This window comes from Mobula birostris, chromosome 3 (genome assembly GCF_030028105.1).
Source record: "Mobula birostris isolate sMobBir1 chromosome 3, sMobBir1.hap1, whole genome shotgun sequence".
Classification (NCBI taxonomy): Eukaryota; Metazoa; Chordata; class Chondrichthyes; order Myliobatiformes; family Myliobatidae; genus Mobula; species Mobula birostris.
The window spans coordinates 192,635,851-192,707,939 of record NC_092372.1 but is presented as its reverse complement, the minus strand read 5'-3'; the positions used below and the strand labels follow the sequence as shown (position 1 = coordinate 192,707,939).

The following is a 72,089-nucleotide window of genomic DNA, read 5'->3' as shown; positions in this document are numbered from 1 at the left end:
AGAGAGACATTGATAGGATGCAGAAGTGGGCTGAGAAGTGTTAGATGGAATTCAACCCAGAGAAGTGTGAGGTGGTACACTTTGGAAGGACAAACTCCAAGGCAGAGTACAAAGTAAATGGCAGGATACTTGGTAGTGTGGAGGAGCAGAGGGATCTCGGGGTACATGTCCACAGATCCCTGAAAGTTGCCTCACAGGTGGATAGGGTAGTTAAGAAAGCTTATGGGGTGTTAGCTTTCATAAGTCGAGGGATAGAGTTTAAGAGTCGCGATGTAATGATGCAGCTCTATAAAACTCTGGTTAGGCCACACTTGGAGTACTGTGTCCAGTTCTGGTCGCCTCACTATAGGAAGGATGTGGAAGCATTGGAAAGGGTACAGAGGAGATTTACCAGGATGCTGCCTGGTTAAGAGAGTATGCATTATGATCAGAGGTGAAGGGAGCTAGGGCTTTACTCTTTGGAGAGAAGGAGGATGAGGGGAGACATGATAGAGGTGTACAAGATAATAAGAGGAATAGGTAGAGTGGATAGCCAGCACCTCTTCCCCAGGGCACCACTGCTCAATACAAGAGGACATGGCTTTAAGGTAAGGGGTGGGAAGTTCAAGGGGGATATTAGAGGAATGTTTTTTACTCAGAGAGTGGTTGGTGCGTGGAATGCACTGCCTGAGTCAGTGGTGGAGGCATATACACTAGTGAAGTTTAAGAGACTACTAGACAGGTATATGGAGGAATCTAAGGTGGGGGCTTATATGGGAGGCAGGGTTTGAGGGTCAGCACATTGTGGGACAAAGGGCCTGTACTGTGCTGTACTATTCTATGCTCTGTGTTCTATATGTAAAGAAGCAATACCTCTTCATTACTGGCATGGCCAGTAGTTGCCCATGTACCATCCTGCACTCTAAGGGCCATACTAACCCATATATTCCTCGGTCATTTCACTTTAACTAACACATCAATATCCTTGAGTGTATCTCGTGAAATTAGGTCATTTCCTCGAGTTTACACCAACATTCTGAATTCTCACAAGCACCTTTACATGAGGCAGCTCAGACAAAATGCTCTGCTTCTCCCTAGGGGTGAAGGGCCTGTGAAAGGTAGTAATCAGTATGGGCTGGCTCAGGTAGTCAAGATTCTTGACCTGAAATTATTTGACCTCACTAGGTACCATCCCAAATGATTCTGTATGTCTGGGTGTAACCTCTCCCTCAAACATCTCCACACTAAATCCCATATTAAGCAAAATATAAGGGATGGATAAAAATTAAACAATACAGACTTAAAACCACAGAGTATGTACTCTGCAATCTTCCACTTCTGTGCAGCTGATCTCATGATGCCTGTTGTTTTCTCTTCCATATGAAAGTCAATCATGCCAAAATTTCAAACCTTTTACTTACAAACACACAGACATATTCACAAACAAGTATACTACTGTACAGTTCCCCTGAATTAGTATATACACACCCTCTGACATCTCGAATGATCAGTAACCACCTTTCACAGCTGTTGGTCCTGTTCTCATCAAAGTACCCAAGAATGTCTGGTCCCTTACACAAACACACCCAGCGTACTTAGATGTCTACCAGTTCAGCACTCTGCCATGTTCTTTGATACTTTGTGATCCTGTGGTCATTGACCTGAACAGACCTAAGCGTGGGTGCTACTCTTAAAGATACTCAACCCTTTAAGCTGCTGAGATTGCTGGCCACACTGTGGGTCAGGAACGTATTCCGGACAAGCCCCCAAATGTGGTCACCATGAACAAAGTCACCGGAGAGTCACTGAAGCTGGTGATATAGAAGTCTTTGTTTAGAAAAACAGGCAGGGGTTCTCATGGAGACACCCTCGGTAGAGACCCACAAACCCAAAAAAACCATCACTTTTTTATATCCATAAGGTCAAAGGTAACAGCAGGTGATTCAACACAATTTCAATAGTTACAATGACATTGTTTATTTTGATACTTTGCATTCATTGATAAGACGCCTCTGAATGTGCAAACACCTTTGGGAAAAACTAATTATCACAAATATTACACCACCTTTTGACGACAGAGAGCCAGACATCCATCCCTGAGTACACAAATATGATAAGTATATAAAAACTATTGATTGTCTATACCTGTGTTCATGTTTGATATACTAAGTGACAACATCCGTCTGGACAGCCAGCTTGAACTCAAGTCACAATAAAGCAAGTAACTTAGCCATTTTGCCTGGTTTGATGCAAGCCAATTAACACAAACCCATTGTCTTAACATTCGGTTCTTGCATTTGAAATCTCTTAGACTGCGGAGCAGCCTGAAATTTTAATTTAAATTTACTGCTTGCAATTTACCAAAAAGGAACTGAAGGCTACTTGCAAGCTTCCTGACCTTCTAAACATTTACAGAAATGAAGCCTGGTTCTTGTTCACATAACTCCAGAATATTCCATAATAGTAATCAACTAAGAGGCACTGAGGGTCAAATACTTGTAATAAGTAATTAATTTCTTAAGTTAATCCTGCAATTCCTCACCAAACCCCTTGCTACCGATTGCCCCCACAGAAAGTCCCACCACCTCCAGGAAGGTGATATCGCCCACTTTGGGAACCACTGCTGTAAACTATTCCTATCCATGTACTCGTCCTTTAAGTGTTGTAATTATCAGAATCAGAATCAGGTTTATTATCACCGGCACATGACGTGAAATTCGTTAACTTAGCAGCAGCAGTTCAATGCAATATATAATCTAGCAGAGAGAGAAAAAAAAATAAAATAAAACATAATAAATAAACAAGTAAATCAATTACATGTATTGAATAGATTATTTTAAAAAGTGCAAAAACAGAAATACTGTTTTATTAAAAAAAAGTGAATTAGTGTCTAAGGCTTCAATTTCCATTTAGGAATCAGATGGCAGAGGGGAAGAAGCTGTTCCTGAATCACTGAGTGTCTGCCTTCAGGTTTCTGTACCTCCTACCTGACGGTAACAGTGAAAAAAGTGCATGCCTTGGGTGCTGGAGATCCCTGATAATGGACGCTACCTTTCTGAGACACTGCTTCCTAAAGATGTCCTGGGTACTTTGTAGGCTAGTACCCAAGATGGAGCTGACTAGATTTACAACCTTCTGCAGCTTCTTTCAGTCCTGTGCAGTAGCACCTCCATACCAGACAGTGATGCAGCCTGTCAGGATGCTCTCTATGGTGTAACTATAGAAATTTTTGAGTGTATTTGTTGACATGCTTCAAACTCCTAATAAAGTATAGCCGCTGTCTTGCCTTCTTTATGACTACATCAATATGCTGGGACCAGGTTAGAGACTCAGAGATCTTGACACCCAGGAACTTGAAACTGCTCACTCTCTCCCACTTCTGATCCCTCTATGAGGATTGGTATGTGTTCCCTCATCTTGCCCTTCCTGAAGTCCACAATCAGCTCTTTTGTCTTACTGATGTTGAGTACCAGGTTGTTGCTGCAGTACCACTCCACTAGTTGTCATATCTCACTCCTGTACGCCCTCTCATCATCACCTGAGATTCTACCAACAGTGGTTGTATCATCAGCAAATTTGTAGATGGTGTTTGAGCTATGCCTAGCCACACAGTCATATATACAGAGAGTAGAGCAGTGGGCTAAGCACACACCCCTGAGGTGCGCCAGTGTTGATTGTCAGCGAGGAGGATATGTTATCACCAGTCCGCACAGACTGTGGTCTTCCCCTTGGAAGTCGAGGATCCAATTACAGAGGTTGGTACAGAGGCCCAGGTTCTGCAACTTCTCAATCGGGGTTGTGGGAATGATGGTATTCAATGCTGAGCTATATTCGATGAACAGCATCCTGACATAGTTGTTTGTGTTGTCTAGGTGGTCTAAAGCCGTGTGAAGAGCCATGGAGATTGAGTCTGTCATTGACCTATTGTGACGACAGGCAAATTGCAATGGGTCCAGGTCCTCGGTGAGGCAGGAGTTCAGTCTAGTCATGACCAACCTCTCAAAGCATTTCATCACTGTCGATGTGAGTGTTACCAGGTGATAGTCATTAAGGCAGCTCACATTATTCTTCTTGGGTATTATCCCCACCTCTACAGCTTTCTCTGGCAACTCATTCCAGATGCCAACCACCTTCTCTGTGAAAAAATTGTCCCTTAGCTTCCTTTGACATTTTTCCCTCTCAGCTTAAACCTACATTCTGTAATTTTAGACCCCCTTATTCTGGGTCGAAGTCTGTAGTCACCTTCCTTTTCCTTGCCCATCATGATTTTATACATTTCTGTAAGGACATCCACCAGCCTTCATTCTTGGGAATGAAGTTCCAGCCTACCCAGCCTCTTGTTATTTCTCAAGCCCTCCAAATAGACTTCCAAATAAAAGAGCAAAGGTGTAATCTTAACTGTTCTTATCCTGGCTTCAGAAGGTTATTTGCAACAGTGATCATACCTTTTCCCATTGAGCAGGATTACCGAATTGAGTAAGATTATGCTCAGGCTTTTTCCAGCTGTACAGGATCTGTGAATAATATTACAATTGTTCAGAAACGCTCTTCCTTATCATCCAATTTAATCTATCTCCATGTTTCTCATGAATGATACTGAAATTTCCTACCAGTGGTTAACCAGATGTTGTTGTTTTGGATGTCAGACAGGCAATACAATGTCCAGTGATGAAAGAGCCAATATTCCCTCACTATAAAGTCAGTTGGTCACACAGTGTCAACAGATGTTTTGGATCCATGATACGATGCCTATTAAAATGGGGAGAAAATGTTTGGAGACATGAAAACCGAGCTAAGAATTTGTGAAAATTTCTGTCAATAAACACTTTGGGAGGATTTGTTCTGGGCAAGAACCCACTTCAAACCAGGAGTTATAAAATGGTAGCTCCAAAAGAATAGTTTGAATGAGTTAGAGAATCAGAACTGCAATAATCTTGAATTTCCTGGGAAGTTATCTCATAAAGAGAGAATTGAAAGACCTTCGTTAAACCTATGACATTTGCTTAACCAGCCCCAGCCCTCCACCAATAAACCATAGTGCGCCAAGTTTCATCAAAGCAGATATTTCAATAATAACATAAGAAACAGGAGCAGGAGCAGGACAATTAATCCTTCTCTACTATTCAGTAAACTCATGGCTGAGCCTATCTTGGTCTTTTCACCACCTCCCTGATCTCTCTACGTATCCCTTCATTGCCTTGTACCTTAAATATTTATCAATATATTCAAAGAATCTGGCTCTATAACTCTCTGGGGTGGAGAATTTCAAGGATTCATAAACCTCAAGAGAAGAAATTCCTTCCCGTCTCCACCTTAAAAGGGCAATGCCTAAGTTCTGAAACCATGTCCTGTAGTTCCAGATATTCCCAGATGGGGGAAGCAGCCAACCTGTCAATTCCCCTCAGAACCTTGCGTTCTGTACTCCAGTGAGTGTCAGCCCAACCTACTCAACCTTCCACCCTTCATCTGATGAATCAATCCACTGAACTTTCTCTGCACTACCTCCAATGCAAACACATCCTTCCTTAAACACAGAGGGAAAAATGTTATGAAAATCAGAATCAGGTATATTATAACTGACATATATCATGAAATTTCCTGTTTTATTGTAGCAGTACAGTGCATATCTATATACAGGGCTGGATCATATTGGATCCAACTAGATGCCTAACTTTCCATGCAAACCATCCAGCGACAAGATGGGAGGTCAAATGCACCAACATCCAACTGAATGCAAACATTTACAGGGCTGAGGGTGGATGAGTGGGACTAGTTGGATTGCTCCTATAAAGAGAAGTATATACTCAAAAGAAAGAGATTATGTCCATCCATAACACAGTTATTGTATGATTCTGAAATTATATTAAGGCAGGTGGCAATAGGAGCAATACAGATGGAAGCATTAATTTAAAAAGAAGTATTAACAGGTTGAGTGAATATACAAAGCTGTGGCAAATAGATTTGAATGCAGGTTAACACGATATTGCACACTCTTGAGTTTATGAAAGTTAGCGGAATAGTTTTAAAATAAAATTACTTGAAGCAATAAAAGTGAATAACAGTGGAAGTCCAAAGAGACTTAGGAGTCCATGATTACCAGTTATTGAAATATCATGAAGATATACAAAAAATAATCAGAAAACTTAATGTTGGTACAGAAGATTTTCATCAAGACATTGCCCGGATTAGGGAGGATTAAATATAAGGAGAGATTGAACAAACCTTGCTTGCTTACACTGGAGCTTCAGGGGCTAGAGGGACACCTGAGAAATACATATAAGTCTGAAAGGCATAGATAGTATAGATGGACAGAGTCTTCTTTCCCAGAGTGGGAATGTCAGAAAATAGTGGACATTGCAATTGGTTTATTATCGTCACATGTACCAAGATACAGTGAAACAGTAAAATGGGCGGGAGGAGAAGATGGCAGCGTGACGCAGCGCGCTCAGCTCTCCGGTGAAATGATATTGCATTTGTACGTAGGATGCCGTGTACAATTCTGATTTGATGGAGACAGACGTGAGAAGGCACAGAGGAACATCTGGAGAAATTTCTGAAATGCCTGGTTTGCTGCCGCTGCTACTGTGCGATCGAGAATCTCCGGAGGGAAAGCTCCAAAATCCCTGGCTTTGCCTGTTGCTGGCGACTGAGGCTGAGGTCGAAGCGTTCGGCAGGGATGGTGCTCGATACTCGGCGTCGGAGGGCTAATTGGAGCTCGAAGTTTTTGGACGACTCAGAGTTGGACTGTGGTCGGACACGGCAGGGAGAGTTTTCTTCCTTCTCCCATCTGTGTGAGATATGGGACTTTCGAGATACCTTGAACTTTTTTACTGTGCCATGGCCTGTTCTTCATCAAGTTATGGTATTGTTGCACTGGTAACTATATGTTATAATTATGTGGTTTTTGTTAGTTTTTCAGTCTTGGTCTGTCCTGTGTTTCTGTGATATCACACCGGAGGAATATTGTATCATTTCTTAATGCATGCGTTACTAAATGACAATAAAAGAGTACTGTGTGTCCTCATAATCTAAAAAAAACTCTTGTCTTGCATACTATCCATGCAGATCAAATCATTACACCGTTTACGGTGCACAGAGCAAGGAAAAACAATAACAGAATGGAAACTAAAGTGTAACAGCTACAAAGAAAGTGCAGTGCAGGTAAACAATAAGGTACAAAATCGTAACAAGGTAGATTGTGAGGTCAAGAGTCCAATCTATACGAGTGAACCTTTCAATAGTCTTAACAGCAGGGAGGTGAGAAGAGGGAAGTTTAAAGGATTTACATCACAAGTTCTTTTACTCAGCAAGTGGTAGGTGCATGGTCAAAAGAGATGCTGTCATTTAGACGGAAACATAAACAGGCAGGGACTGGAGGTACATAGACCAAATTCAGGCAGATGAGGTTATTTTAATTTGGCATCATGGTCAGCCCGTCACGGTTGGTGAAAGAGCCTGTTCCTGTAGTGTACCATTCTATTTCTTGAGATCATGTGGAGCTAAGGTTCACATTGAGGAACTGAGTATTCTTGGAGCCTCCTACTCCAATTAGCTGCTCAACTATCCACCAACATATACAGGCAGACCTTTGGTCAGATCAATTGGTTGCGTGATTGCTTAACTCAGTCTGCTACGTGCTGTTTTTGCTGATTAGCACGTTTGTAATCCTGCATTGAAGCTTTTTTACAAGGCTGCTACTCATCACGTGAGTTACGCCTGGTGCACTGAGCTAGGATTGGTCCCCTGGATCCTCGATCATAATGGTAGAGTGAGGGATGAGTAAGTTTGCGCTGGCGTATATCAGAATCAGAATCAAGCTTGATTTCACTGGTATATGTCGTGAAATTTGTTGTTGTGTGGCAGCAGTATATTGTAATACATAATAATAAAAGTATAAATTACAAATATATATATAAAAGAAAATTTAATTAAATAAGTAGTGTAAAAAGAGAGAGAAAATGACTGAAGTAGTGTTCATTGGTTCATTGTCCATTCAGAAATCTGATGGCAAAGGGGAAAAAGCTGTTCCTGAAACATCGAGTGGTTGCCTTTTGGCTCCTGTACTTCCCCCATGATGGCATGTTCTGGTTGATTGGGGTCCTTAATGATGGATGCTGCCTTTTTGAGGCATCGCATTTTGAAAGTGTCCTGGATACTGGGAAGGCTAGTGCCCATGATAGAGCTGGCAGAGTTTACAACTTGTTGCTGTGTTTTCACTCCTGTGCAGTGGCCCCTCCATGCCTGACAGTGGTGCAGCCAGTTAGAATGCTCTCCATGACACATCTGTGGAAATTTGCGAGTGTCTTTGGTGACATACCAATTCTCCTCAAACTTCAAATGGAATATAGCTGCTGTCATGCCTTCTTTGTAATTGCATCAATATATTGGGCCCAGGATAGATCTTCAGAGATGTTGACACCCAGGAACTTGTAGCTGCTCATCCTTTCCACTTCTGATCCCTTGATGAGAACTGACGTGCTTTCCCTCGATTTCCTCTTCTGGAAGTCCACAATCAATTCCTTGGTCTTACTGAAATTGAATACAAGGTTGTTACTGTGACACCACTCAACCAGTGGATCTATCTCATTATCCTACGTCTCCTCATCACCAAAACAAAAGAACTGGTCATTAACGTAGGGTGTGGTGGTGCACATGTTTCTGTGTACATCAATGGTGTCCAGGTTGAAAGGGGCAAGAGCTTCAAGTTCCTAGGAGTGAACATCAGAAATAGCCTGTCCTTCTCCAATCATGTAGATATTATGGCCAAGAAAGCTACTGATGCTTCTACTTCCTCAGGAGGTCAAAGAAATTTGGCATGTCCCCTTTGACCCTTAACAATGTTTATTGATGCACCATAGAAAGCATTCTGTCTGGAAGCATAACAACAACTGTTCTGCACGTTACCTCAAGAAGCTGCAGAGAGTCAGCACATCACGGAAACAGGCCTACTTTCTACAGACTCTGTCTATACTCCTCACAGCCTCAGTAAAGCAGCCAGCATAATCTAAGCCTCCATCCACCCCAGATATTCTCCCTTCTTAAACACAAGAGATCTTACAGATGCTGGAAATCCAGAGCAACAAACGTAAAATGATGGAGAAACTCAGCAGGTCAGGCAGCATCTATGGAAAGGAATAAACAGTCAACGTTTCAGACTGAGACCCTTCTTCATGACTTCTCCCTTCCCTTTTTCTTATCAGGCAGAAGATACAAAGGCCTGAAAGCACCGCCAGGCTCAACTACAGTTTCTATTTCATTGTATAAGACTTTTAAATAGTTCCCTAGTACGATAATTGGACTCTTGACCTCACAGTAGACCTCGTTATGATCTTGCATCTCCCCCATTTCATGCAAATCTGCTCTCACTCCATCCTCCCACCCCCCCCCACTAGGAATAGGGTTCCCCTCGTCCTCACCTACCACCCCACCAGCCTCCAGGTCCAACATATAATTCTCCGTAACTTCCGGCACCTTCAACGGGATCCCATCATTAAGCACATCTTTCCCTCCCCCCTCTCTCTGCTTTCCACAGGGATCGCTCCCTACGCGACTCCCTTGTCCATTCATCCCCCCCATCCCTCCCTACCGATCTCCCTCCTGGCACTTATCCCTGTAGGCAGAACAAGTGCTACACATGCCCTTATACTTCCTCCCTCACCATCATTCAGGGCCCCAGACAGTCCTTCCAGGTGAGGCCACACTTCACCTGTGAGTTGGCTGGGATGATATACTGTGTCCGGTGCTCCCGATGTGGCCTTCTATATATTGGCGAGACTCGACGCAGACTGGAAGATCATTTCGCTGAACACCTACACTCTGTCCGCCAGAGAAAGCAGGATCTCCCAGTGGCCACACATTTTAATTCCACGTCCCATTCCCATTCTGATATGTCTATCCACGGCCTCCTCTACTGTAAAGATGAAGCCACACTCAGGTTGGAGGAACAACACCTTATATTCTGTTTGGGTAGCCTTCAACCTGATGGCATAAATATTGACTTCTCTAACTTCCGCTAATGCCCCACCTCCCCCTTGTACCCCATCCGTTATTTATTTATATACACACATTCTTTTTCTCTCTCCCCTTTTTCTCCCTCTGTCCCTCTTACTATACACCTTGCCCATCCTCTGGGTTTCCCCCCCACCCTTTTCTTTCTCCCTGGGCCTCCTGTCCCATGATCCTCTCATATCCCTTTTGCCAATCACCTGTCCAGCTCTTGGCTCCATCCCTCCCCCTCCTGTCTTCTCCTATCATTTTGGATCTCCCCCTCCCACTTTCAAATCTCTTACTAGCTCTTCCTTGAGTTAGTCCTGACGAAGGGCCTCGGCCTGAAACGTCAACTGTACCTCTTCCTAGAGATGCTGCCTGGCCTGCTGCGTTCACCAGCAACTCTGATGTGTGTGGCTTGCACTTTATCATTTACCTGACCTGCACTTTCTCCATAGATATTACACTCTATTCCCCATTGTTATTGTTTTACTTTGTTGTATCTCAATGCACTGTGTAATGAGCTGATCTGTATGAGCAGTATGCAAGACAAGCTTTGCACTGGTGCCTGTAACAAATCAATTCCTGTTCCATTAGTAATTCCACACATACACGATGGAACATATTCTCACACGAAGAAGGGATTTAGTCTCCACAAGGAAAGCACAGATATTGAAGGAAATGCAGTGTAGATTTCCAAGAACGCTAACTTCACAAGGGCAAAATTACAGAGAATAAAAAACAAAGCTGTATTACCTTGAATATAACAAGTTAATTCTGAACGCAAACACGAGGAAATCTGCAGATGCTGGAAATTCAAGCAACACACACAAAATGCTGGTGGAACGCAGCAGGCCAGACAGCGTCCATAGGAAAAAGCACAGTCGACATTTTGGGCCGAGACCCTTCGTCAGGACTAACTGAAAGAAGAGATAGTAAGAGATTGAAAGTGGGAGGGGGAGATCCAAAATGATAGGAGAAGACAGGAGGGGGAGGAATAAAGCTAAGATCTGGAAAGTTGATTGGAAAAAGGAATACAAGGCTGGAGAAGGGAGAGGATCATGGAACGGGAGGCCTAGGGAGAAGGAAAGGTGGAGGGGAGCACCAGAGGAAGATGGAGAGCAGGCAAGGAGTTATTGTGAGAGGGATAGAGAGAGGGAAAAAAAAGGGGGAAATAAATAAATAAATAAATAAAGGATGGGTTAAGAAGGGGAGGAGGGACATTAACGGAAGTTAGAGAGGTCAATGTTCATGCTACCCAAACGGAATATAAGGTGTTGTTCCTCCAGCCTGAGTGTGGCCTCATCTTGACGATAGAGGAGGCCGTGGATTGACATATCAGAATGGGAATAGGATGTGGAATTAAAATGTGTGGCCACTGGGAGATCCCGCTTTCTCTGGCAGACAGAGTGTAAGTGTTCAGTGAATTCTGAAGAATGAGGGGAGATCTCATTGAAACCTATTGGATACAGAAAGGCCTGGATAGAGGAAACATGGAGAGAATGTTTTTATTAGTAGGAGAGTCTAAGATTCAAGAGGACAGACTCTGAACAAAGGATGTCCCATTAAAACTGAGATGAGGAGGAATTTCTTCAGCCAGAATATGGTGAATCTATGGAATTATTTGCCACAGAGTGCTGCAGAGACCAAATCATTTGGTCTTTTTAAGGCAGAGATTCATAGATTCTTGATTGGTAAGGAGGTCAATGTCACCAGGTTCGGATATGGCCCAAGTGTGGAGTGAGAGACACTGAAGCACAGGGCCAGATTTAGTGGAGCGGGGGCCCCTGGGCTGGAGGCCTGATGGGCCCCTGCCGGCACCGTAAAATGTTGCTGTACCAAGCAAAAAAAGGCAAGAACAAGGTCGTACTGGTCTAAATATCAAAGCTGTGGACCAAGACATTGGTTTAGTACAATACGTAGGCTATAAGCTTACAGGCCTTAAAAGCGAGGACAGAAAGTAATGCAGATTCTTAGTTTGAAGGACAGCATCAAAAGCACTCAAAAATTGACCTAGGCTTAGTTGGCTTAGTAAATTTATGAGGGAGACGGAGTATGACGTACCCAATCTTAAATCTTTATTTAGCTATTGCTGCGCATACCATAGGCCTTATTCCTCAAACAATGCCAAAGCATTTTTATCTAGGTATTTTTCTCAACCGTGTGTTCTGAGAAAGTAAAATGGAAATGAGCTCAATAAACTCCTCCATGTTTTAGGTGAAAGATATGAAGGTGTGCCTGATCCTGCATTTCCAAATTTCTGTATGTGCGCCTTCAAAAACTGTTCAAGCTCACTTATTACTTCCAGAATGCCCATGCAGTTGCCGTTATCAGGCCCGCCAAATATGTCAGTGGAGCCTCGGATAACCAGTCCCCTCTTGACCAAAAACTTCACAACCGCTACCACTCTTCTCAATACGTTGGTCCAGTAGACACACTCTGATTCGAATTGTTTTTGCAGTTCTGTATCTATTCTTCCACTGTCAGACACTAGTGTAACGTAGGTCACTATTGTTTTCCTGTGGTTTTCACTATTTTCATGCTGTCCTATGCACTCAGCGGCATGTTCCCAGTCGCTAAAGCCAGTTTCGAAGACGGACTAACATTCAAAACACACAGCCGGTGGAAGGGGAATATAAGAGCCATTGCCTTGATATGTACTTACCATTTACGAGCTTGCGTTTGAAGTGAAATTTGGAGCAAAAATGTCTCTGCTGTTTGTATTCTCATTCCGAAGCTTTGATATCCACATCCTTATTCTGGCAGGACTCTGGCCCTTTCTTAGCCCAGTACGCTCTGACTGGATCATCCAACGTTTCTTTTCCCCAGCGAGCAGGATCAGTGCTGTAAGGGTCCTCAGTAGCGGTAACGTTAACATTAATGGCGGCCTGACTTGGTTGTTCGGAGGTCTCTGTGGTCGGGAATCCCAAAGTCATGCTCTCTGCTTCTTCAACGTTAGCTGCTGACTGTGGCGAGGACGGTGGTCCTGTGCTAACGCTGGTGCTAGCGCGAGCTGTTGAACAAGTCTCCGTTTGTCCACCGGTCTCAGACTGTGACAAGAGCGAAGGTACTGCTGCATCATCGAGAACAGGTTTAAAAAATTCTGTCGATTTCAATGTCTTTTTAATGTTTCTTTCTCATGGTCCTCTTTTCCTTGTTTTTTTTCTTTTCTGTGCTCCACTCTCGTATTTTTTTTGTCCGCCTTGATGATAGCTATCTGTTTTGGGCCCCTCTGCAGCTCTGGCCCCTGGGCTGCAGCCCGGCCTAGCCCTGCTGAAGCAGGTCGATATTTCACAGACTTTAGTGCAAACAATGGTGAAGGGAAAAAGAAAATAATTAGCGCTAAGCCAAAGCAGGGTCATTGACTAAAACACTCAAATGGAAAATGAAGCTTACACTGCAGCTGAAAAAAAACAACTAAGAATAAAACGAATAGCGCTAGTCTTCAAAGTCAGTTGACTCGATAGTCCAATTTCTCAGGCAAGGTGGAATGCAGATAACGAAGTGTAACTAAGTCCAAGTCTTGACAAATACTAACGACGGAATGAATGGAGTAAATACGATCACAATGAAGTAATAATCAGCTGATACTTGCATATTCACGAGCGCAATTGCCGAATCTGCTGCGCTGTTGAATCTATGGTTGTGACAGGGCCCCCCTCTCTAGGCGCAGCCCCTGAGGCACCACAGACCTGTGTCCACTGGAAGTCCTGAATGAGGGACTTGTCCAAGATGTCCTTCAGTGATGCTGGTAGATAAGTGCCATGGTGTGCACTGCCAATATCGGAGCCAAAGACTTCCACGTAGAGACAGAAACAAGAGCTTAGACAGAGGTAGCCCGATCAGGTGACACCGTGAGACAAATCATTCTCGAACCCTCTGATTGGAACTAATCTGGCATCTGCTTCAAGAATATAGCTAACAGAATCTGAATTTATCAAAATAAACTTAAACAGAAAGCACCAGGAAACTGCATTACAAAGCAAGTCGCTCAGGAGAAACACAAGGAGCTCTTAAACCATTAATAACTGTTAAAGCAACAATTAACCAATTCAGGTGATCTAAAAACCTCAGAGCCCAATGCTCTGATGCTCTGCACAGGCCTGAAGTCACTACAGGACCCCCTTCCTTATAGTTGGCACCTGATGGCCCAAGAAGACCTAAAAACTCAAAATCCAGGGATGACTCGAGAGATCTGGGGAACTTGAGAGGGAGGCATGGGGAACTCGAGAAGTAGGGGGACTTGGGGATCCAGACAGACTGAGACCTGGGAACCCTAACGGACTGAGACTGGAGAATCCTGAGAGACCTGGGAACCCAACAGACTGAGAGACCAGGGAACCTCGAGTGAGATCAAAAAAACCTCAGGTGGGGCCGAGGGGGAGGCTTGGGAGCCCTCAGGATGGGGAGGACATTGAATAAGCCCTGGAAATGATTGGAAAAAGAAAAATCTGGGAACACAGAGAGAAATCCTTGGAGGAAGCTTGAAACCATTAAACTTGAAACCTAGAGAAGGAACCTTTTCAATTCTTGCACACTGTATTATCTTTCACAATTTTACTAGAGGCCATTAGGATATACTCTCGATTTTACAGATCAAGACAGCATAGACAGGTTTCTCTCATTGCTAAGCTAGCTGGTTCTCTGTAGATCTGTTTAATTTGCTACTGAAAGTTCGATTTTCCCAGTCTGTATCATGACTTTCATCAAGAGGCTAAAAATCCTCTTGATAGAGTTACTTTACTTGTGTATTTGTACACTCCAGCCAGGGATCAGCATGTGGAGTAGGGCTCTTCCAGAATTTACACTATTGACTTGAATGATGACACCAAAAGTGGTGCTAGAGTGGACAATGAAGAAAGTTTTCTAAGGTTAAAACAGGATATTGGTCAATGGGGAAAGTGGGCAAAGGGAGGGAAGATAGAATTTAACTCAGACAAGTAAAGCACTTTAGGAAGATTTTATCTTATTTTTATTTCGAGATACAGTACAGAACAGGGTCTTCCAGCCCAATGAGCTGCACAGCCCAGAAATCCACTTATTTAAGCCTAGCCTAATCACAGGACAATTTACAATGACCAGTTGACCTACTAACTAGCTTTAGACTGTGGGAGGAAATTGGAGCACCTGGAAGAAACACACACAGTCATTGGGAGAATGTACAAACTTGTTACAGACGGTGCAGGAATTGAACTCCAGACTCCGATTCCGGGTGTCGTGCTAACCACTATGCTACTGTGGTGCCCCCAGGTTAAATAAGGGCCGTATGAACACAGTGAATTACAGGCCTGCTGGAGGAAGTGGTAGATGCAGGTACAATTTCAACGTTTAAAAAAACCTTTGGACATGCATAAAGTTAGGAAATGCTTAGAGAGTTAGGCATCAACCACAAGCTAATGAGACCGGCCGAGCACTTGATTAGCATGGATGGGTTAGGCTGAAGGACTTGATTTCATACTGTATAACTCACTGAAACCATGAACCTAAACCTCTCAGGAGTGAGATTAGGAAACTCTTTTAGACACAGAGTACAGTGGAAATTTAGATTTCTCAACCACGAATGGCCTACTGTTAACCTTAAATCCAAAGTTGATATTTTGTTTTGAAAACTGAAGAGGTTTAGAGATCTCAGGTCCAGTCAGGTTTTAGGCAGGACATCCCCGATCTCCTTGAATAGCAGAACGAGCTCAAATGAGTAAATGGCTTTGTCCTGTTCTTCCATTCCCCACAGGAAGTGTGGGATTACTCAGCTAAAATGGTCCCTGTGTTTTGGTACAAACCCAAAGTCTTTCTTCATCTAGTAATTATTTATTCTTCCTCCTGCCAAAAGGCCCCCGCACATATAATTCCTACAAGAAAAAAACAACTGAAACCAAGCTCTATGGCTTCAGAGTTAACTAAAGTCCTGCCTAAAATCTAGCTCTCTGATGCTGTCTAGGTCTTGAACATATAACCACTCCATGAGGCTGCAGGAGGCTCCTGTGTAACAACACTCCATTGATTGTAAAACCACTTCAGTGAATCCCAGAACAGGATCCAAAGGCAGACCAAGAAAGGAAAATACATGCTTGAAATTCGGTAGGCTTGGGATTTTTCTGTAAAGCATCTGTTTGGCTCCTGTATTGTAATGTTCCTGTAACTTAAGGCTACATCCTTTCACCAAAACTGAAACCCAATAGGAGCCTGGATCAGTGCATAACAGGGTCAGATCCCATCTGCTTTTTTTTCTCAGTGCTGCTGATGAAAATTGATTGAAAACATTAGTACTTTTGATGGCCAATGCCTCCATATCATTATGAGACACAGATGTGGGAAAGAAGAACAGACTTCTGTTCTGAGCACTAGATTGTTGGAATCCAGGCTTAGGCTCTGAGATGTCTGGACAGCAAGCTTTTACATGCACATGCAACTACCAGCTATAGTGGGGAGCACTTGTGTAAGAGAGTAGTGTGGGAGAAGTGTGTATGAATTTGTAGGAAATTGGCGACAGTATTAGGGAAGGAGGGAATTGTGTCAAAGGGGTGGGCTCCACTTGGATCATGCTGGGACCAGATTCCTGGAAAACCACATCATTAGCATAACCAGGGCTTTAAACTAAATAGCTGGTTGTGGTGAATGGTGGTTGGGTTCAACACCATACCAAGCCACTGAACCTGCTTGACCAGCCTCCCATGTGGGACCTTGTCAAATGCCTTGCTACAGTCCACGTAGACAACATCCACCGCCTTGCTTTCATGAACTTTCCTGGTAACTTCCTTGAAAACCTCTATAATAATGGTTAGACCCCATGACTTACCACATACAAAGACATGTTGACTATCCCTAATCAATTACTGTCTATCCAGATATTTTATATCTGGTCCCTTAGAATATTTCCAGTAACTACAGATATCAGGTTTCACTGGCCTATAATTTCCTGGTTTATTCTTAGAGACTTTCTTAAACAATGAAACAACATTAACTAGCCTCCAATCCTCCAGCACCTCACCAGTGGTTAAGGATGATTTAAATATCTCTGCTAGGGCTCCTGCAATTTCTGCACTTGCCAAGGGATCATCTTGTCAGGCTCTGTGGATTTGTCCACCTTAATTTGCCTCAAGGCAGCAAACACCTCATCCTCTGTAATCTGTATACCTACAGTCCAAGACCTTGCTGCTGAATTGCTTCACATCTATGTATACACATCTGTGTATGTCTCCCAAATAAATCTAGACGCTTTTGAGATCTCTCCCATCTTTTTCAGCTCCACACAGACTACCACTCTGATCTTCTAGATGACCAATGTTATCCTTCTGTTCTTAATGTATCTGTAGAAGCCTTTAAGATTCTCCTTCATCCTGTCTGCTAGAGCAACCTCATGCTTTATTTTAGCTTACCTGGTTTCTTTCTTATACTCCTTCGCATTTCTTATACTCCTCAAATGCCTCATTTGTTCCCCCCGCCTATATCTGCTATGCACCTTCTTTTTTCTTAACCAGGGCCTCAATATATCTCAAAAATCAAGGTTTCCTGAACTAGTTGTCCATGCATCTCATTTTGGCAGGAGTATACAAACACTGTACTCTCAGAATTCCACGTTTGAAGGCCTCCCACTTACCAAGTACACCCTTGCCAGAAAACAACCTGTCCCAATCCATGCTTGCCAGATCCTTTCCGATACCTTCAAAAGTGGCCTTTCTCCAATTTAGAATCTTAACTTGGTGTCTCTTCAGTGGCTACAGAATCTCCCGTCTGTCTCCCTCATTATTAAGTCTCCTGCCCTCTGGGTATCTGCAGATCTGGCTCCAGTTCCTCGACCTGGTCTGCCAGAAGCTACGCCAGCAAGCACTTCTCATAGATGTAGTCATTAGGGAAGGTGTGAGGTTCTCTGACTTTCCACATCTTGTAACCCATCTTACCTGATAAATTCCATAATGCAACATCACCTTGGGCAGAGGAGAGTCAATGTCCCAAACCATCCAGCTTATCTTCATAAAACAAAGACCATCGTCTCTTCTATTCATACTCAAGGTCAGCATACTGACCCTGAGATGTTCCAGGTCACTATCACCACTTGGTCCATGTCAGCCTCAGATGTCAGCTGTTTGGATATGTACATGCAAGTCTGAGATTGACTGAGCTAATATTTGACCCAACATCAATAAAGGTTTGTCAATTATCATGAATGACTCCATCCTTGACCGGGAGAATTCCTACCTTCAGGGTGTTGACCCAAAATGCCAACTGTCCATTTCCTTCCACAGATGCTACCTGACCTGTTGAGTTCTTCCAGTGCATTTGGGCGTTGCTCCAGATTCCTAGCATCAGCAGTCTCTTGTGTCTCCATTATTCCATCCCACCCTGTTCTATGTTGACTTCACTCAGCTGACATCTTTGAATGAGAAGGCCAAGTCCCTGCTCTAGATATCATATCTAAGTCCCTCTAATCCACCACAGTTAATAATGTCTTGTTAAACATGGACTGGAATGATGTTAAACAGAACATTCTTAGGGACAAGACTTATGTACTTTTGGGAAGACAAGGACTAGTTAGGGATAATCAGAATAGCTTTGCCTGGGAAAAATTCTGTCTCACAAATTTGATTGAGTTTCTGAAGTGGGCAACAAAGGAGATTGATGAGCGTAGAGCAACACTCACAACACGCTGGAGGAACTCAGCAGGTTGGGCAGCATCCGTGGAAATGATCAGTCAACGTTTCAGGCCGGAACCCTTCGTCAGGACTGGGTCACTGCTATTGTCTGTATAGGCTTTATATGATAATTTCTTGCATGGTTAAACTTGACCAGGAGGTTAAGGCATATAAGATTCAAAGCAAGCCGTCTAATTGGAATAACATTGGTTTGGTGACGGGAGGCAGAGTGTGGTGGTGGAGAGATATTTTCTGATTGGACAAAAGATATAGATATATTGGAATTACCTGGTTCATGAGATTTTCCTTTACTGAAGAATTAGATCACCTTCCTTTCTCAGCTGTTAGTTGTAGGAACTTACAACAACCATTTACCTCATAATTTCATGAGCTAGTTTGAGTCTGTTCATTCTCCTTTCTACACTTGAGAACATACTAATACTGAGCAGATATAATCTATGAAAATTGGTTAAAGGATAATGTGGCTCATAAAATTATGGTGAGAAAAATTCTCAGCTTCTCAGTGCAGAAAAATGTCTTTGTACCTCGATGTTCTCTAATTTGCTTACCGTTGCAGTAGGTTCATTGGGGATACCATTTCATTGGCTCCTCACTCAGCTCTGACACATCCAGACAGTGAAGATGTATATATCAAGATGCTCTTCATTGACTACAGCTCAGCATTCAACACTATCACCCCCTCAAAACTAATAACTAAACTCCCAGATCTAGGTCTTGACACCTCTTTGGGCAAATGAATCCCCAATATCTTCACTTGCAGACCCTTGTCGGATTAGCAACAACATCTCCTCCACAATCACTATCCGCAGATTCTATCCATAATAGAATTAATAAAAGACCACACCAACTTGGGTGTTCAACCAGTGTTAATTTGCTTTCAATTGACTCTATTGCAGGGCATGTGGCATGCAAATGGTGGATGGATCTCCAATCATGAACAGTTGTCTCAGCCAGTCACGGACCCACAATGCTGGCCCTCCTGTTTTATCACATACAAGCCTAATGTCGTTTGTTGTTTGCTATATTTCACTGTTACAACTGTCATTCCCACAGGAGTTATCTTTTCTCCAGTATAAGTTCTTAATTGGATATCTGCTGCTTCAGTATCTTTGAAATGCCATTCAAACTCATTTTGTAGAACGACTGAAACAGCCAAGCCAGTGTCCAATTCTATTTAAATTAATTTGCTGATCACTTCTGGTGTAAACCATATTGCTTGTCGCTTGTTAGTTTTCACATTGTAAATCCGAAGGCTACTCAGTCCTGTATCACTCTCATCATTATCAGATTTCTCATCAACAGCATGCAGATTAATGTTCTTTTTAAATCTGCAACTTAATTGTTTTATCTTTTTTTTCCCTGTGTAGTCCATTTTTTTTTGTTTGCTTGACATGCTCTTTGTATGTGTCCTACTTTGTTGCATTTCTGCAAGTTTTGCTTTTAAATCTGCATTGGTCTGGTGTACACGAGTCCCATCACAATGGTAACACAATTTGTTTGGCTAGGCAGTTTTCTGTTTAGAAGTTGTAATTTTGTTCGTGCTCATTTCTGACTGCAACTCACTTGTGTCTCTAACTGCTGTTTCCATTGATTCAGCGATTTCACAGGCTCTTTTAAACAGGAGTTGTGCTTCAGTTAGGAGCTGTTTCTGAATACTTTCTTGTAAGTTTCAACAAACTAAATGATGTCTCAGTGTATCATTAAGCCCATAGCTGTACAGACAACGCTCAGACAATTTCTTTAATTCAGCCGCATAAGCTGAAATGGACTCTCTTTGTGTTTGATTCCGCTGAAGAAACCTAAAGTGTTCTGCAATCAAATTTGGTTTTAGTTTTAAATATTCTTGCATTACATTCACGGTGTAATTCTCCAGCAATGGAAAAGAGACTAGAAGCAGCTGAATTATGGTTCTACAGGAGAATGTTAAAAATATCATGGACCACACACACATCAAATGAAGAAGTTCTCAGAAGAGCCCAAGCAGTTCGATCACTTGTACCAACAACTCAGATTCCTAGAAAGATGAACTAGAAAAACTCATACTTTCTGGAAAGTTTGAGGGGAGCAAACCTAGAGGAAGACCTCGACTTATGTACATCAAAAGCATAGACAGGTGGCTACACATCGAGGAAATGGAAGTCATCCAAAAAACGCAGGATAGATCTATATGGAAAACCATGGTCACCAAATTCCGCATCGGATATAGTACCTAGACAGACAGACAGACATTCACAATACCAGCAAAGCTCATTTTGGCTGGGACTGGTTGGACATCTAAGTTAAACCTCTTAGCAAATTGCATGTTTTTCCACCCACTGCACTCAGTAACACAGGCACTCACTTTTCATTGACTATTTCACTTGCTTCAAAATACTGCTCCGTTTGTTCAGCATATATCATTGAGTTATCTGTTGTGCAATCAATGCATCTATCTTTCCAATGTAGTCAGTCATTTCTGCCCTTTCAAATTTATTATTATTATTACCACTTGGTACTCACTGTTTATGAACCTATGAATTTCATCTGATTTCTCCCTTTTTTTAAACTCATCCATCTCTCTCCCCTTACAAAGAAACACATACAACACTTTTATTTAAAACTCTAATGTCTCTCTCCCCTTATGAAGAAAAACTGTGTTACGCTTCAATAGGTAAGTAGTTGTCTTGGGTTCATTTTAAAACTTAGTTATTGCCACTATTCCGTCTCCAACCTGATGGCATGAACATTGACTTCTCTAACTTCCGCTAATGCCCCACCTCCCCCTTGTACCCCATCCGTTATTTATTTAAATACATACATTCTTTCTCTATCTCTCTCCTTTTTCTCCATCTGTCCCTCTGACTATACCCCTTGCCCATCCTCTGGGTTTTTCCCCCCCTCCCCCTTTTCCTTCTCCCTGGACCTCCTGTCCCATGATCCTCTCATTTCCCTTTTGCCAATCACCTGTCCAGCTCTTGGCTCCATCCCTCCCGCTCCTGTCTTCTCCTATCATTTTGGATCTCCCCCTCCCCCTCCAACTTTCAAATCTCTTACTCACTCTTCCTTCAGTTAGTCCTGATGAAGGGTCTCGGCCCGAAACGTCGACTGCACCTCTTCCTAGAGATGCTGCCTGACCTGCTGCGTTCACCAGCAACTTTGATATGTGTTGCTTGAATTTCCAGCATCTGCAGAATTCCTGTTGTTTGCGTTCATTGCCACTGTTATGTTTTGTAACTTCAGAAACTAATAATAAAAAAACACAGGAGCCAGGGATACTCGTGTACATAGTTTCTTTAGTGAGATGTGCATATATGACATGGTGACGTAATGACGCATGCCATTCATGTATTTTTTACATAGAACCCACAATGTGAACAAAGATAGAACTCTTAATCAAACAATATATTTAGAATATTTTCAAATTTTATTGAAATTATTAATAAATCTCACAGGACCCGTAGGTCCCACACCATCAGGTTTAGGAACTGTTTTGTGCACTTTATGTAGTCCTGTGCAGGTCTGTAGTCTAGTGCAGTTTTTATGTTGTTTTACGTAGTCTAGTGTAGCCTTGTGCTGTCTCACGTAGTCTAATGTAGTTTTGTGTTGATTCATGTAGCACCATGGTCCTGGAGGAACGTTATTTTGTTTTTACTGTGTACTGTACCAGCAGCTTATGGTCAAAATGACAATAAACTTGACTTGACTTGACTTGACAACCTTTAGACTCACTTTCAAGGACTCTGCAACTCATATTCTTGTTATTATTTGTTTTGTAGTTATTATTGTCCTTTTGTGTTTGCATAGATTATTTTCTTTTGCAAATTGGTTGGATACCATTCTTTGTGTGTAGATTTTCATTGACTCTGTTGTATGCCTGAAAGAAACTGAATCTCAGGGACATATATGATAATAAACTTATTTTGAACTTTGAACTTGATGTTTCCTTATAGAACTTAGAACATAGAGCAGTGCAGCACAGGTTAGGCCCTTTGGCCCTGGTTTTGGGCCGAATTAATTCAACCAATAACTCCTAATTAATCAAAGTTCTGTTTGCTATGCATTGACCATTCCCACTGCCTCTCTGCATATTCATGTACTATCTAAGAGTCTTTTAAATGCTTCTGTGTATCTGCCTCCACCACCAACCCTGGCAGTGAATTCCAGGTCCCCACTATGCTATGTGTAAAATATTCTCTTGCATGTCCCCTTTGTACTTTCCCCCTCTTATGTTAAGTATGTGCCCTCTCCTAGATACTTCAATCCTGGGAAAAAATTAAGTATCTTTCATAAACTTTTATCAAATCTCCTCTGGCCTTCGCTGCTCTGGAGAAAACAGCTCCAGTCCTGCTGAAGGGTTTTGGCCCAGAACGTCAACTGTACTTTTTTCCATGGATGCTGCCTGGCCTGCTGAGTTCCTCCAGCATTTTGTGTCTGTTGCCTTGCTTGTTCAACGTCTCCTCATAACAAATGCTCCAAACCAGGCAACATTCTGGTAAACCGCCTCTACACATTCTCTAAAGCTTCCACATCTTTCCTTTGAGGTGACAACAATTGAATGCAATTACATAAATGTGGCCTAATCAGAGATGTATAAATCTGTAACATCTTTCCTGGCTCTTGAACATGTGGAAAAGCCCAAGCAGTACTCAGAGAAGCCACAAGGGGGCAAATGTTCTCCATGCCAAAGGGAGAACAGCTATGTGAGATAACAAAGCAATCAGTATTCAGAACAGTTATAATAAGGTTTATTGTTGAATCATATTCACTTTAGGGCTTCTTTATTAATTATTGCCTGTTACAGATATTTACAAAGGATATTACAGTTAAGTTTGGAAGTTTTGTTTACAGTGGATTTCTGCCCAATGTCAAGATCTAGACACAACAATGTACATAGGTACTGCAGAAATCAAGACCACTCATCCAGTCCTTATTTCCTATTATAGTGGAACATTGTTAAGTGTACAAACTACACATGATAACATCTGTATCACTGAACTCTAAAATCAACAGCAAAGATTGCTGACACGAATTCTCTGGACATAAAGTCTATTTTTGAGCTGCTGAGGGTTTTCTTTAATCAACTTAATTACTTCGGACTGCAGAATAAATATTCAGACATTGTTTTGAATAGGTTGGTGCTTTTTTTCATCCCAACAAACAGCAAGTACATGCCCTCGGGCGTAGGAAAGGTCCCATGGATCTCAGTAGGGAAATAATGTTCCAAGTACTTTTATCTATTTATTTATTTTATTGAGATACAGCACAGAATAGGCCCCTCTGGCCCTTTGAGCTAAACTGCCGGGCAATCCCCCGGTTTAATCCGAGCCTAATCATGGGACAATTTACAATGACCAATTAACCTACTACCCAGAACGTCTTTGAACTGTGGGAGCAAGCTGAGCACCTGAAGGAAAGCCATGTGGTTAGGGGGACAACATACAACTTCCTTACAGGCATCGGCAGGAATACACAAGTGAAATGCAAGTGTCCATAATGGCTTTCCTGACAAGAAAGTTGATGCGTGCATTTTAACCCTAATGCCAAAGACCTCATTTAGCTGTCAGCTGAGCTGCATAGGGTCATATAGCAAGGGGATAGACCCTTCAGCCCAACTGTTTCATGCCAACCAGAATTCAGAATCAGAATCAGGTTTATTAACCCTGCCTTCTAATTTGTTGTTTTGTGGCAACAGTAAAACCCAAGGCCATAAAAATTCTTATAAATTACAAAATAAAGCAGTGCAAAACAAAAGGAATAATGAAGTAGCGTTAATGGCACCATGGCCCATTCAGAGATCTGATGGTGGATGGGAAGAAGCTGTTCCTAAAACATTGAGTGGGGGTCTTCAGGCTCCTGTACCTCCTCAATAATGAGGATCCTTTATGATGGATGCCGCCTTCCTGAGACACCGCGTCTCGAAGATGTCCTCAGTGGTGGGGAGGGTTTGCCCAGGATGGAGCTGGCTGCGTCTACAACTGTCTACAGCCTCTTGTGATACTGTGCATACCAGGCTGTGATGCAGTACGTCCTTGGTGACATATCAGGCGTCTGCTGGTTTGCCTTCTTCGTGATTTTTTCAATGTGTTGTGCTCAAGTTAGATCCTCGAAGGTGTTAACACCCAGGAACTTGAAACTGTTCATCCTGAGAATCGCTGACCCATCAATAAAGACTCCTGTATGTTCTCCTGACTTCTCCTTCCTGAAGTCCACTATCAATTCCTTGGTCTCGCTGACATTGAATACAAAGGTGTTGTTGCAACTCCACACAAGCGGGTGATCTATCTTGTTCTATTAAATCTCTCTCCTCTCATCTTAAACCTTATGCCCTTTAGTTCTTGATTACCAAACTCTGGGAAAATTAGTTTCCAAATTTAGCCTCTCTATGCTCCTCATAATTTTATACATCTATATGAAATCACTTCTCATTTTCCTGTGCTCCAGTCATTCTTAACTTCTCTCCATAACACAGTCTCTCAAGACCCAATAACATTATTATGCACCTATTTCAGTTGAATAATTCTGAATGTAGTACATGGTAACATATATGTACTTTGAGAATAAAAGTACTTTGAACAAACATACAATATACAGTACAGTCCCTTGATGATGTCTGTGCCAAGCATAATGCCAATTTAAATTGATCCCATTTGCCTGCACATGGTAAAATATCCCTCCATTTCCTGCTTTTTCATGTGTAAATGCCTCTTAATTGTGGCTATCCTGGCAGCATGTTCCAATTACTTACCACTCACAGTATAAAAAAGAACTCAGAAGTCTTTTAATCTTCCTCTCTCATCTTAACACCGCACCATTTAAGATCATAAGACTATAAGACATAGGAGCAGAATTAGGTCATTTGGCCCATCGAGTCTGCTCCACCATTTAGTCATTGCTGATCCTTTCTCCCCCCTCCTCATCCCCACTCCCCGGCCTTCTCCCCATAACGTTTGATGCTGCGGCCAATCAAGAACCTATCAATTTCTGCCTTAAATACACCCAATAACCTGGCCTCCACAGTTGCTTGTGGTAATAAATTCCAAAAATTCACCACCCTCTGGCTAAAGAAATTTCTCCGCATCTTTGTTTTAAATAGACGCCCCTCTATCCTGAGGCTGTGCTCTCTTGTCCGAGACTCCCACACTATCGAAAACATCCTTATCACATCTACTTTGTCTAGGCCTTTCAACATTCAAAGGGTTTCAATGACATTGCCCCCTCATCTTTCTAAATTCCAGCAAGACAGACCCAGAGCTATCAAACGTTCCTTGTATGATAACCTTTTCATTCCCGGAATCATCCTTGTGAACCTCTTCTGGACCCTCTCCAATGCCAGCACATCTCTCCTTAGATAAGGAGCCCAAAACCGTTCACAATAGTCAAGGTGAGGCCTCAGCATCACATCCCTGCTCTTATATTCAAGGCCTCTTGAAATGAATGCTGACATGGCATTTGCCTTCCTCACCACTGACTCAACCTGCAAGTTAACCTTTACAGTGTTCTGCACAAGGACTCCCAACTTCCTTTGCATCTCAGATTTTTGGATTTTCTCCACTTAGAAAATAGTCTGCACATTTATTTCTACCACCAATGTGCATGACCATGCATTTTCCAACATGGTATTGCATTTGCCACTTTCTTGCCCATTCTCTAAATCTGTCTCAGACCTTCTGCAGCCTACCTGTTTCTCCAACACTACCTGCCCCTCCACCAGTCTTCATATCAGCTGCAAACTTGGCAACAAAGCTATCTTTATTCCACCATCTAAATCATTGATATACAGCATAAAAGGAAATAGTCCCAACACAGACCCCTGTGGAACACCACTAGTTACTGGTAGTCAACCAGAAAAGAATCCTTTCATACCCACTCGCTGCCTCCTACCATTCAGCCAATGCTCTAACCATTCTAGTAACTGTCCTGTAATACCATGGGCTCTTAACTTGGTAAGCAGCCTCCTGTGTGGCACTTTGTCAAAGGCCTTCTGAAAATCCAAATATACAACATCCACTGCATCCCTTTTATCTATCCTGCTTGTCATATCCTTAAAGAATTCCACCAGGTTCGTCAGGCAAGATTTGCCCTTAAGGAAGCAACGCTGACTTTGTCCTGCCTTATCCTGTGTAACCAGGTACTCCATAACCTCATACTTAACAATTGACTCCAACATCTTCCCAACTACTGAGGTCAGGCTAACTCGTCTATAATTTCCTTTCTGCTGCCTCCCTCCTTTCTTAAAGAGTGGAGTGACATTCACAATTTTCCAGTCCTCCAAAACCATGCCAGAGTACAATGATTCTTGAAAGATCATTACTAATGCTTCCATAATCTCTACCGCTACCTCTTTCAGAACCTTAGGCTGCAGTTCATCTGGTCCGTGTGACTTATGTAACCTTAGGCCTTTCAGTTTCTTGAGCACCTTCTCCCCTGTAATAGTAACTGCACTCACTTCTCTTCCCTCATACCCTTCAACATCTGGCACACTGCTAGTGTCTTCCACAGTGTAGACTGAGGCATTTTGTTCATCTGGTATCTCCTTATGCCCTGTTACTACTTCTCTGGCTTCATTTTCCAATGGTCCTATATCCTCTTTCATTTCTCCTTTATATTTACATACTTGAAAAAGCTTTTACTATCCACTTTGATATTGTTTGTTAGCTTGCTTTAATATTTCATGTTGATTGTTTTAGTTGCTTTCTATAGATTTTTAAAAGCTTCTCAATCCTCTATATTCCCGCTAAGTTTTGCTTTGTTGTATGTCCTCTCTTTTGCTTTTCCATTAGCTTTGACTTCCCTTGTCAGCCACAGTTGTACTATTTTGCCACTTGAGTGTTTCTTCATTTTTGGAATACATCTATCCTGCACCTTCCTCATTTTTCCCAGAAATTCAAGCCATTGCTGCTCTGCTGTCAACCTTGCCTGTATCTCCTTCTAATTTACTTTGGCCATGCCTCTCTCATACCACTGTAATTTCCCTTACTCCACTGCGACTCCAAACTTTACTTTCTCCCTACCAAATTTCAAGTTGAACTCTATCATATTGCAATAACTGCCTCCTAAGAATTCCTTTATATTAAGCTCACTAATCACCTCTGGTTCATTACATAGAACCCAATCCAGTATAGCTGATACCCTGGTAGGCTCAATGACAAACTGTTCAAAAAAGCCATCTTGTAGGCAATCAACAAACTCACTCTCTTGAGATCCATTATCAGCCTGATTTTCCCAATCTACCTGCAATTTAAAATCTCCCATGACTATCAAAACATTGCCCTTTTGATATGCCTTTTCTATTTCCCATTGTAATCTGTAGTCCACATGTCAGTTACTGTTTGGAGGCCTGTGTATAACTGCCACCAGGGTCCTTTTACCCTTGCAGTTTCTTAACTCAATCCACAAGGGTCCGATCCTATGTCACATCTTTCTAATGATTTGATGCCACCCCCTCTGCCTACCTTCCTATCCCTCCGATACAATGTGTACCTTGGGACATTCAGGTCCCAACTACAACCATCCTTCAGCCATGATTCAGTGATGGCCACAACATCATACCCGACAATCTGTAATAGGGCAACAAGATCTCCACTTTATTTCTTATACTCCAGGCATTGAGATATAAAAATTTGAGTCCTGCATTTGCTACCATTTTTAATTCTCCATCCTTAATGCACTAATTCTCAGCCTGCTGGCTGCAACTTTTTCCTATTATCTGCCTGCCCTTCCTGACACTCTGGCTGCACGCTATCTTTGCTTTTTTACCATCCGTCTATCCTGAGTTCCTTCACTCCGGTTCCTATTCCTCTGCCAAATTAGCTTAAACCCTCCCCAATAGCTCTAACAAACCTGCCCGTAAGAATATTGGTCCCCCTGAGGTTCAAGTCCAGCCCACCCCTTTTGTACAGGTCATACCTCCCCCAGAAGAGATACCAATGATCCAAGAACCTGAATCCCTGTCCCCTGCACCAATTTCTCAGCCACGCAATAATCTGCCAAATCATCCTGTTTCTACCCTCACTGGCGCATGGCACAGGCTGCAGTCCAGAAATTACTACCCTGGAGGTTCTGCTTCTCAGCTTTCTACCTAGCTCTCTAAATTCTCTCTTCAGGACCTCTTTGCTTTTCCTTCCTGTGTAATTTGTATCAATATGTACCAAGACATCTGGCTGCTCTCCTTCCCTCTCCAAAATGTTGTGGACATGATCTGAGATGTCTCTGACCCTGGTACCTCGGAGGCAACACACCATTTAGGTGTCAAGTTCACGTCCACAGAATCTCCTGTCTGTTCCTCTGACTATGAATCCCCTATCACCACCGCTCCCCTCTTCTCCCCCTTTCCCTTCTGTACCATGGATCCATGCTCAGTGCCAGTAACCCAGTCTCCGTGGCATTCCCCTGGGAGGCCATCCCCCACAACAGTATCCAAAGCGGTACACTTTTTATTGAGGGGAATGGATGGCCATGGGGGGGTGGTGTGGGTGCTCTGTGCTAACTGCCTATTCACCTTCCCATTCCTTCTCCTGTCAGTCACCCAGCTACCTGCCTCCTGCAACTCAGGGGTGACTATTTCCCTGTAACTCTGATTGATGACCTCCTCAGTCTCCTGTACAAGCTGAAGGTTATCCAACTGCTGCTCCAAATCCCTAACGTGGTCTTCAAGGAGCTGCAGCTGGATGCACTTCACTCAGATCCAACATCCAGAACACACAATGACCACTGAAGCTACACTGAGAACCCCTGACGCAGTAAGAAGAAAAGGGAAACGTAACAGAAACTTACCTGGACAACTTACCCAGAGCCAACGCCTCTTCTGAGCTGAAGCCTCCTTTGAGCCAAAGCCTGACACCCCCTCTCTCAACCCTGGCCCACTCCCAACAATGGCCGCTCTGCTTGTTCCTTCTGTACTTTTATTTACTCCTCTCCGTGCTGTTCCCACCACTGACTGGGCTGCGAATAGCATTTGACATATCCAGCCTGGGAATTAAAAGAGGTCTACCTATGCTGTTCACAATTTTATATCCATTTATCAATTTGTCCTTCAGTCTCTGACACTCCAGAGGAAACAACACAAGTTCGTCCAATTTCTTCTTATAACTAATACTCTCTGATCCAGGTGATATCCTGGTGAACCTCTTTTACATCCTCTCCAAAGCCTCCCCATCCTTCCTCTAATAAGGGGACCAGAAATGCACATTATATTCCAAACGTGGCCTAACCAAAGTTTTATACAGCTGCAATGTGACTTCCCAATTCCGATATTCAATGCCCTGACTGATAAGAGCAAGCATGAATTTTGCCTTCTTTACCAACCCACCGCCACTCTCAGGGAGCTAAGCACCTCAAGATTCTTCTGTATGTTGTTATGAATCTGAAACAAAAGTACACCCAATTACATAATTGCCCTAACAGCTCAGTTATTCACTATTTGGCACCAGTGTGAAAATGAGTCTTGTGGAAATAAGATGCCCTGGAACTACTCTTACGATTGTTTTCAAATTCAGGTTTATTCTCATGAGAATGCATGGTTGGTATAAATGCCATGAAAATTAGATTTTTGCAGCAATAGCACAGTACATTACAAATATGACAACATAAATTACATAAATTTAAATTAACATAAATTGTACAAAATTAACTATTATAAACATAGTGGCATTAGCACTGTTGAGGGATGTGTAGTCCAAAGTAGAATTAGGATTTTCAGGTTGGTTTAAGAATCAGACGGCAGTGGGAGAAATCGTTGTTAAACCTTAAGGCGATGCAGAGTTAGATGCTGTAACAATCAGATAACACATTGCTGGCCTCAGTGTTCCTACGCTAGGAAGGGGAAAATTGGCCAGATCCCTGATTTTCATAATTAGTCACAGACAACTCCTTTAAGATATTGAATCAAGCATCTCGGTTGTGAATGCCCAAAAGATGGTCACAGATATAAGGAATGATTCCAACTCTGACATACTTTTGCTGGGATTGGTATTTTTGCTGTAACTGAGGGGAATGTGCCCGTTCTCTGTTCTTCCCTGGGTCTCCCTTGATGGACACCGACTGACCTACTGATTGTCCTCACCAATTGCTGTTTTTTTTAAAGTCTAATTTAGAAAAAGAAAATAAGAAGAAAGCCCTTAACTCCCAGTGGAGTCATCGGGACGCCGTCATGACAGCGTTTTTTTTTAGCAGGCTTACTTACTTTTATGAGGCTGAGTTGCTAGCTCGACGCTCAACCCAGCACGGATGGAAAGCGTGCAATTGAGCTGGCTGGATTCGAACTAATTTAGATTTATTGCAAATGTTTCTGATTGGGATTCAGGCCAGTTTTTCATAATTAAACCGTGTTATCCTGAACTATTTCATATTTCCCTATGATATCAAGGAAGATATTTCGTGCATAGAATATACAGTATGTTAGTTCTCAGCAATCCTATCATTCTCACTCCCCTACATCTTTCTTTAATAGATGCTAAAATATATTTAACAACAAAGATATACTGTATTTAGCACTTCAGAACCTCTTCCCTCAATTTGAAAGAGCAAAATATGAAATCAGTGCAAACTTCTAATTCAATAGGTAATTTGGTTCATATTGTCACATGTACTGATGTACAGTGAAAAACTTTGTTTATCATGCCATCCATCAAGGTCATTGCATCACATTGAGTTAGTACTAGTGAAAAGCGAGAACAAAGTGCAGAACAAGAACAAGATGTTATGGTTAGAGGAAGTACAACAGAGACAGTCAATAAGGTTCAAGGCCATGATGGCATAGATTGTGAGGCCAACAGTCCGTCTTATACGAGGGGGCCCTTCAATAATGTTGTAACAGTGGGCTCGAAGCTGTTCCTGAGCCTGGTAGTGTGTGCTTGCAGGCTTTTGCATCCTCTGCCCGACGGGAGGAGGGAGAAGAGAGTGTGTCCTGGGTGGGAGGGGTACCTGATTATGTTGTCTCCTTTACAGAGGCAGTTTGAAATACAGAAAGAGTCCATGGAGGGGGAGGGTGGTTTTCGTGACGTTTTGAACTTTTACCACGACTCTTTGCAGTTCCCTGTGGTCTCAGGCAGAGCAGCTGTCATACAAGATGTGACGCGTCTGTCCTAAACTGAGGCTAAGTGAACGATTCTACAGATCTATTTAGAAGAGGGACATACAACTCAGGGCTATTCAGTTTTGAAATGGACAGTTTGGCTTTGTGTGGGCCGTCTACAAACTCTCAAATAAAAGCCAGGTATTGAAAAGCCTGTATACAAAATAAAACCCAATTGGACCTTCTGTTCTTTCCTACAATGGACAAACAACGGTTATTAAAATTTTCAGGGAACTTGTATCTTCATTTAAAAAGAAACTCAAACCATTTATTCCACCTCAGTCCTCCATCCATTTAAGTAGTGGCCAACACCCTAGGTCCTGAGTGATGCAACTTACCATTTTCAGATGATCAGAGAACATGCAGATATTTCTACAGCATCTTATTATCCAGATACATGAAAAGTCTTAATTTAATATACTTTCACCTTGTTGCACAGATAATGGTTATAGGTGTGCTCTCATCAATCAGTCCATCCTACATTCTGACACTTCAGTAATTTTCAGTGCATTGGCATATTTCAACTCATTGGTATAGCTTCCCAGCCTGGGCTTCCTCTTCCACTCAATCGATAAATTCACTCAGCAAGAATTAAACAGAAAAAAATTTACACGCTGGAAATCTGAAATATGAGCAGTGCTAGAAATACAGATATATCAATCCACATCTGTAAAGAGAAAAGATTAGTTCACCTTTGGATTCAAAAGTAAATCTTTTTACAGGCACTGATCAGCTACTGTATATTTCCGATATGTAGAGCACTAAAGAGTATAGCACAGGAACAGGACCTTCGGCCCAAATATTCTGCTAAACAAATGAACCCAGTAATTAAACGGATGACTAAATCAATCACATCTGCCTCTACTGTTCATATCCCTGCATCCTCTGCATATTCATGTGCTTATCTAAGAGTTTCTTAAACCCCTCTACCATATTTACTTCCAGGAACCTATCACTCTTTGAAAGAATCACACATCTGCCTTGCACTTACCCCCTCTCAGCTTAAATGCATGGCCTTTACTGTTAGACATTGCGACCATGGAGAAAAGACCAACTCTCTATCTGTGGTATCTACAGTGCCTTGAAAAAGTATTCGGCCCCCAACCCTTTGTTCACATAAAGGAATATTACAATCAAGGATTTTGATCAATTTAACTGAGAATTTTTAGTAATAAAGTAATTATTAGATTTATGCCCACATGCACCACTAAGATAACTTACCCTTGTCTCAAAAGACTTTGCAAAGTGTCACCTTGAAGATACTGTAAACATGTGGAAGAAGGTCCTATGGTCAGATGAGACGAAGATGGAACACATTTGGCCTCAACACTAAGCAGTACATGTGGTGTAAATCTAATACTGCACATCAGCCAGGTAACACTATCCATCCCTACTGTAAAGTATGGTGGAGGTAGCATCATGCTATGCGGATGCTTTTCAGCAGCAAGGACAGGAAATCTGGTCAGGATTGATGGGAAGGTGAATGCTGCTAATCAGACTGATCCTGGATACAAACATGCTAACCTCTGCCAAAAGACTTAAACTGTGGTGTGGGGCTGGGGAGTTCACCTTGCAGCAGGACAATGACCCAAAACACACAGCCAGAACAATGATGGAGTGGCTTCAAATGAAGAAAATCGATATCCTTGAACGGCCCAGTCAGAGTCCTTAACTTAACCTGATCAAACATCTCTGGCAAGATCTCAAGGGTGCTGTCCACTACCGCTCCCTAACTAACTTAACACAGCTTGAGCAATTTTGCAAGAAGGAATGGACAAATCCTGCTCTGTCATGTTGTGCAAAGCTAATCGAGACTTATCCAAAAAGAATACTGGCTGTAATATCTGCAAGAGGTGGTCAAATAAATACTGAGCAAACAGAGATGAATACCCTTGAACTGCTGATGTTACAGCTTTCAAATGTTTCATTTTTCATGCTTTAAAATGTTCCCTGTTTTTTGGCTCTACAGTGAAAAGAGGAGCATATAAATCACAAATAAAAATTCTCCGTTTAATTGATCAAAATCCCTGGTTGCAGTACTCATTTATGTGAACAAAGGGTTGGGACCGAATACATTTTCAAGGCACTGTCTGGCTCTCATAATCTCATAAACATTATTTTGTTTTATCTCTAGCTTATTTTGCATAAAAGCTTCGTATTAACTACCCACAGCCTTAACTGCACATTTTTTGAGAGCACTCATATAAATATTACCACTTTAATTCCCAACAAAGTCAGTTGTCATTCCAACAGGACTTCAGTCACCGGGGATCCATACTAGATTTCCAGGAGATTTTCCATGAAGTGTTTTATTATAGGTTAATACACAAGATAAGAACATACAGGGTTGGGGGTAGTATGCTCATATAAGGAATTGGCTAACTAACATAAAACAGTGAGGCACGGTGAATGGTTCATCTTTTGGATTGCCAAACAGGAATTTCGGGGATGCCATGGGGATTATTGCTGGGGATTTGGCTACTGAATAATGAATGAAAAGATCAAGTTTGCCCTGGCCAGATCTGCTGATTAGACAGAGACAGATGAATTTGCAAGTGGAATTTGTGAAAGGCACAAGGGACTTACTAAGAGCTATTGATAGGTGAGTGCATGGGCAAAAAAACAGTTGAAGTACAACACAGGGATATGTGAAGTTATCAACTTTGAAAGGCTGAATGAGAAAGCAAATTATTCTTCATACTTGTGAGGGGATTGACAGTGTGTATGCCAAGAGGATGCTTCCCCTAAAGGATGCATGAAGAGACAGAGGAGATAGTTTCAGAATAAGGGATTGCACAATTTAATAGAAATGAAGAGGGATTTCTTCCTTCAGGAGATTATGCACCTTTGGAATTTTCAACTCCACGGAGCTGTGGAGGCAAAACTATTGAATATATCCAAGACCGAGAGTGATAGAGAGTAATGGGAAAATTCAGAGGGATTGGGAAATGGTGCTCAGATTCAGAGACAGTTTTATTTGTCATATCTACGTGGAAACATACGGTGAAATATGTTGATTGCGTTAACCATGACACACCTAAAGACGTGCTGGGGGCAGCCTGCAAGTGTTGCCACACATTCTAGTGCCAACATAATATGCCCACAATTGTTGAAGTGAAGAATGCATCAGCTGTGGTCTGACTGAATAGCAGGGGAGATGTAAAGATCAATTTGCCTTCTCTAGCCATTGCCTTGCTCCAATACAAAAATGGACCTGACCATTAGTTTCAGGTTCTCCTGTCATTAGTAATAGTCTATTTTATTCTTAATTAACTTGATTCTTTTCTTTTCAGGATTATTCCTGAAAGTCCCTTGCTTATTTGTGCTAATTCTTTTTAATTGCTTGGTTCAATGACTGTTCATTGGGATCTGAATCAGTAGATTATGGATTAAACAGGGACATGAACATACTGTATAATTTAGGCTGACATTCCAGTGCGGTGCTGAAGGAGTGCACTCTTTTAAATGTCACCTTTCCAATGAGGCAGTCGACTAAGGTTCCATCTACTTCTTCAGGTGTATACAAGTTGTCTTCGGCTGTTCTCTCATGAGTAGCATCAGTCTCTCAATCTTCATTATGACAATAGATCATCATATTGCTATTTATGGGAACTTGCTACACACACAAAAAAATAGTAGCTGCACTTTCTGTACATCGCAAAATCACTTCAGTGGTTCTTGTGCATTGTCAGGAACCACTATAATGGATTACTTGACCATTGGCACATTGTGCAAATTAGCTTCTGCATTGCAACAGTGATGACAATTCTCAGAGAACTTTGTTAATTGTAATGCATTTGGTAACATACTATGGTTTGAAAGGCACAATGAAGGCTTTTTTTATAATGGCTGCCTGTCTTTAACTTTCACTTAAAGGTACAATCCAATTTGTTTTACATTTATACTGTCATCATTGGGGAAGTAACATACTGTTAGTCAGTGCTGTTAGATGGCTCCTTTTTATTCATTCTCTACACAACAATTTCACGGGCCTTTGTTGCCAATCATTCATGTCTTTGCGTGCCCTCAAATTATTCTTTTGACTGGAGGATTATGGTGGTGGAAAGCTATAAAGAAGTTTAAAAGCATTGCATTTATGTGGCACCCTTCTAAACCCTATGATGTCATACAACACACATCAGAGTCAACAATGTGCTTAAATTAGAAGAGTAAAAATGTAAGAGTTAGACATTTCATAGCAAACAACTTTTTAACCGTAAGACCATAAGACCTAGGAGCAAAATTAGGCCATTTGGCCCATTGAGTCGGCTCTGCCACTCCATCATGGCTGATTTATTATCCGTCTCAATCCCAGGCTTTCTGCCTTTAACCTTTAGCACCCTGATTAATCAAGAACCCATCAATCTCTGGCTTAAGTACACCTAATGTCTTAGCCCGCACAACTGTATGGGGCAAAGAATTCCACAGGTTCACCACCCTCTGGCTGTAGAATTTTTTCCTCGTTTCTGTTCTAAATGGATATCCCTCTATTTTGAGCCTGTATCCTCTGGTCCTACACTCCCCACTATAGGAAACGTCCTCTCCGCAACCACTCTATCCAGGCCTTTCAATATTTGAACGGTTTCAATGAGATGTCCCTCATTCTTTCAGAACTTCAGAGAGTACAGGCTGAGAGCCATCAAACACCCCTCGTGTGTTAACCTTTTCATTTCTAGGATTATTCTCATGAACCTCTCCAATGCCTGCACATTCTTTCTTAGATAAAAAGCTCAAAACTGCTCACAATACTCCAAGTGCAGTCTGACCAATGCCTTATAAAGCCTCAGCATTACATCCTTCTTTTGTACGCTAGTCCTCTCGAAATGAATGCAAACATCGCATTTGCCTTCCTTGGCACCAATTCAACCTGGAAGTTCACTTTTATGGAATCCTGCATGAGGAGTCCCAAAAGTTTCTCTGATTTTTGAATTTTCTCCCCATTTACAAAATAGTCCACGCACTTACTCCTTCTGCCAAAGTGCATGACCATGCACTTCCCTACGCTATATTCAATCTGCTGTTTTTTGTCCATCCCTCAAATCTGTTTAAGTCCTTCTGCAGACAGCCTGCTTCCTCAACACTCGCTGCCCTTCCACCTGCCTTTCACAATTCAAGGTCTGAATCATACTTACCTCCACCCATGGCTTTGACAAATCTGATTCAAAGATTTTCAAACCACATAGGTGTGAGTGATCAAGGAACAGGGAGGCTGCTGAGAGTGACTGTACCTCGACCAGCGGTGCTCACAGCCACATTGGTAATTAGTCACTGTTTTAATATTGTCACATACCGGGAAATAGTGAAGTACTTCATTTGCATGTGATCCACACAAGTCATTTCAAAGCATTGAGGTAGCACCAAGGTAAAAGCAATAAAAGAATGCAGAACATAGTATTATAGATTCAATTACAGAGAAAGAGCAGTGCAAGTTAACAGTATGTTCAGGTAGACAATAAAGTATAAGGCCATTGATGAGATAGATTGTGAGGTCAGGAGTTTATCTTTTATTGAACAAGATGTCTGTTGAACCATCAATTCAACTTGGCAAAACAACCCTGGAAAACATGGACCACTTTCCGTATCTTGGAAGTCACCTCTCCTCCAGTGTTGACCTTAATGACGAGATCCAGCATCGTCTTAAATGCACTGGAACAGCTTTTGGACGTCTCCGAACAAGCGTCTTTCATGATCGTGACATCCAAACAGACACCAAAATGTTAGTGTGCAAAGCAGTGGTAATCCCAACGCTCTTGTATGCATCAGAAACCTGGACAACATACCGACGACATCTGAAGACACTTGAAAGGTTCCATCAACGCTGTCTTTGAAACATCTTAAATATCAGCTGGGAAGATAGAAGAACCAACGTCAGCGTGCTAAATGAAGCAAAAACAACAAGCATTGAAGCCTACGTCATCAAGAACCAACTAAGATGGAGCGGTCATGTTGTTCGGATGAAAGACGAACGTCTGCTGAAACAAATCTTCTACTCCCAGTTTAAAGAAGGCAAACGTAAAAGAGGCGGATGACAGAAGAGATTCAAAGACGTCTTAAAAGCCAAAATGAAGAAATGTAACATTGACATCAACAATTGGGAAACTAATGCCAAGGACAGGAAACTCTGGCAAGCCATCATCCGAGAAGGAACAGCAACTTTCAAAGCCAACAGATGTGCAGAATTAGAAGAAAAGAGAAGAAAATGGAAAGAGAGGCAGCAACAACCAAAGCCCAATCTGCCATCTGGAACTACCTGTCCTGAATGCGGAAGAACTTTCAAAGCCAAGATTGGACTCATAAGCCACTTGAGAGCCCATAAGCAGATCAACAGAACAAAGACCATCATCCTCGACCTCAAGGGATAGCCACAACGACTGCTCAAGACTCTTTTAACAACAAGATGAAAATTGTCCTTGATCCCAGTGGTGTGTATTGTATTTTCAAGCTTTTGTATCTTCTGTCTAATGGAAGGGGAGAGAAGATACTACGCCCATGGTGAAAGGAGCCTTTGATTATGTCAACTGCTTTCCCAAAACAGCAGCAAGTGCAGACAGAGTTGTTGAGGGGAAACTGATTTCCATGATGTGCTGAACTGTGCCCACAGTTCCTTGTGGTCTTGGGCAGAGCAGTTGCCATAGCGATATGTGATGCATCTGGATAGGATGCTTTCTATGGTGCAGCTGTAAAAAATGAAGGTAAGCAGGGACACACTGAATTTCCTTAGCCTTATGAGAAGTAGAAGTGCTGATTGTCTGCTCTAGGCATTGCATTTTTGTGATTGGACCAGGACAGGCTATTGGAGAGCCACCTTCAAAAGCAGCGCACAACTCTTCACATACTGCTCCAGTTTCAGCTCAGGCCACAAGGCAGCCGGCACATGGGAATGTCACATGGGAACATCCAAGTCTGGTAGTGCATGGCTTGGATTGAAACCACAATTCCTGAATTATATGCCTGATTGAAGGAATAAAACATAGTCAGGAATGTGATCTTTCAATGAAATATTAAACTAACATCTCAACGACTCTCTCAGATAGATAGAAAACAGATGAGTTGAAGAAGACCAAACCACTGAGAGAAAAACCTCTGGTACAATTCAAGCACACAATCTCCAGTGGTCAAAGGTTTTCCACCACCAGCTTCTCAGGGGTAATAAGTAATGGTATCAACGATGGCCTTGCCTGTAATGGTTAGATTCCATGTTTTCTTTTCATTTCCAAAATACATTTTTTATTAAAATGTACAAGCATAATCAGCAGACATTTTTCTTTGCATAAATGTGGATTAAGAAAGACCGCTGATTGGAAGTCTGATGGAGAGCAACTCATCAATACAAGCGAATCATTTAAATAATTGAATCTAAGGAAACTATCACACAACAATTGTAGCTCACGCCAGTGGTAGGGAAGCTATTGAAGAGGGTGCTTAGGGACAAAATGTTTGCATGTTTGGGAAAGCATAGTCTGATTAGGGACAGTCGACTTTATGCTGAGCAGGTCATGTCTTACAAACTTGAGTTTTTGAGGAGGTGACAACTGTGATTGATGAGGGAATTGTTGTCTTCTTGGACTTTAGTAAGGCATTTGACAAGGTCCCTCTTGGTAGCCTGATCCAGATTAAGATGCATGGGATCAATGGTCGCTTGGTAGTCTGGATTCAGGACTGGCTTGCCTATGGAAGACAGAAAGTAGTAATAGAAGAGTAGCAATGGCTGTAGGTCAGCTGGTGGCGCAGTGAGATCAGCGCCGGGCTCGAGAACGGAGATTCCCGATTTCGATCCAGTGACAGACCGCCCCCGTGCGCTCTCCCATCCGCGCTGGGTTGATGTCAAGCTTGCAACTTGGCCTCATAAAAAAAAATACTGCGAAATATCTGTGCGAGAAGTGGCGCCCCACACAGCCTTTCAAACTACGCCTTGTAAGGCATGAGAATGCCCGACGCTGGCCTCTCAGATCTGAGTGGACGTCATCATCATCAGTAATGGCTGGAGTCTTTGACTAGTGGTGTTCCACAGAAATCTGTGCTTAGTTGTTTTGTGATATATATACAGTATACGACTTGGATAAAAGTGTAGGTGGGTGGATTTTTAAGCTTGCAGATGACACAAAGATTGGTGGTGGTGTAAACAGTGATGGAGGTTGTCAAAGGATACAGCAGGATAGAGATAAACTACAGATATGGGTAGAAAAATGGCCGATGGAGCTAAATTCAGGAAAGTGTGAGATGTTCCACTTTGAGAAGTCAAATGTAAGGGGAAAATATACAGTGAATGGTAGGATTTATGTACGGACCATGCAATTAGGTAGGTTGGTAAAGAAGGCACGTTTGTCTTCATTGCTTGGGACATTGAGTATAAGAATAAGGAAATTATGCTGCAGCTACATAAAACTGGTCAGACCACATTTGGAGCGCTGTGTTCAATTCTGATTGCTCTATTACAGGATGGATCCGGAGGCTTTGGAAAAGGTGCAGAAGAAAAAGTTTACCAGTGTGCTTCTGGGATTAGAGGGCATGGGCTATAAGAAAAGGTTGAAAAAACCAGGGTTGTTTTCTTTGGAGTGTCAGAGACTGAGGGGAGACTTAATCATAGTTTATAAAATCATTGAGAGGAGAGACATTAATAGTCAGAATCTTTTTTCCCATAAAAGAAGTACTAGGCACTAGAGGATATGCATTTATGGGGGTGGGGGTGGAATGTTTAAAGAAGATATGCGGGACAAGTTTTTTTTAATATAGAAGGTGGTGGGTGCCTGGGACAGACTGTATGATATTGGCATTTAAGAGGCTTTTAGGCACAAAGTGAATATGCAGGGTACAAGGGGATATGATCACATGCAGACAGAAGGCATTTTATTTAATGTGGTTTTGTGCAAATGAGTCAGTTTGTTTCTTATTGTTGCATATACTGAGGTTATTGTTCTGTACACTGCCCATACAGATCACCTCATTACAAAAACACCTTGAGGTGAAACAACAGCAAAATACAGAAGAACAGACACACCAGATTCTGCAGCTGCTGGAAGTTAGTGCAGGTAGACAATAAAGTACAAGATCATAAAAGGAATCAAAATGATACCTTAATGGTGTACCAGATTACCACACTCCTTTGAGGAATTAAGGTGATGTTGATTAACAGCCTCACACTCTTTTAATGTCAGCTCAAATCCAAGATGTTGACATCTTGGAAGGAAATATTAACACTCCAGAGTGCTCTTGTAAAATAATCACTAATTAATTTTATAAATACCTGGGAAGTTTTGCTTTAAACAGTAGGATGTAGAGATAAATATAGATTAAATAACAAAGGGAAAGCAGCGATAATCCTTGAATTACTGGATCACAAGTAGGTCCATTCTGAAGCTGAGGAAGAAGTCGAAATGTGCCAAAAAGTGAACAGGAATATTCTTGAAATGTCGTTTACACCTAATAAATTCTACTTGATAAAAAGTATTAGCGTTTTAAAATCATTCATCTAATGATCCTGAAACCATATATTTACATGGACCCTAGAATCTGAAACTAATTTACGTTAGAGTTCCAGTAATTATTCTTACTGCAGCAGGCCAATTTTAACTTAAAAAGAAACAAAATGAAGAGAAAACCTAAATTACCATCTTATAAACTAGAAGCGCATTATATATATATATATAAGAATCGGAGTTTTGCTGGTCTAGTTTCACAGATCTCTGCTTCTTACAGCTCCGCGTCCTGGCTCCAGTTTAATGAATGAATAATTAATTTTGAGAATATTGCCTAATGATTTTTAAGCGACACTGTGACACGGCAACATTACTGGTTCGAGGGTCTCTGGGGCTTGATGCAAAACAGACACTCAACTGGCGCCTGAACGTCATTACCTACAATTAAAATAATTGCTGCCTATCCAGTTGCTGCATTCCCCTGAGGCATCCCCGAGACCGAGCGCCTTTCCCACTTCATTGTTCGGGTATCTCTATCGTCCCATCAACGGACACAATCTCGACTCTATGCAAAATATAGCACATTCCCAGACCAGCTCCCAACGCAGGAGGCATGCGAGACCTTAATTTTAAACTCGAATACAGTCACGCTACATAGACAGAAGAATCTCATTTCACGCGTTTACGCCACAAATAGGATAAATATTTTTTATCCACAAAAAATGAAATCAGAGTTACTTCACAGTCCTTTTATACGTTATTACCAACAGATCGGCAACTTGAGTTCTCCGCCGTAGTTCTCCGGGAGCACAATGTGTTTCACCCATTGCAATTAGAAATCGGTTCTTGTTATATAGAACTGTCGGTAGCTGGGTTGCCTATTCGTCTTTGTAGTAAAAGTTTGTAGAAAATTGCCTTTTTTGCTTGGATCAAATCTTACTTCTTATTTTATGAAACGTACTGGAAATACTCAAGTCAGGCGGCATCTGTGAAGAAAGCTACAGTTTAGGTCAACCATCTTACGTCAAAACCCGTAACATTTGAAATTTTTGTCGATTGTCTACTTGCATCATTCTGCTACTAATGCAATCGAAGTTAGTATGGCTTTCAAGGGGTTAACTCGCTCGGTCTGAGTGAAGTCTTGCCGTTTGTGAATATTATTGTCGGAGCGAAACGCAAAAATGTATTTTTGAGAATCCTGAACCACAAGTCTGCAATAAGATGCAGCTAAGTGCAGTTAATAATTCTACACATTGTTTATTTCAAAACGTATACGTTATTCATAAAAAGCAAACCAAATCTCCACATTTACGGTGTCATTACGTACTAGATAACCCTTCCCGCACTCAGGGAAACGCTTCAGTAATACGAGCGAAGGTAGAAGATGTCGCCAGTAAGCACCTGAATTGTTTTATTTTGGAGGGGGCGGGGAAAGCATCAACTAGAAATTTGTGAATGTAATTTTTTGGGTGTGTAGAACGTTTTATGCGAATTCGCTAAATGTCATGCACAGTTCATTAAGCGCTTTGCTCTATTGTTCCGTTTCAAAGTGGAGATATCAGATGCAATAGGTCTGAGAGCTCTGCCTTTTGATGGTCTCAGACCGTATAACCAACAAAGTAATTAACATATCACTGACAATATTCCACTCGTTTGATACTGATCACAATCGACGGTGTTTGCATCGTATTGTTTGGGGGCTGATAATTGACTGTCAGTCGCTCCCTCTGTCGTCTCGGTGGCGCCGGGTGCCTTTTGATTGCTAATTTAACTTAACTGTCTGCAGCCTCTCCTCTGTTACACACAAACACGCGCTTTCTTTGCCTTCCAAGCTTGACGCGAAATCCATTTCCCCGTACACATGGTGGACTCTGATATGCCCTCTTAGAACATTAACGATCGGAAGACAACGATGTGTAGAGAGGGGTATTCAAACACAAACCAATCCCTCATTTCTTCCGCTAAGTATCCACATCAGGCAGTCAAAAATATTGGACAACATTAGGGTTACTTTTGTTCCATTCTGTTACAATATAAAAAAAACAAGGTGTACAAATGGAGCGTAAGTAATTTTGCCACAGATGTTGTCTAACGTGTTAGTTCTAGCAATTTTATAATTTTGTTGGATTTTCAGCATACGCAGCTTTAAAGAAGTCGTGTTACCGTCATATAAAAAATAACAATTTCTTTAGCAATGGGCATATATAGTTTTCTGTGACAAAGATAGCATTTATTTTATTACAAATCCTACTGTCTTAAACTAGTGTGAATTTCAGCATACAGTATTCTTAATGTAGAATGAGCGGATAGACATAATGTTAATTCTCAACATTAAAATGAGCATGTGCGGGATAAGAGATTAGATAAAGCAAATGAAATACTGTTAGCCTTTATATTGGAAAATTCCCAAGATTTCAGTCTGCAGCATCAATTGACCTGCGGATAGCACTGATTGACATACCAAGGTATCCATTTGGCAACTAGTTTTCAACAACGTTACCTCGGAAACGACAACAACCAATCCTGGGAGACTTAAGGGGCGGGACGATTCCCGAACAACTTTCTTGCGTTGTCAGTCAACTCAAGGAGGATGTTAGATACAGTGAGTTGCCAATCATTCCTCAGAACTGGGCGGGTGGGTATATTCTGATTGGTTACATGCGCAGAGGGGGGACGTGGAACGGGATATCCATCAAGAGCGGTGGGCATTGAGTGGGCAGGCTGAAGAGTGAGCGCCAGAAGGATCTTTGGAGTGAGGTTACGCTTGTTGTCGCTGCTGTTAAAAGGCTCTGACTTACCTGTGGTGGAGCGAGTTTGAATGCAGTACTGACGTTGCTCCTGCTGCCACCACCCCCACCGCTCTGCAGGGAGCTGGTGTTGGAAGCAGCCGAGCGGGTACGGTCACGGATCCGAGCAGGTCGAGCGAAGAGGGCGAGGGATTGGCAGGAGAGACCACTTATTTTAAGAGTGGATCGGGGCAACCAGCTGCACTCGTTTTACCTTGTTTCACCCTGATTTAAATGGATCGCCATCCGAATCTCCTCACACTTTGGCTACAGCTGGAACTGTGCGCGATGGCGATCCTCTTGTCCAAAGGTGAGCAAACTCGGTGTAATGTTCTGGGGAAAGGGTTGCTCTACACCGAGTGCCTGGTGGTCCAGTACAATGTCCCAGGAAAGGGCAGTTTACACGCAGTGTCTGGTGATCCACTCATGTCCTGGGGAAGAGGTTGTTTGCTGGAAAAGGGACTGTTTCAGAAGGGGTCTTAATTTTTTTTATTGTATTTACTGCGATTGAAATGGATCTCAGGGTGGTAGATGGTGACATGTATGTACTTTGATAAATTTACTTTGACCCGGGTGAGGGCTTTTCGCACGGGGTGTTGGACGACCAGTGCCGCACAGAGTCCGATCATAAGTAGGGCGGTTTTGAAGCCGTCTTGCCTCCGTTCTAGCGGGGCCATGGTGAATCCTAGCTCCGGTATACATCTTTATCCACCCCTCTTCACGTCTATTTGCTCCTCAGTCTTTTGTTGCTGAATTTAAAACTATTAATCCGGGTAAGCGTTATAATAAGATCAAGCTCTCTTGGTCGTGGAAAAAGTAATTTCAGCCGCCACCCCTCCTCCCGATTTCTGTCTCGTCAATATTTTTAATACAAACCCGCTGATTTCCATTAATGGTATCAATCTCTTGGCAGTTCATTGCCCTCCATTGATGTAAGTAGACCTAAGGGGCAAGCGGTTGTCAAAATGTTTTTGTTAGCGTGCAGAAATTCATTAAAGGCTGCACTGTGAGAAGGAACGCTGCCATCTTAAAAGGTTGCAATATAAACCCCTCAGCGGCTTTTGAAAGGCAAAGACTTTTTGAAAGTGCAGCATTTTGGTTCTTGGCTTTTCTGGAAGAATGATTGCTTCCCCTCCCGTAAGAATGTTTAAGTGTTTGAATAAACTGTACGGTGAGAGTGGGGGAAAAGCACTTCCATTAATATCTTCCATGGTCTCCTTCTACCCCCATCCAACCCCGTCCCGTTCTCTTGATAGTTAGTTTAAACGTGCTAATCAACGCTGGAGGTTAGGATGAGTAGTATAATTGTAACAGTTATTTATTTAAGTGGAAACTTGTAATTAACCCAAATAAGGGCCCTGTCGTCAACAGCTGGGTTTCTGGCCCCATCAAAGCAAAGGGCTGGGAGCGATTCAGGCTGGTGTGAGGTCACCGATACCGCAACTATGCGGCTGATAATGATATGATGAGGGGGTTCACAAACATCACTCCCAACATTCACATCAAAAGCCTCTTACAGCGGCTCTTGCAGCCATTTTGGCGGAGTGCAGTCCTGTAAAGTGTAGTAATGCAAAACAATTTTGCGGCGAGAATAGAGAATAAATGGCTGGATATTAGGTTTTGCAGACCTTAAAGTGAAGGTTGCAGACTCTTATAGACTCGAAGCAGAGAGGTTTTCTCCGTTCCGACCCATTTAAAGATCAGTAGCTCGGACTATACCGTAACTAATTACGTCCACATTAGTAATTTTACACAGTCGATCCTTTACCTTCCATTAGACCCGACTTGTTACGAGCAGTGACTCCTCGGGGTCTTTAGCAATGAACTGGAAGCTGGTTGAAATCTGATCGCTGTCGGGCGAGTGCGGCGAGACTCTGTTACATACAAAGAACTCGCACTGTATGTTTTTAAAGTAATATTTCAGCAGCGGAAGCTATTAAAAGATTTTTAAGAGAAATGCACGTGCATTTTTGAGGGTACTTTGGGTCTGATCGCGGAGAGGCAAGTTCCCTTCGGGTAAATCCAGAGCGAGACACTTAGGGCATCCTGACATGTTTCACCTATTGTGCGTTTCCTCTTGGCTTGAAAGGCAGTCTTTTAAAAACAAACCACTAATTAAGCTGCAGGCTCCTATTTTGTAAGAAGGAAGCCTTTTCTCGTCCTTTTTATTCCTGTTTACTTTCACATTAAAAATAGCCTGTTTTATTTATGAACTGGTCATTAGTGTAAAGAGTTATTTTCTTCCAGTGAAAGGTCCAGGCTGTTAGTAAAAAAATACCCTACCATTTCACTGATCAGCTAACTTTATGCCCAGTCACAAGTTTTGCCAGCGCACTGCAAATGTTCAATTATGAATGCGGTCTTGTGGGTCGCTTTTTGACTTTGCTGAAGAAACTAGATTAATTATGGACTTAGAGTAATGAACATTCACGTATGGAATAGCAAATAAGTACACGACTGCGTGTGGGTATAACTGCTGTAACTTTTAATCGCAGGTTATTAATCTCTCTTTCTCCTTTTCAGGTGAAATTCGATGTTACTGTGATGCCCCTAATTGTGTGGCAACGGGTTATATGTGCAAGTCGGAACTGTTGGCCTGTTTTTCAAGATTACTGGATCCCCAGAATACAAACTCTCCTTTAACTCATGGGTGCCTGGACACTATTTCAACTACAGTTAACATATGCCACGCTAAAGGATCACAAAACCACACGGGGGTCTGGCCCATGTTGGAGTGCTGTTATGATGACATGTGCAATTATAGGGGGCTCCAAGATGTTCTTTCCCATCCTCGGAGTGAAATCTCTGGTAAGAAAGCTTTCTCTGCCTGATCCATAAGGTGATGACAGCCAGGACTTTGGATGGCTGGTATTGATTTTGTTAATGTAATTAGAGACATGGGGAGGGGGTGGGTAGATTCAAACTGGATCTTCAGAAATGGGGTATTAAATGTCTCCACTAACATTAGCAGACTAGTAAAAGGTTTTCCATGTTAAGTATTTTGCCCTTCTGGGGCAGCAAACTGAGCTTAAATTTTTAGTTTTGATAACACAACAGGTGGTACGAAGTGTTTTTAATGTTTTAGAAGTAGTTTGTCATTATAATTTGTAATGCTTCTGGAGTATTAGTAAGTCTAATTGAATCAGAAATATAACATCACATGTCATGAAATTAGTTTTATGGCAGCAGTATGTGTGATACATGAACTATAGACTAACATAAAAAATGTATTAAATGAGGTCGAGTAATGGCTGGTTAGACTTTGAATATTGATGTTGTTTAATTAGGATCATGTTTTTAGTTCCTGCTTAAACATTTACCAGTTTTGCTCATTAACCTTTCTCTTCTGCTTCTTCCCAGATCAGGGAAGTCGATACCATCATGACTCCAGCAGCAAGAACCTCATCACGAGGGTTCAGGAACTCAACTCCTCCAAGGAGCTCTGGTTCAGGGCCGCGGTCATTGCGGTGCCCATAGCTGGCGGCCTCATCCTGGTGCTCCTGATCATGTTGGCCCTGCGAATGCTCCGCAGCGAGAAGCAGCTTCACGACCAGCGGCGGCACATGCTGTCCCGTTTGCATTATAGCTTCCACGGGCACCATTCCAAAAAGGGGCAGATGGCCAAGTTGGACTTGGAGTGTGTGGTGCCTGTGACTGGCCACGAGAACTGCTGCATGACCTGTGATAAGGTCAGGCACTCTGACCTCAGTAATGACCGGCTTCTCTCCCTGGTTCACTGGGGGATGTACAGTGGGCACGGAAAGCTGGAGTTTGTTTGACTGGCTTTCGGCCTGAGCCGCTCAATGGTTCTATTCTGTTGGACAAGTGCACTTTATGTGAAAAGATAATCAGAACTTGAGGCTGACATTTGAACGAAGACTCTAGGTTGAACAAGGGACCTCTGATTTTAATATATTCTATACTAGAGTTCTGGCATGCCTCGCTACGAGTTTCTCATTTGCACACTTTGTATAAAGATGAATTTGTGTTTCCAGAAACATTGTGCATAGCTCAGGGAAGGGTGCAAGAGGAAGATGGATTTCTTGAGCTAGCAGAAGTGGAGAAACCGTATACTTGTGTGCACTCTTGCTCTTTATATGTTTCCTGTTCCAATTGATTGAAAAGATGAAATATATTTTTTTCTCTAATATTCTGATAAAAGGCATCCTGGTTTTATTGTGCACATGGGTGCAGTGTGGTCTAATTAAACACTTGATGATGGAGTGAGATTGGCATTTGCTAATGGGTGGTAGGTGTAACCAACCCATAAAAGAGGAATCTGGCTGCAAAAAAAAGCCTAGGCTCTGTGTGCTGCCTGAATGTAGAAGGAAATGTTTCTACATGCTTCGGCATACCCCACCCTAATAGCAATTTGCTTGTCGAAAACGTGGTTGAAACAGAAACATACTACTCAGTTATTTATATTGGTAGGCTATGTGGGGATTGAACATTCTGCACCCCTAAAAAAAAAAGTAGGTCTGTATCATTTGACACATTTGATGGGCACCCCATCAGGTGCCTAATTTAATCTCCTCTTCACCCCACCCCCACACACTGATTTACAATTGCTTCTAGATTTTCCAGTTCCTTTTCCTCTTCCTGCCTTTGCTTGCAGTCACATTAAATCCCCAATATTTTCAATAATAAGCCTCAGTACAGGTAAGTTGAAATACAAATTTTATGATAACCTGCAATTTCTAATCAAATTTCATAACACATGAGAAGGCATTGAGGGGATTGGGCAGAACCAATTCCACAAAAAGTTAGCGCGCCTGAGAGGATTAGAGTTTATTTAATACACTCTGGTTATTACTTGCATAATGAACTGTATAATTGCTACATGGAAACTATTCACTTGAAATACAGTGTAGCATGTTGCTGGTTTGAAAAGGTTCATAGAATTGGTTTAGAAAAGCTGTGATCTTAGTTTTTTTTTCATTAGTCTACCAACCTTCTGCTTGTCTGTTGATGTGATTATTTTTTCCCTTAATCAGTACCATGCAATTGAAACATTTGTTGCTTCAACATTGGTTGTGTCTATAATCCTAAAAACGGAGGTCTAGTGAAGGTGTTGAGTTACATCATTTCACAGCCCATCTGTCCTTCCCTTCAATGCAACCAAGAAATCAGCAGACCCTGCCATGACTAATGAGCCTTTTTTTTACACCAATGTGGTCCCTCAAACAGCATCATCCAGGGGACACTTTCTGCTGAAAGTTCCATTTCGCCATTAAAGTGTTCAATTGTGTTTCTAAAGCAGTGCATCCCTTCCTGTTTCTCTTGCAGCCATCTCCTGCCTCGCGTCTAAGTCTAAAATAGCGTTCTTGCATTTAAATCTTGGTCCTTCAATTTAAGTGAGGTTCTTGGTAGATGCCCAATTCTGTTCTCTCATTCTGTTTATATTATTTCATTATTAACCATGGGTCTCTAGAATTACCTTACTTGCATTTTGTTAAAAGACCTTGTAATACCTGAATAAATGCAAATGATAGGTAAAGTTATTGATTGGTCACATAGACTTCAAGTAAAGGAACCGATGCTTATTGCTCCGGAGAAGCTAACATAAAATGCAGGCTGCTAATCTTTGCTCTCTGCCCTTTAAATCTGGACATTTTATTAATTGCTAGGTTTAGACTCCCCATTTTTTTTACATGGGTTAACTTTTTTCTTCTGTAGACAGCTAGATTTTTATGGAATTTATATTCTGCATTATTGGTACTTAGTTTCAAGTGTATCAGACCCACAGGATCACAAAAGATAGTTGTTCTGAACTCCAAAACAAGATTTTTCACAAATTGAAGACCAATTTTTCTACAGATAGGGTGAAAATCATTGTAGCAGCAACCCAGAATTCTGCTAACTATGAATAAGATCCAAAGTGTAGTTCAGTACCATGTAGTGCACACTTCATGACTTTCATTGTGCTTATCTGTGCCTGATGCAAGCAGCTTGATAATCAATAATGCATCTTGTTACATGGTAATTACAAGTAATATCTTCTATTTTAGTAAGTACTGACTCTTAATGGAAGATGACTGCTTCGATTTCAAGTCAGACCAATGAGAATGTGATAATTTTTCATTCTATTCATAATGTGTATTGTATTTTAAAGCCATTTTTCCTCCATTTAGTGCTATTTATAACCTCCTACCATGGTGATTCCTTTAGTGAGGAGCTTAATGATATGAGGCTGTGTAAGTACTGGGTTTTGACTGCACCCAGCATCTTAACTGGAATTTACTGCCTGTTCTGGTGGGAGTCGACCTGTTTCAAGGATTGTTAATAGAACATTTCAGAATGTATTATTTAATACATGAATCTTCCCACATGAATCTTGAATGGCAATTTTATTGAATTCCTGAAGTTAGAAAAATGGATTAAGTTAAGTAAATTAGAGAAATTTACAGGAAGTACAGAAAATTCTGTAATGGGGACATGTGATTTGGTGACAGAGATCAGAACTGTCGTAGCAAATGACCTGGTACCCAGGCATTTATCTCCAAAATCGACTTGTTCCCAAATTCCCAGCTTAGCAAGATACGATTTTCTTGATTGTGCCAGCTGCCCTTAGCTATAATATTGAAATACCTTGCGGTCACTGCTTATCGCAATCCAGAAGAAACAAGAATGAGGGGATACAAAAAGTTTTAGCCATTATTTATAATGCTTGGAAGATTCCAAATGTATCATCCCTGGGCCTTCAATTTGCCTGTTTCTAGCTGATATGGTCAGGACAGAGTGGAATTCTAGAAGTGGATTGGCCCCTGATATGGAAGTGAGCAATAATAATAAAGCCAAATACTGCACGTGCGGGAAAACTCAAATCACAAACCTGGAAATAGCAACAAGTAGAGAGGAACTACACACTTGCATTTATGCATAAACAGTTATGAGCTGTTCAATGTTACTAACTGGAAGCCAACTATTTCTCCTTTACAATCATGTGTTGAAGAGTGACAACAAACAATATTAAGTGCTTGCAAGATTTTGAGCTTGTATCACGAGAGTAGGTGGTTGTGCATATCCATTGCTCCCACCTAGAATACATTGGGATGAAACAGGCCAGGAAAAATGCCATGAAATTTAGGACTTCTCTATGCACCCCAGACTTGCTGGGTGTTCCTTGCTAACTTTTTGCAAAGCACAAACTTGCAGCTCCCTGACTGAGTTGAGAAGTGTGCCTCAGGTATGCCGTAAAAGTGTAACCAAGTTAATCTCAAAAATAACGTTAAAGATTCTAAGGTTATTTAACACCCAGAATTTAAGTTTATCTGAACTTAAGCTAAATGGGATGGACTCATTATTCATCAAGCTCCTGCAAGTTCTTGCTCTCAGATGCAGCAAGTTACTTAAATTTTCCGTGATGTCCGTTAACCTGGTTGCATGTTTCAGTAACAACGGAAACAATAGCTTTTCTTTTTCCTAACTCTGGAATGTTGTGGCTATTGCCATACATACCTACATGAATGATTGGGGCAAAAAATTGCTAATGTTTACAAAAAGGGAACCCAAGGTAAAGTTTAAGGTAGTTGCCAGGGGTAGGTAGAAGCATTCTGATTTATGCTGCTTGTCTACTTCACTATCACATTTTCCCAAAACAAAAAAGCTGATAAAGTAATGCACTGGAAATAATTTGCTAATGGAAGCAGAAATGTAAATAACATTTGTAGTAAATTGCCCAGCAGCTCATTCCCTCATTGTCCTTTCTCCCTATGTCTTGGCAAACATATTTAGCCACAGCAGTGATCTACCGGGAAGATTGAATGGAGAATGGCTTTTATCCCCATCCAACATCTTGTTGAACGATGGGTGGTGGAAATGTTTTTATTTATATGCAAATTATATCCAGTCTTTACAAGGTTGCTTGAACTTGTTTGATTTGTATGGTGCTGGTTGTGAAATATGCCTCCTTCAAGGATAGTTAACTTTTTATGATCTTATTCTCCATGCTTAAGTGGTAATTTGGCTAGTACTTCTGCATGTTCCTCTGTAGTTCGGCAGTTACTGGTTGTGTGTGATACACTAGTCTGTAAGTACCTAACAGTTGTCAGGGTAAGTCACTTCTTACACAAGATCTGAATTGCTGCATAACAAAATGGGGTTTATAGTAAAATAATAAACAGCCCAATTAATACTACTTTTTACCCTTTTATGGGACAATTAAAATGGGCATTTTCCAAGAAATGTGTAAAGACCAAATGGATTTTTTCATTGTTTTCATTGCGTCCTTTATATCCTAAGAAAATCTCAAAGCAATTTGCTAATATAACACAGTAAACACAAAAGTAGCATAGGAGCCTATATAATAATAACTTATATAATAGGTTTGTGTAACGATTATTGTTTCTGGCCAGTCACTGGGATGGCTAACTCTGGAGACTAAAATTTAAGGGGATCTTGAAAGGTATGAAACATGCTAGAGAATTTAAAGTTTGATGCATCGGTGGTCTGGAAGCCAATGAAGGCAAGGGTATTGAGGGAGTTAACTGCAGCAGGGTGGGATGCAAGTGGAAGAAGTTTAGTTAGGGGTGGGATGCCAGCTAGAAGTTCAGAACAGTTGTTTCAAGGAAACAAAAATTGTTTTGTCAGTAGAGGGGGCAGTTGATAATCGTTGAAGAGGAAGTAAACAAACTCTTGTAGTGAAAAGGTGACTGAATCTCCTGAACTTGAATCTATGGCCCAGGACGAAAAAAGGCATTTTTAGCAATCTCATTTGGTGTAATGATATTATGCACTGGTAATCCTAAAGATGAGTTTTGGAAGCAAAGAAATGGGGGGGGGGGGGTCGGGTGATGATGGTATTTAGCCTCACTAGAGACTGAATGAGTCAATCCTGATGGGACGAGGTGGAAAGTTCAGTCTTGCATGCAACTGAGACAAAGCGTCCATGGTACAAACTAGAAATTGATCAACTTAATTTGCCATATTCATTCACACGTATTTGCTCTGGTGTGCTAGTCGGATCATGGCTTCAACAAAAAAAAAATTTAAAGAATTGTGTAACAAAGTTGGAGATTAGAGTACAAATATGGAATAAAATGTACCTAAATACCAGTATGTATTTACAGCACTAACAGCATTATAAAAAATGGTTTTAAGCATTTATAGGGCTGTGTCAAGACAGTGGAGGGGTGGGATGCTCACTGGAATGGTCAATCAGATTAACTGCCTGGGGGAAGAAACTTTTAAGATAGAGTGAAGTTTTTATTTAGTCCCCTAGTGCTTTCTAGAAAGGATTTTTTGAGAAAGGTGGATTCCAGGGTGGGTCATAGTTAATGTGCCATTAGTTTTTTTTGTATCAGAGGAGAGTGGGTTCAAGCACCATTCTAGGACTGGAAACTGGAAGCTTCTACAGCAGAAGGAAGCAATTTGGCCCACAGCAATTACATAATAGAGGAATGGAACTTTTTTTTTCTTGGCTTTTGCTTTTCTCTGTAGCTTGGACTCATCCTCCCTTAAAGTGTACATTCGTTATGTTGAAATGCATTACAAGGAAAGTTGTGTTGCAAGACATGCTGTTTCAGGCAGATGTTAAAGGTCCTGAGGAAGACTTCAGTCAGACAGCATCTATAAAAGTGGATCAATAACGTTTCTGCTGTTCAAGGTGTTTCACAATGAGAAAGATGTCCTTTGAAAGCAATTTATTATATACAAAGTACTTGGAGCTCTGATTTGTGAGAGGTTTTTTTGGTAAAGTGAAGTTAATTGTCCAGACATTGATAGTACTACATCTTTACTGCCTGAGGGTTAGTCTAGTGGAGAGAGCATTGCTCTCCAATTTTAGATTTTATCTATTAATTTTAAGAGTGATCTGATCATCTAGATAGCTGTGCAATTGAACAAATCTTTACCCCAGCCAATGAGAATGAATGGGTATGTAGAAATGCAGCTCAAATAATGTATGGGTTGAACACTTAAGTTGTTATCTGTATGTATGTATTTGTAGTATATTAATATATGAGCTCCACTTTATAATAACTGGTGCTCAGCATACCTTTGTGTCAATAACAAAACGTTAAAATATGCAAAAGTAGGATCCGCGGCAACTTTAGGATTTCAAAATGAGATTTCTTTGAAACATAATCCTTTACAAGAAATGTTGCAGCTGAGTTTGGCACCTTAAAGTCCCACAAGCGGTATTGGACGACTTCCTTGCATTCTGCTCTGAGGTGGCTGAAGTCCTGTGCAGTCTTCCACATTGGTACAGGAGGTATTTGATGGGAAGGGCCGGAGAGTGATTTGGGAGGAGGAGTTATCCTTCTGTTTATGTTGATACCCCCGATGTATGGGCTTAATGCCATTTTAAGTGGTGGTTGGGCCAGAATTACCAAGGGTATGACAGGCTGTTGATTTTTCAAGGGGTTTCAGAATGTCCTTGAAGCTGTTTTGGAAGTTTAGCTTTGGGAATAGAAACAATATGCCCTACCCATAAAATGATAACAGTTGCAGCCTCTTAAGCAAGGGATATAAAAATTCTGGTGGAATTCAACAGATTGGGCAGCTGATGTTGCCTAACCTGCTGAGTTCCTCCAGTACTTTATTGCCCTAGATCAAAGGTTTACAAACTGGGCTCCACAGACTGCTTGCTTATTGGTGTTGGTCCATGGTGTTAAATAGGTTGGGATCCTTGCACTCACTGTCCATAAGAACAAAGAACTGATTGTGGACTTCTGAAAGGGTAAGATAAGGAACACACACCAGTCCTTACAGACGGGTCAAAAGTGGAAAGAGTGAGCAATTTCAAGTTCCTGAGCATCTATATATCCTGGGGCCACCGTCTTGCCACAGCTATAAAGAAGGCACGACAGCTGCTATACTTCGTTAGGAGTTTGAGATTTGGTATGTCAGCAAAGACACGCACAGATTTCTACAGAAGTACAGTGAAGAGCATCCTAACTGGCTGCATCACCATTGGGGTGGGGGTGGGAGTGATTCTGCACAGGATCGAAAGAAGCAGCAGGAAGTTGTCAAATTAGTCAGCTCCATCATGGTACTAGCCTCCATAGTGTCCAGGACATCAAGGAACAATACCTCAGAAAGGCAGTTCCATCATTAAGAACCCCCATCAGCCCGGAAGTGCCCTCTTTGCAGTGTTACCATTAAGGAGGAGGTACAGGAGCCTGAATGCACACACTCAATGATCCAAGAGCAGCCCCTTCCCCCTCTGCCATCTGATTTCTGAATGGACATTGAACTCATGAACGCTATATCACTACTTTTTATTTTTGTTCTTGCACTACTTACTTAACAATTTAATACATCTTACCGTAACTGACATTTTTTCTCCATTTTGTACTGCATTGTGCTGCTGTCGTAAAGACAACAGTGTGTGCTGGTGATATTAAACCTGCTTCTGAACGCATGCTCTAGATTTTCAACATCAGGGCAGTCTAAACTGTTTCTCCATTGACTGGCTTATCAATGGATTTGGCCAGTACTTGTTTGATTTTTAAAATATCCAGCAACTGCAGTTGCAGAAAATACTCACAATGCTGTTTACCAGGACCAGAAACACCTGATTGGCAGTTTTTTTTTGAAATATACAAAATTCTTGGGGGGGGCGGGTGTAGATAAGGTGAATGGTCACTCTTTCCTCCCAACATAGGTTAGTCTCAAACTATGTTGAAGTTTAGAAGGGAAAGATTTAAAAGGGAGCTGAGGAGTAGCTTCTTCACACAGAAGGCAATGGATACATGGAACAAGCTGCCAGAAGAAATGATAAATTCATTTGAGTGGGTATGTTGCTTTTAAAAACAGGCCTATGGGTTTATGGGCCAAATGCAGGTGAATGGGGCTAGCTTGGGTAGACATTTTGGTTGGCTTAGATGAATTGAACTGAAGGACTGTTTACATATTACTAAACTCTGACTGATCTTTATTGTTGAACAGTGATGTTTTGCAACAGGGACAGAATGGTGGAGGAACCATTCTTTGAAAGTATTAGATGAGGTCCACTTCCTTCCATATCCTTCAGTGAAACTGTCTGCTGAGAGCTCGGCCTCCAAGTTGCCGAATTTGACAAGGTGGCTCAGTCGTCCCTCTTGATTAACAGAGTTTGAAGGTTTAAGAATTTTGTTTAACAAGAAGTCTCATGTAGAGCAGCTTCAGCAAAGGCATGCTTGTAGCGAGCCATCCAGGCAGTACAACAGTAAAGGCATGGCATCCCCAGCCAGAAGGGAGCCAAAAAGTCAAGTATAATCAATTTTCCTCCTTCAAGTCCCTGTAGATAGGTGGACTCTGAGAATGAGATTAAACTCAGCACTAATACCTCTCATCACCTCTGCAGTCAAATCACCTGAAGACACTTTTAACCCTGAGATCAAGAGATGCATTGGCAAGATGCCAAAAGACTGCTACTGCAGGTAAATCTATATTGCTGAGAAACCAGTCCTTAGTAGATGAAGGTATTTTATAATTGCCGTCTCCTATACAATATGTAAAAGCTGTCCCAAAGATATTAAAAGGAGAATAGATTAAATAACTTTAAATCAAAGCTTGTAAAGGGAAAGCATAGTCCATTAATATCCAGTGCATAATCAATGAGTGTTCTGATCTCCAAGTGCATTGCTTGAGAAAGTAATCGAATTATTGAAGTTTTATGGACCAGCCATGTGGTAGAATGAAAAGCTGGAGCTAACCCATCCTTGGTACAGTAGGCACTGTGGCCTGAGAATCAATCTGTATTTTATTCCCCAGCATGATGCTATTACAGATGGTCTTTTGTGTGGGTGAAATGTGATATTAACCATTTCTCTCTTTCTGGAATCTCATCCAAGTGCTTTTAGGGTTGCAGGTATCCTTGCACAACTCCTTCAGCTTCCATTGCGAGATGCAGCCATTCTGCGAGAAGCATTGCCTTTGATGCACCATGGGGATCAAACAGGAAAGGTATGGCCACATTAGTGGGATTGTATTACAGACCACCCAATAGTCAACGAGACTTGGAAGAGCAAATCTGCAGAGAGATAGCAGGCAACTGCAGGAAACATAAAGTTGTGGTGGTAGGGGATTTTAATTTTCCATACATTGATTGGGACTCCCATACTGTTAGGGGTCTAGATGGTTTAGAGTTTGTAAAATGTGTTCAGGAAAGTTTTCTAAATCAGTATATAGAGGGACCAACTAGAGGGGATGCAATATTGGATCTCCTGTTAGGAAACGAATTAGGGCAAGTGACAGAAGTCTGTGTAGGGGAGCACTTTGGTTCCAGTGATCATAACACCATTAGTTTCAATTTGATCATGGACAAGGATAGATCTGGTCCTAGGGTTGAGGTTCTGAACTGGAAGAAGGCCAACTTTGAAGAAATGAGAAAGGATCTAAAAAGCGTGGATTGGGACAGGTTGTTCTCTGGCAAAGATGTGATTGGTAGGTGGGAAGCCTTCAAAGGGGAAATTTTGAGATTGCAGAGTTTGTATGTTCCTGTCAGGATTAAAGGCAAATTGAATAGGAATAAGGAACCTTGGTTCTCAAGGGATATTGCAACTCTGATAAAGAAGAAGAGGGAGTTGTATGAAATGTATTGGAAACGGGGTAAATCAGGTGCTTGAGGAGTATAAGAAGTGCAAGAAAATACTTAAGAAAGAAATCAGGAGGGCTAAAAGAAGACATGAGGTTGCCTTGGCAGTCAAAGTGAAGGATAATCCAAAGAGCTTTTACAAGTATATTAAGAGCAAAAGGATTGTAAGGGATAAAATTGGTCCTCTTGAAGATCAGAGTGGTCAGCTTTGGGCGGAACCAAAGGAAATGGGGGAGATCTTAAATAGGTTTTTTGCGTCTGTATTTACTAAGGAAGCTGGCATGAAATCTATGGAATTGAGGGAATCAAGTAGTGAGACCATGGAAACTGTACAGATTGAAAAGGAGGAGGTGCTTGCTGTCTTGAGGAAAATTGAAGTGGATAAATCCCCGGGACCTGACAGAGTGTTCCCTCGGACCTTGAAGGAGACTAGTGTTGAAATTGCGGGGGCCCTGGCAGAAATATTTAAAATGTCGCTGTCTACGGGTGAAGTGCCGGAGGATTGGAGAGTGGCTCATGTTGTTCCGTTGTTTAAAAAAGGATCGAAAAGTAATCCGGGAAATTATAGGCCGGTGAGTTTAACGTCAGTAGTAGCTAAGTTATTGGAGGGAGTACTAAGAGACAGAATCTACAAGCATTTGGATAGACAGGGGCTTATTAGGGAGAGTCAACATGGCTTTGTGCGTGGTAGGTCATGTTTGACCAATCTGTTGGAGTTTTTCGAGGAGGTTACCAGGAAAGTGGATGGAGGGAAGGCAGTGGACATTGTCTACATGGACTTCAGTAAGGCCTTTGACAAGGTCCCGCATGGGAGGTTAGTTAGGAAAATTCAGTCGCTAGGTATACATGGAGAGGTGGTAAATTGGATTAGACATTGGCTCAATGGAAGAAGCCAGAGAGTGGTGGTAGAGAATTGCTTCTCTGAGTGGAAGCCTGTGACTAGTGGTGTGCCACAGGGATCAGTGCTGGGTCCATTGTTATTTGTCATCTATATCAATGATCTGGATGATAATGTGGTAAATTGGATCAGCAAGTTTGCTGATGATACAAAGATTGGAGGTGTAGTAGACAGTGAGGAAGGTTTTCAGAGCCTGCAGAGGGACTTGGACCAGCTAGAAAAATGGGCTGAAAAATGGCAGATGGAGTTTAATACTGACAAGTGTGAGGTATTGCATGTTGGAAGGACAAACCAAGGTAGAACATACAGGGTTAATGGTAAGGCACTGAGGAGTGCAGTGGAACAGAGGGATCTGGGAATACAGATACAAAATTCCCTAAAAGTGGCGTCACAGGTAGATAGGGTCATAAAGAGAGCTTTTGGTACATTGGCCTTTATTAATCAAAGTATTGAGTATAAGAGCTGGAATGTTATGATGAGGTTGTATAAGGCATTGGTGAGGCCGAATCTGGAGTATTGTGTTCAGTTTTGGTCACCAAATTACAGGAAGGATATAAATAAGGTTGAAAGAGTGCAGAGAAGGTTTACAAGAATGTTGCCGGGACTTGAGAAACTCAGTTACAGAGAAAGGTTGAATAGGTTAGGACCTTATTCCCTGGAGCGTAGAAGAATGAGGGGAGATTTGATAGAGGTATATAAAATTATGTTGGGTATAGATAGAGTGAATGCAAGCAGGCTTTTTCCACTGAGGCAAGGGGAGAAAAAAACCAGAGGACATGGGTTAAGGGTGAGGGGGGAAAAGTTTAAAGGGAACATTAGGGGGGGCTTCTTCACACAGAAAGTGGTGGGAGTATGAAATGAGCTGCCAGACGAGGTGGTAAATGCGGGTTCTTTTTTAACATTTAAGAATAAATTGGACAGATACATGGATGGGAGGTGTATGGAGGGATATGGTCCGTGTGCAGGTCAGTGGGACTAGGCAGAAAATGGTTTGGCACAGCCAAGAAGGGCCAAAGGGCCTGTTTCTGTGCTGTAGTTTCTATGGTTCCAAGGTTCTATGGGGTAACTTGGGCCATGTTGTGGGAGTGCCTGTCATTGCTGTAGGTAATATTGGTTTTAACAAGCATTGTCAGAGCTGTCACCCTTCAAAGGAGTATATGAGTAGCCGTGCAGAAAGCCCACTGTTGGTCTGTGAAGATCCTGTGATATAGCTGGCTGGGTTCTTGAGCCCGTTGCATGCTAGGTCATTAGCCATAAGTGTAGACTGGACCTTAGCCCACCGAGAATGCCGACCATCAAGCATCCAATTTTACACTAAACCCCACACTAAGTCATTTCATTCTCTCCATGTTCCTATCTCTGTCAGCCTCTGCACTAGGAGCAACTTGGTGGCTGATATAAAGCCATGTTGTTGGGAAGCCCCAGGTAACCCATGAGGCCACAGAGCAAGCACAGAAGCATTACACAGCACCCTGAGGTCAGGATTGAGCTTATGTCACTGTCACTCTGCAATGGACATGTTAGAGATTTAAGAACTGACTGAGGGCACAATCTCACTGACACAAAGGTGGGGTTGGGAGCCTGTCAGGTATGTCCTTGTCTCACATTTTCTGTCAATCCCACAATCTGCTGTTGCTCATCTCCCAGACACCCCAAAGCCTGGTCCCACCCTGGACTGTACATTTTAACGGAATCATAATGCAAAGAATTTTACTCCCTCACATTGCGAGATGGATGTAATATTTAAGTAAATTCTACTAAATCATCCCATCTTGCCCTATGATCTTCTGGCCTATTTAACACCATGATCCCCTGTGGTCATCAGTGGAAGCATTGATCTCTAACTTCCTACTTACCTCATTGTCACCTTTGAACTTTGACTCCACAGATCTAACCCTAATTCCCTGCACCCTTGCTCCATTAGTCCCATTCAGACATTCCAACTCCCCAACCCTGGCCTTTGAACCATTTTCTGGGCAGCACCCTTTCTTTCCTAAAAGGTGTTTCAGTTGCCTTGTTTGAGTACAGACCTAGTGAAACACTTGCTGGGCGCATAAGAATTTCTAGGCCTTTGGTCCAAATCAAATTGTTAATTTTAATAGCACTTGTTTGAAACATGTTTCTAAATGGCACTAAAAAGTACACCAAGTTAAGGGAAGAAGTACCGAAAAAGGTAGTCTTTACTAATGTCGACTGTTTATTCATTTCCATAGATGCTGCCTGACCTGCTAAGTTCCTCCAGCACTGTTGTGTGTTACTCTGAATTTCCAGCATCTGTAAAATCTCTTGTGTTGATGAAACAAAGGAAGTGCCTTTGTTTAGTATTCATTCTCCATGAAGTGGTCATTCTGATCAGCTGCCTGATGGGATGGCACGATTATGAACTTACGAAAGTCTTAGAAGTGTGGATTGGCTATTAGTGTTAATGCTGTTGTCACGAAGGAGACATGGCAAGCTTTGAATACATGACGGATTGTTCCCACCAGCACCAGTGATATAATTACCAAATCACTTTATAAGTACTTGTTGAAAAACAGATATTGGCCAGAGAACTACAACAATTTTCCCTCTCTCCAAGATCATGCCATGGAATTTGTGACAGTTTTCTAAGGATGGAACTTTGGCTTAATATTCAGAAGCCTAAATTACCTTCCATCTTTGTACAAAAAAAACAGAACATTTAGTCCAGTCTGTTTATGCCATTTTTGGAAACAAATTGAATGGAATTTATTTTAATTATGAGTTGCCTTTTTTGCTTGTTTATTAAAACCAGACCATCTCCATGTGACCTGTGCCAAAACTTGTTGACTTTTCCGAAACTGCAAAAAAACGTTGGAAGTGGAAACTGGAACAGATCAATGTTGTCTTGATGCATGGAGATGTGACCGGCCTGTTACCTGTTCCAGTATTTGATTAAAATTTAATATCTCTTCCAAGTTCTGAGCCTCCAGTGCAGCACTCCATCAGTACAGCATTGGTGCATTCATCTGGACCTTGGGCTTGGGTTTTTTCTATAGGAATCATCTGTTGCAAAGCCCGACGAACATGTGCTGTACCTCCAGCAAGTGTTTCAGCCCTGTGGTTCACTCACAGCAGAGCTTCCATCCACTGCACCAAAAATGAAGCAAAGAAAAGCTTCTAGCTGCTGTTTGCATCATCGATACGAAATTTCCACTCGTATTACAGTTGGAGACAAGTGCCCCTTGCTACTGAATCTTGGGACCAGTCTAAGACCTAACTATTGCTAAACTCTGGAGCTGCACAAACTCTAGCAAACTGAGGTGCAGCTTCATTCTGTCTGGCATCTAGCTACTTCGGTTATTAACCCCATTCTCTAAGCTGCAGCAGGAGGGTAAGAGCCATCAAATTATTCTTCCCTGCATTTTGGAGAGTTATTTGCAACTTGTAGTTATTTGCAAGTGGTGTTCCATTTGATGAGTTGTATAATAATATTTTCTGGCTGTAGGTGAGATGACGCAAACAAGTGACAGGAGCTGAGTGAGCCATATACATGAAAGGTTTATGAGTCAATCACCAGCTTTTGGGCAAGGCTTTTTTGCTAAGGAAATTTGGCTGATTTGAATAAGTACCATTTCTGTACAATTTAATTTTTTTATATGTACTGAATGCTATTGGCAAGTATAAGTCACATCTACTGCAATGAAGTACTTTGAGAGTTTGTGAATGGCTAGTGTACGAGCCACATCTCTTTGCTTTGTACCCTGTGTTGAACATTTATTATGGTAACTAGTTGCATGAGTGGGGACGTGGTGAAAGCCAAGAGAATAAATTGTATATTCTTACTTATTTCCTGACTGTTTGTAGCTTGACCAGCTGAGGTCATATCTTTTTCTGACCACTTAATATCGCTGAGGCAATGCCTAATACTGCTGAATTGAGCTTAGCTTATACTTGGGAGCACTTAAATTTGTTGCTTTAAGATTGTATGTTTGTTAATTGCTAATGAAGGATTTGATCTTTGGACCAATCATTGGAGCTGGTGGAGCGTCATACAAGTATAACAACTCCGTAGCAGTCACAGGCTAATGGCAATTGTTTTTATTTTTGGTTTGGTTTTGCCGCTATGGCTAGAATTAACTCCTGCTTGAGCAAGGACCTGGGCTCACTGCAATTTGCCTACTGGCACATGCAGATGCAGTCTCACTAGCTCTCCATTTGGCTTTGGAGCATAATGCATGTTAGGTTGCTGCTGAGCAATTATAGCTCTGTGCTCAACACCATCATCCCCTTAGCACCAATCAAAAAGCTTCAAAAACTTGGTCACTATAATGCTGTCTCTGCAACTGGGTCCTCAACTTCTTTATCAGGAGACCACAGTCAGTGTGGATCGGGAATAGCATCTCCCCCTTACTGCTAGTCAACATGAGCACCTCGAGGATGTGTACATAGCACGTACTCTACTCTCTCTACCCTCATACTGTGGCTAGGTGCAGTTGAAGTACCATCTATAAACTTCTGGGCAGAATCTCAGATGACGAAGAGGCCTGCAGCAATGAGATGGATCAGCTGGTTGAGTGGTGTAGCAATAATAACCTCACACTCAATATCAGCAAGACCAAGGAACTTGCTGTGTCCTTCAGGAAGAGGAAGTCAGGAGAATACACACCAGTCCTCGTCGAGGGGTCAGTGATGGAAAGAGTGAGCAACTTCAATTTCCAGGCCATCAACATTTCATAATCAGGTTTAATATCACCAGCAAGTGTCATGAAATTTTTAGCTTTGAAGCAGCAGTACAATGCAATGCATGATAGATAGACAAAAATATATGATAAATAAATTACAGCATATATGTATATTAAATATTTAAATTAAAAATAGTACAAAAACAGGAAAAAAAACTGAGCTAGAGTTCATGGGTTCAATGTCCTTATAGAAATCAGATAGCAGAGTGAAAGAAGCTGTTCCTGAGTCGCTGAGTGTGTGACTTCATGCTTCAGTACCTCCTACCTGAAGGTAACAATGAGAAGAGGGGATGTCCCGGGTGATGGGGGTCCTTAATAATCCTTGAGGCATCCTTGAAAATGTTTTTGATACTATGGAGGCTAGTACCCAAGATAGAGCTGACTGTTGGTTTTACAACTTTGTGTAGCTTCTTTCAGTCCTCTCCACAGTACATCTATAGAAGTTTTTGAGTGTTTTAGTTGACAAACCAAATCTCTTCAAACTCCTAATGAAATACAACCTCTAACTTGCTGTCTTTATAGCTGCACTGATGTGTTAGGGACCAAGTTAGATCCTCAGAGATCCTGACACCCAGGAACTTGAAATTGCTCACTCTCTCCACCTCTGATCCCTATGAGGATTGATTCGTGTTCCCTCGTCCTGCCCCTCCTGAAGTCCACAATCAGCTCTTTGGTCTTACTGGCATTGAGTGCAAGGTTTTTGCTATGACACCACTCAACTAGCTGTTATATTTCGTTCCTGTACTCTTCCTTGTCTCCATCTGTGATTCCGCCAGCAATGGTTTATCAGCAAATTTATAGATTGTGGCGACCCACTTTCCAGCGCACACGAACTGGCTCACGAAACAGCGTGCGCCGGCAGAAAGGCTGGCCCCAAAAAGCGGGGGAAATCCCGCGCGTGGAAAGGGTCTGCGAATATGCATTCCCCACAGCAGTCCCGCCCGGGGGGGGGCGGGGACGGAAAGGCTTTAAAGGAGGCTGCGAAGTTTGAATAAATCTCTTTTATCGCAACTCCAACTCACCGACTACATGTCGTTATTCTAGCGCTGTGTGTAGCACACCGCTACAAGATGGTATTTGAGCTATACCTAGCTACACAGTCATGGGTACAGATAGAGTAGAGCAGTGGGCTAAGCACACATCCCTGAGGTGTGTCAGTTTTGATCATCAGTTAGGATATGCTATTACCAATCCTCACAGATTGTGCTCTTCCAGTTAGGAAGTTGAGGATCCAGTTGCAGAGAAAAGTACAGAGGCCCAGGTTCTGTAGCTTTTTGATCAGGACTGCAGGAATGATGGTGTTAAGCGCTGAGCAGCAGCCTGACATAGGTGCTTGTATTGTCCAGGCTGCATGAAAAGCCATTGAAATTGCATTTGCTGTAGACCTATTGTGGTGATAAATTGCAGGTCCTGGTCCTTGCTGAGGCAAGAGTTGATTCTAGACATGACCAACCTCTCAAAACATTTTATCACTGCAGACGTGAGTGCTACTGGACGATGGACATTAAGGAAGCTCACACTGCTTTTCTTGGGCACTGGTATAACTGTTGCCCTTTTGAAGCAGGTGGGAACTTCCGACTGTAGGAGTGAGAGGTTGAAAATGTCTTTGAATATACCTACCAGTTGGTTGGCATACGTTTTCAAAGCCTTACCAGGAACTTTATCGGGGCCAGCCACTTTGCGAGGGTTCACCTTCCTGAAAGATAGCCTGATGTTTTTCCATTTCAAAGTGAGCATATAAGCTTGTCTGGCAGTGAAGCATTGCTGCCATTCATGATGTTGGGTTTCATTTTGTAGGATGTAATGTCTTGGAAACTCTCCCAGAGTTGATGTGCATCTGATGTTGCCTCCAATCTCGCTTGGAATTGTCTCTTCGCTCTTGAAATAGCCCTCTGCAAATCATACCTGTTTTTTTTGTGCAGACCTAGGTCACCCAACTTGAATGCCACAGACCTAGCCCACAGCTGTCAATGTTCCTCCTGGTTCATCCGCAGCTTTTGGTTTGGGAATGTACATCAAGTTTTTGTAGGCACACTCATCCACGCAGATTTTAATGAAGTCGGCAACAACTGCTGCATAGTCATCCAGGTTCCAAGATGAATCCCTGAATTTATTGACCTTTTCAGGCTGGCCTGGTTAAAATCTCCCAAGATGATGGTGAAGGGGTCAGGGTGTGATCTGCTGGCATGTTGACCCTATTGCTCAGATCATCTAAAACTTGTATGACATTCACCTGAGGTGGAATGCATTCCACTACCAAAATGATTGCAGAAATCTCTTGCAGCAGGTAAAACGGATGACACTTCACTGCAAGGTATTTCAGGTCTGGTGAGCAGAATTGGGACAACACTGACATATTTTTGCACCAAGAGAAACTGATCATGAGGCGCGTACCTACACTTCTGATTTTGAGAGACTTGACAGACCTATGCTGATGGTGTATAGTGAACCTGTCAATCTGAATCATTGTGTCCAGTACAGAATGAGTTAACCAGTATTCTGCGAAACAAAGGACACAAGTGGTCCTTGTGTCCCTATGATACAGCACCCCAGCTCTGAGATTTTCAGTTTTATTTGCCAGAGACTGTATGTTTGCCAGCAAGGTGGTCGGTATTGGGAGTCAAACACCTCTTTTTTTTAATGCACTAGTAGCTCGAGTGACAGCCTCATTTCCAAGGAGTCCCCCTTGCGTGGACAGTACAGCCGCAGTTCCTTTTGGTTTTCAGCAGTGATAGATTGTCCAATCACATTAAAGCATCTTTATTGTACAGACTTGGATGCAATTGTGATTCTCAAGCTGCACCACTTCGAGTTCACTCATAATCTATCCTATGCCTAACAGATTGATACAATCATGAAGAAAACACACCAGTGGCTCTACTTCATTAGGAGTTTAAGGAGACTTGGTGTGTCATTAAACACTCTTGCAACTTTCTACAGAAGTATGGTGGAGAGCATTCTAGTTGGTATAAAGATGTCGGTGCATAGGATTATAAGAGGCTGCAGAGCATTGGAGCTTGAAAAAAAAGGCAAATGTCATATTTACCAATTGGTCAAGTGAGTGATATTAGTGATATTATTTTACTACCAAAAAACTGAAATTAGCTTCACTCTTGCTACAGATGCCTATTTGGACGCAAGCCCAGAAATGTGAGTGAAAGGTTATGTGCCTGCCATACATAGATCACAGAAAACAACCAGATAAGGATGTGCAAATCATGACATGTCAGTGGGGCCCTCCTTCCCAAGTTCAGCATGGAATGTATTTTGGTGTTGGGTGTGCTTCTCACTGCTGTATCCCACAACAACAGGCTCTGCAGCCTATGGCAGTCACCAGGATTGGGAAGTACTGGGGCCTGCAACACCTACAAGTTTCCATCCACGTTTCTAAAGTACTAAGAATAAGATGTTTCCATCTTGTTCTACAAATCTCTCTTGCATACCTCAGGACATATGCTTACTTAGAGGAGGTGTCAATTTCTTTTATGAATTCATCATACCTTTCATTCACGTTTGGCCTAACTCTCATGTATCTTTGGGGGAGGCAATAATTTGGCTTATATCTTTCTTATATGCTGTGTCTGTGTGTGATATCGCTGCTTGTGAATAGAGGGTGATCTTGAAGGGTTAACCTGTAGCCTTGCTGCATTCCTTATCTCTGCTGCCTTGGGAGGATTTAAAAGATCCCGCAATAGTATTTTTAAAAAAAAACGAAGTGCAAGAACATTATCCTGATAGTCCGTGAAAATTCTCCACGATCGAGTTCCAAAATAAATTCTGCCAATGCCATACTACTTTAGAACATTGCTGGGGTCAAATTGGTTGTCATGTACCCACATTAACATCATGACCAAACTTCAAGATGGCACAAAAAGGCTAAATAAATGGAAGAATTTGGTTTCCTTTACATAAGAACATAAGAAACAGGAGCAGGAGTAGGACATCTGGCCTGTTGAGCCAGCTCCCCCATCCAATAAGATCATGGCTGATCTGGCCATGGACTCATCTCCACCTATCTGCCTTTTCCCCATAACCTAAATCTACTTCCCTGTGTCTTGAGGCTATGTCCCACTTTTTGATTTTGATTCTCCTTTCATAAATTCTGCCTACTCCCTACTCATGCAAACCTCCTTTTGGGGCCTTTTTTAGATCAGGACAGCTCTGCTCTCCCAATCATGGTTTCATTGAATTTTGTGGATGTAATAAAGTCAACATGTTGGCGCGTGGCCAAGTGGTTAAGGGGTCGGTTTAGTGATCTGAAGGTCGCTAGTTCGAGCCTTGGCTGAGGCGGCATGTGTGTCCTTGAGCAAGGCACTTAGCCACACATTGCTCTGCGATGACACCGGTGCCAAGCTGTATGGGTCCTAATGCCCTTCCCTTGGACAACATCGGTGGCGTGGAGAGGGGAGACTTGCAGCATGGGCAACTGCCGGTCTTCCATACAACCTTGCCCAGGCCTACACCCTGGAAACCTTCCAAGGCACAAATCCATGATCTCACGAGACTAATGGATGCCTATAAAATAAAGTCAATGTACATGGTTATTTATGGAAGAAGTTAAATAATTCAATGAATTTTGAAGTACAAAAAGCAATACAAGAGCAGCAGAGCGCAGGTTGCTATATTATGATGACTTTAGCTGGAGAAGGGGCAATATTGCAGTTTCCCCAATTACAAATGGTGGTGGCTGGTCAGGCAGTAACTCTAGGAGTGGTTTTATGGCACTGTTTGGACCCATACATGAAAAGCGCTCACTTGGCTAATTGGGATGACACATCAGTGTAGCCACACAACACCAGACATAACATCGGGTTCGATTCACGCTGCTATCCATAAGGAGTTTTTACATTCTCCCCATGACTGTGTTGGAATTTTCTGGGTACTCTGGTTTCCTCCCACATTCCAAAGACATGCAGTTAGGGTAAGTGAGCTGTGGGTGCGTTATGTTGGTGCTGGAAACATGGGGACAATAGTGGGCTGCCAAGCAATGCACTTGTGACAAATAAAGCTAATATCTGATTTATTAGAGCTCTTTTATTGCAGTGGAAATATAAAATAAACTGCACTCACAAAATTTCCTACTTTGTCTCACATAGTAACATGCTTGTATGTTTTGTAACTCCAGAAATGAATCAAAAGAAAAATATAGGAGCCTGGGCATTTCATTTTACTTTAATGAACCCACTCGCATATGATATGGTGACATAGTGACATATGCTATTCACGCACTTCTTACATCTAACCCATGATAAATTATGTAAACGTACAAAGAATGCATAATCAAACAATATATTCACAAAATTACTCAAAAATCACTGAAGTTTAAATACACAGCAGTACTTTTATAGAACAATGCTGCTCCTAGTTAAATGTGGCAACCATTTTGTGGAAAACATTATCCCACAAAGAATAGCGAGATGAATCTGTAGTTAATTTGGTGTTTGCTGTAATGGTTCAGGAAAGAATGTTGGCAATAACTCCAAAGGAAATAAAAACACAATGCTGGTGATAGCCAGCAGGTCAGCAAAATCTGTGGAGAGGTTGATGATCTTACATCATAATAGTGAACTTAAATCGTGCAAAGCAAGTTAAAAAACATATTGAGCCACATTGAGGTGATGTGTTTAGTTATCTTGTGGAGTAATGGGTGTAAATGATCATTTTGTTCATGGATATGGACACTGATGGCAATGTGAATGCCTGTCGTCTCTCCTAATTCCCCGCGATCTTTGTGTTTGAAGTCATTCGTAGGCTAGAATGAGAATGATGCTGGATTCTTTCATGTTATCAAATCAGATAGGTTTTTTTAAACAAACTTGTCACCATTCCTGAGATTAGCCTTTTCCTTCAACTCCTTAACAGTATTTAACTATTTGAATTTAAGTTCCCTAGCTACTACTGTGGGATATCAGCTTGCACCTCTGGATCAATTGTTTGGATATTCTAAGACCATAAGACGTAGGAGCAGAATTAGGCCATCTAGTCCATCAAGTCTGCTTTGCCATTCAATCATGGCTGATCCTTTTTTTAAAATCACCTCTTCAACCCCCGTTCCCGGCCTTCTCCTCGTAACCTTTGATAACATGTCCAATCAAGCACCTATCAATCTCTGTCTTAAATACACCCAACAACCTGGCCTCCACAGCTGCATGTGGCAACAAGTTCCACAAATTCACCACTCTTTGGTGAAAGAAATTTCTCCGCACCTCTGTTTTGAAAGGGCACCCCTCTATCCTGAGGCTGTGCCCTCTTGTCCTAGACTCCCCCACCATGGGAAACATCCTTTCCATATCTACTCTGTCTAGGCCTTTCAACATTCGAAAGGTTTCAATGAGATCCCCCCTCATCCTTCTGAATTCCAGCAAGTACAGACCCAGAGACATCAAACATTCCTCGTATGGTAACCCTTTCATTCCTGGAATCATCCTTGTGAACCTCCTCTGGACCCTCTCCAATGCCAACATATCCTTTCTAAGATGAGGAGCCCAAAACTGTTCACAGTACTCCAGGTGAGACCTTGAGGCCTTATAAAGACTCGGCATCGCATCCTTGTTCTTGTATTCTAGACCTCTTGAAATGAAATGAAAATGACATTTGCCTTCCTCATCACCAACTCAACCTGCGAGTAAACCTTTAGGGTGTTCTGCACATGGACTCCCAAGTCCCACTGCATCTCAGATTCCTGGATTTTCTCCAGGAAAATAGTTTAGAAAATAGTCCACACAATTATTTCTACTACCAAAGTGTATGACCATGCATTTACCAACATTGTATTTCATTTGCCACTTTCTTGCCATTCTCCTAATCTGTCCAAGTCCTTCTGCATCCTACCTGTTTCCTCAACACTACCTGCCCCTCCACCAATCTTTGTATCATCTGCAACTTGGCAATAAAGCCATCTATTCCATCATCTAAATCACTTATATACAGCAGTAAGTGAAGTGGTCCCAACACTGACCCCTGCGGAACACCACTAGTCACTGGCAGCCAACCAGAAAACGATCCTTTTATTCCCACTCACTGATTCTTCCAATCAGCCAATGCTCTAACCATGTTAGTAACTTTCCTGTAATACCATGGGTTCTTAACTTGGTAAGCAGCCTCGTGTGTGGTACCTTGTCAAAGGCCTTCTGGAAGTCCAAATATACATCTACTGTATCCCCTTTATCTACCATCCTTGTAATCTCCTCAAAGAATTCCAACAGGTTTGTCAGGTTAGTTCAGTAACTTAATTATACAGCTAAAGTCATGCATCAATCTTCATCATTGTAAATTAGAAACTGAATTCATTAAACCAGATTATTCTTAAAGCACTGGAGTTATGACAGAGGTTTATCAAAAAAAAGGGAAGGTCTTCCCAGTAACACAAAGCACTGGAGAAGCGCAGCAGATTAGGCACAATCTGTGGCAGGAAATGGACATTTGAGCCTTTTGGTTGCGACCCTTCATCAATACAGATGAAGGGTTTCAAATCAAAACATCCACTGGCCATTTCCCCCCTTTAAATGCTGCCTGACCCATTGAGTTCCTCCAGTGATTTGAGTTGTTTTCTAGCACATTCTTGAGATTAGTATTGCTCCCCGTGGTGTGAAGAAGATCGCGCCTGAGGTTTTTGCGGACCTGGGTGACTTCTTCAAGTTCATCTGCGAAATAGTTTAAATCTTCTGTTCTTATGCTTTTTTTTTTCCTTTTCAAGGTGGCTGGGGTCCAGTCAGAATCCATGATCCACAGCTGCTCTCAAACTACGTTTGCATGGATGTTGGGTTCTTGCTCTTCCGAAGTTGCTGATCAGCCTGAGTTTCAGGATCTTCAGGAGTGGCTTGGAAGATGCGTACCTTTGGGGTGTGGCCCCGTGGACAACTCGATTCCTCACTGATGTTACAGACTGAAGCACCGCCAAAGTTTGAAAAAGAGGCCCCTTGTGCCAGTGACAGTGTCTGCTGATTCTCGAGTCAGGGGAATTTGAAATAAGTGATGTTGCAGACTGTAACGTCCAAACAACAAGCTGTTGACATCCTCTGTGTCTCTATTGAATATTGGAATGGACAGTAGTTTTAAACAGTCTCATTGTCTCTGGGTGCTTGCTATTGCTCGGTGGGTGGTTTAATGCATATGCTGGAATGTAGGGGGAGTGGGGAGGGTTGATGCTTTTACTGCTGCTTGTGCATGTGAGGGGGGCTTTGGGGTTCTAATGTTTTTCTGTCATTCATTCTTTGGGGTGTTTCCCTCCATTTTGTTAATGTCTGCGAAGAGTAAGGATTTCAGGCTGTACACTGTATACGTTCTCTTAAATTGAACCATTGACTAAGGGTGAGGAGAAATGTCATATTAACCCTCACTGTTGAAGGTGTTTAGACACTGCTTTCTTCTCCATCTGACACATTATTCCTTTACAATATTTCCATTATTTTCTGCTCTGAAGCATCAGATTTAGGAAATAATATATTCTGAAATAATGATATATCGAGTTATATCATCACCAACCAACTCAAACCTTATCTACCCATCCACCCAATTTTTGCACTGATAATCTTCATAGTTAGAAATGCAGGAAATGAGTTATTTTCTTTTAAACAAAAACTCATTCTAACAATGATGGCTAATGACAAAATTGAAAAACATTGCATTCTAGTTCGCTGTCTTAGGTGCAATCTAAATATTATGTCTGCTGCAAAAGGAACGTTAAAATAATGGGCTTTGTGGTTTCTTTGACTGTTGGCTGCACAATGATGTCATGAGTATAATATTTGTTTTTTTTCTACACGTAAAACAATCAACTTTATGTGGAATGAGAGCGGAAGTCAAGGTTCACCCACAATCTGGGAAGGGGCATCCATCTTTCCGATGGATAAACAGCACATCAAGGCTCAGAGAGAAAAAAAATCCTTGAAAAATAAAAAAAAACCTGCACGTGGTAGAAATCTGAAATAAAAATGGAAAACACTGGAAACACTCAGATGGTTCGGCAGCATCTGTGGAAAGAGGAGAACAAGAGACTGCTGGTGTTAGAACCTGGAGTAAGAAACAATAAGCCAGAGGAACTCAGCTGGTCAGGTAGTGTCTGTGAAGAGAAATGGATGGTCCAAATTTTGAGTTGAG

At 41.9% G+C, this 72,089-nt stretch overlaps 1 protein-coding gene across 1 annotated transcript; it reads left to right on the top strand.

Annotated features, from left to right (window-relative positions):
* Positions 1-43,768: 43,768 nt before the first annotated feature.
* On the top strand, positions 43,769-50,257 carry bambia (BMP and activin membrane-bound inhibitor (Xenopus laevis) homolog a). Its single transcript, XM_072252057.1, has 3 exons — positions 43,769-44,180; positions 46,394-46,678; positions 47,231-50,257. Exons 1-3 carry the CDS (start codon positions 44,105-44,107, stop codon positions 47,647-47,649), a joined length of 780 nt encoding a protein of 259 aa, XP_072108158.1. The 5' UTR covers positions 43,769-44,104; the 3' UTR covers positions 47,650-50,257.
* The last annotated feature ends 21,832 nt before the right edge of the window (positions 50,258-72,089 follow it).

Coding starts and splice junctions, on each gene's coding strand:
- bambia (XM_072252057.1), top strand. CDS start 44,105: ATGGATCGCCATCCGAATCTCCTCACACTTTGGCTACAGCTGGAACTG. Junction 44,181..46,393: donor GGCGATCCTCTTGTCCAAAG/GTGAGCAAACTC, acceptor TCTCCTTTTCAG/GTGAAATTCGATGTTACTGT. Junction 46,679..47,230: donor TCCTCGGAGTGAAATCTCTG/GTAAGAAAGCTT, acceptor GCTTCTTCCCAG/ATCAGGGAAGTCGATACCAT.